Source organism: Pseudoliparis swirei, chromosome 19, assembly GCF_029220125.1.
Source record: "Pseudoliparis swirei isolate HS2019 ecotype Mariana Trench chromosome 19, NWPU_hadal_v1, whole genome shotgun sequence".
Taxonomy (NCBI): Eukaryota; Metazoa; Chordata; class Actinopteri; order Perciformes; family Liparidae; genus Pseudoliparis; species Pseudoliparis swirei.
The window spans coordinates 8958729-9030817 of NC_079406.1; the positions used below are offsets into that span (position 1 = coordinate 8958729).

Consider the following 72089-nt stretch of genomic DNA (forward strand, 5'->3'; position numbering starts at 1 on the left):
GGGGCACATGTAAAATATGTTGATGGTCATAAATAAGAACAGCGATATTTCCCATAATCTTATCCAGTTCATAGATTGTTGACAATTGGTTAGGTTGGTCCATTGAGACTATTGCACCTTCTTGTCCTTTCTTAAACCAGGTAGACACAAGACCCCACATACACATGGTACAGTACATGCATGTAGTGATCATACATTTAAGGAGTGAATGAATGTTAAAGTGTATTTCAGTTGAATAACAGATCTCACACGTTGACAATTCTGATAGACTTTGACCATAAACATGATGCTATCTCCGAACAGCACATGTACACCAGTGCGCCTCACACGGGGGAAACAGGTGCTGAAATAGTTTGAAGGATATTTATTGTTGTACAATCTTTGCTCATGCTTTAAAGGTGGACTTGTCACTGGATCATATAAACCAAAGCACTTGTCAAGTGCATTTGGTTGATATGTACCTGTGGGGTTGAGTGGGATGTGAATTCGATCATGAGTGAAACATTATTTTGCCGTCGAGTTGTCCAGTTCAGTTGAAAACGTTGCCAGTTGTTGTGGATAGCGGATCTACTGTGCCGGGAGAATTCGCATGCCAAAGTCTTCTTGCTGGCACCGTGAGAAAGCCTCTGAAGCAGCATCACAGGACACCGAGCAGCTCTTCACCACTGAGTGAGGCAGGTGGTTTTTCAGATGGCGGAGTAATGTCCGCCCACATCAAACTGCAGTGCTGTGTCTGGTCACTCATCTGATGGAAAAGCAAGGACAAAATAAAACAGTGATGAGTTTTGGTTAAGGACAAACCTGCAGTTGTGTAACAGTTGGACAATAATATGTCACGACAATTGGTATTAATGTATTGTATTCGATATCTCACTGGTACCCGAAGCAACACTCAAGTATAAATCAAGAGGACATGGAGGAGCGACTGAAAGATTTACACTTTCTTTGTTAAATGTATGCGGTCGGAACATTTTAGTTTGATTTCTAATGTCATTACCTTCGCATTGAAAATGACGAAGGTTATGTTTTGATCGCCGTGTATTTATTTATTTGTATGCGTGTTATTCGCATAACACAAAAAGTATTAAACTGAATCGCATGAAATTCAGTGGGATGATTGGTTATTATCCGGGGACCATTTGATTAGATTTTGGGATCAATCGGGTCAAAGGTCAAGGTCATGAAAAGGTCAAAATCTTCTTTTTACCATAGCACGACAAATTTGTATCCAATTGGCATGCAATTAATGCCAACATTTTCATAATTCAATGCCCAATCTTGTGATATGCGAAGGTATGCACTCTACCGAGTGCCCATTCTAGTTTGTATTATGTTATTACTTAGTATAAAATGGTAATGTATGTTTTATATTTTAATACTGTATGAAGCATATATTTAGGCAACACATTCTTACTCCAAACTTTTCAAATGCCAACGCTTAGCCGGTGGCCCTGCATGTCAAACTGGGACGTTTTGTTTTGCTGGGAGTTTTTCCCTCATCCGATGTGAGGGTCCCAGGCCACAGGATGTCGTATGTATACAGAGTATAAAGCCCTCAGAGTAATTTGTGATTTTGGGCTGTTCAAATTAAATTGAATTGGATTCACTTGATCAATGAAGATGTAGTCCTGGAAGTCGAGAGCTGGAAACACAAACAGTTTGCCCTCAAAGTAAATGTAATGCGTTTGCTCCAGCGATCATTTTAAGGAGAGCTTAATTAAATAAACAAATATCCTAAATAATGAATGTGATAGAAATTAACCTTTTCAATCTTCTTTAGAGAAAACAAATGTGATGTGAAACACTTAAATAAATGTCTTTAAGGATTTATTAAACACAGAAACTTTGAATAATTCAATTGAATCGGCAGAGCTCTTCACAACAGATGGTTAGGAGGTGTGACCCAGAAAGTGCAATAAACCTCCAATACTTAATGAAATGTTTGCCCCCACCCCCCTGCTCCTTCTCGCTGTGTCCTCCTTCCTTCATACAGACGGGCTTTGGTGCATGTCTGCAAGATGTCCCTCGGCTGTGGCCCTGAGAGGTGAAATTTGAGAAACTGAAAGGCAAAATAGAAGACGCCTAAACAATAATAAGAAAAATGATGTTATTGTCCCTTTTTGAATCTCAAGCTTATTCATCAAACTCTAACTCCTGTTTGTTCTTATCATCATTTCTCGTCTGTCAGATTCATGCTTTGTGCAAAGTTGTGAATCTGGAGGAGCCAGATGTAACAACAACAATTCTAGAGGTTCTCAGAGAGATCTGGATGAGTTTAGCTTGGCCAAAAACACTGCAGTGTTCATCCCATTTCTTGTAATGATTTCACATGGATCAGGTTACCATTTGAATGACATGTTTATCCATCAGATTTGTCAGTGATCAGTTTGTGCTTCGGTTTCAATTCTTTGCAGGTTTTCTCAAAGTTGCCTTTGTCTGAGAGGACATGGACCCCCAAAAAAGAAAAGTGCACAGTGAACATGAGCAAATTCTGTCTGCGGCTGGCGTTCAGGTGAACCCTGAGAATAGTTAGTCGAAGAGAATCCGGTGCCTAACAACATGAAATCTCTGCAGAGATTCTTAGACATGGTGGAGTAGCACAACAGGTTTTTACCTAATTTCAGTCAAATAGCAAAGCCGCAGATATGAGCAATGTGTTCATTCGTATATTGTGCTCTATACTTGAGCCTGGTGTGTGGTTGACTCACTTGATCATATTGACATTATCATATTGACTCCAAAACCTGACAAAACTATTGTTAGGCCCTGACCAGCGATCCTCTGATTGAAGGACGGTGATTTCCAATAATAGACAAAAGACAATCTACATGACAGAAAATCTCCTTACAATAAAAGTAGTAATCTTAGTTGTAGCAATATTAATAGCAATACAAACATATCATATAATAAAATGGAGAAAAATAAGTAAATCATATCATTAATTCAAATAGTAGTGGTAGGTTTTAGACAGGGCCAAAGCAGCAAGCGTGTCCCAAGTCCAGGTATAATCAAGATCCATGGAACCTTCAAGGTGAGAAAGCACAAAGAATCCGTGGAAGAAACCAAGTTATGAAAGTGCATTAATGGGGTCAGGATGTATACATATGAAGAGGGATAAGATTAGCTAAGTGTATCCTAGGAAGTCCCCTAGCAGTGTAGGCCTGATAAGGGGCTGGTCCAAGGCAAGCCTGAGTCACCGATTACAATACGAGAAATCACAGTGGAAAGTGTTAAGCCTACACTTAGATGTGGTGAGGATGACTGCACCGCAGACTGAAACTGAAAGCTGGTTTCAAAGGAGATGAGCTTGGTAGCTCAGGGCTTGATTTCCCCTTCTACTTTTAGAAACTCACATACTCCATACATACTGTAATCCTGCACTCTGGGAGCGCAGTGATCGAATGGGGTTATAGGGTACTTTACAGGGTTCTGGAGGCCAGGACAATGCCATCTAGCCTAACAATATTATTAGTTCTGGTGTTCAGGGCCAAGTACAATACGTTTAGTCAGAGTTAAACGGTCTTTTCTTAGATTTCAGTTAACTGGCTGGTTTTGTCAGGCTTGATTGATAGATACCTGACGGCCAACATCACTGCGACAACGGGTTCCTGTAGGTACATGCTGCACAACATCAGGAGAATACGTCCTCATCTTACTCAGAAGGCGGCACAGGTTCTGGTCCAGGCTCTGGTCATTTCACGCCTTGACTACTGCAACTCCCTCCTGGCTGGTCTACCCGCTAAGGCCATCCGACCTCTGCAGCTCATCCAGAATGCAGCAGCTCGACTGGTCTTCAGCCTCCTGAAATTCACCGACACCACTCCGCTCCTCCTCTCTCTCCACTGGTTACCGGTGGCTGCCCGCATCCGCTTCAAAACATTGGTTCTGGCGTACCGTGCTCTGAACAGATCGGGCCCCGTCTACATCCGGGATATGGTCACACCGTACACCCCGGCACGTTCGCTCCGCTCGGCAACAGCCAACCGACTTGTGACTCCTGCACCTCGAGCTAATCACTCGAAATCCAGACTGTTTGCTGTCCTGGCTCCTCAGTGGTGGAATGAGCTCCCCACTGACATCAGGACAGCAGAAAGTCTCTACATCTTCCGCCAGAGACTGAAAACACACCTTTTCCGACTATATCTGGATTAAAACACAGATTTGCACTTCAGTGGCACTTAAATAGCTCTTATTATGGTACTTTTGTAGTTCGACTATGTTGAGGAAATGTTACTTCCTGTATTCTTGTTGTTCTTAGTTTATACTCTAGGTTGAAATGCACTTATTGTTAGTCGCTTTGGATAAAAGCGTCCACTAAATGACATGTAATGTAATGTAATAGATACAATTGGGTATTATCTGCATAACAAAGAAAGTAAATTTCTGATAATATTGCCGAATAGAAGCATGTATAAGTTGAATCGTTCAGAGACTTACCATGGTGTGATATAATTGTCAACAAATACAAACTAGGATGGAGCAGATGAATAGGACTTGTCAAATGAACTTTTTGCCTGTATTAGCTATTGTGGGTGTTTTTCTGCAATTGCACAACATTTATATATATTAGGGACAGTATGCATGGTCCAGCTGCTCATACTCCAATTGCTTTTGTTATCAATTTCAGTTTTTTTTTTCAGGTTGCAGGCTTGTTGGACCTCTGTGTTTGTCTTCTAATAGCTGAAAAACAGTTTGCAACTCACAAAATGTACACTAAACATATCAACAAAACATACACTTCCTACAAAACAAGCGCTTTATGTTGAAGCAGTCATTTTACAATTCTGGGTGCCGAAAGCGACGAGGTAATTATTCAAAATTGTTAATTTTGTGTAATATCTAGTTTACTTAAAGTGGCTGAATGTAATAAATGTAGCTACAAGTTCTGAAGTTATCCAACAATAGGTCCTAAATGGTTTACAGTGATATCATTTTTTATGTGAGATAAAGTATAAATATATGGGAAATGTTGTTGTCTCAAAATGTGTATCCCGGAACTCAAACACACAATAAAAGTATTTGTACTATGGGCACCTCTGTTGTTTAAATGTATTTAACTGTTACAGAAAATCTGAAGTCCAGAGGTTCTGTTGAAATATTGTATCTTTATTATGACATTATGACTTTATTATGTCATTGAAGAATGACATCATACTGTAAATGATATTGTGTGTGTTTATAGCCAGTCCTTCTCTTCATCCAGTTTGAAAACAGGTTACTACAAGCACTTCTGTATTCTTTATTAAATTAACAAATCAGAAATGGGTAGCTGAACAGAACTCTGTGAAGCACATTCTCACTCAAACCAAATACTGTATCTGCACCATACAGGTCAGACACAAAGTATTCACCAGTCACATGGGTCAAACTACTCACATGACATGAAGCATAGATGGGAATGCTTTATGTAATGACAAAATAAGGGATTTTTAAAGACTACGAGGTTCTGATTCGCCCTGAAAGAATGCCACAGAACCTCTGCATTCTGTTGGCTTCAATGGTAAGTTGCTGAGTAATGTGGTTCACTGAGGGGGAGTGGTCATTGATTCTTTACGTTTGGTTAGGTATAAAAGGAAATGGTTTTAAGCAGGTAGGTACACAGTTCAGGAGCAACACAGCACATCTATAGCCAGCATGACCAACACCGGTATGAACATGAGGGGCAAGGTACTTTAGATATTTTTGATAAAAGTAGAAATCCCCATCCCGATGTATTCATCTTAATGCTTTATTTCTAATCATTTACAATTTACTTGCTTTCAGATCACCTTCTACGAGGAGAAGAACTTCAAGGGCCGCTCCTATGAGTGCATGAATGACTGCTCTGACATGACCTCCTATCTGAGCAGGTGCCAGTCCTGCAGGGTGGAGAGTGGCTGCTTCATGGTGTACGGCCGCACCAACTACATGGGAAGCCAGTACTTCATGAAGAGGGGCGAGTACTCCGACTACCAGAGCACGATGGGCACGAGGGACTGCATCAGGTCTTGCCGTATGATCCCCATGGTAGGTTTAAAACAGACCATAAAAGAAGATCTCTGAGTGATACCTTTTTATCTCTTAAATAATCTACATTTTTGTTCTTGTTCATTCAAAACAGCACAGGGGACAGTTCAGGATGAAGATCTACGAGAATGAGAACTTCGGGGGTCAGAGCCACGAGATGATGGACGACTGCGACAACATCATGGACCGTTACCGCATGAACGACTGCCAGTCTTGCAACGTGATGGACGGCCACTGGCTGATGTACGAGCAGCCCCAGTACAGAGGCAAGCAGATGTACATGAGGCCCGGAGAGTACAGGAGCTTCAGGGACATGGGCATGAGCGGCATGAGGTTTATGAGCATGAGGCGCATCACGAATTCTTGCAACTAAATGATCACAAAATGTTCCTTGATTGTATCCAAAGCCAATAAATGAATAATGTCTGCAAATCTTTTTGTCAAGCTTCTTGCCCAACTGTCCCAATGAAATAGTTTATTCCGAACAATATATGCAACACACCTCTTGGCAATCATGTTTAAAATCAGCTGAGAAATGTACATCTACTTTTTGTGGTAAACCCAACCAACAAAAGCACCTTTGATCTTGCGAGGCAGATCAATATTCTGGGTAGTTAACAGGAGGCCGGCCCACCAGGCAGGGGGCATCGGGAACTAGGCTGGATCATTGAGGCCAGGCTCTTGAGGCAGGAGGCACAAAGAAGGATGCAGGGCCATTGGGAAGGAGGCCAGGCCCAGACCAGGGAAAGAAGGCAGGAACCAGCACCAGCATCACACACAGCAAGGTCCAAAGGAACCTATGAGGCGAGAAGACACAAAGACTCCGGAAAAGTCCTTTATCAGCACTAAGGTCGAACACAAAATGTACAGAGATGAGTCCTTTATCTGATGCAATTAGGAGGTCATTTGTAATTTTCACCAGTGCTGTCTCGGTGCTGTGGTGTTTTCTAAATCCAGACTGAAACTCCTCAAATAAACTATTACGATGTTGAAAGTCACACAACTGATGTGTGACTACTTTCTCAAGGATCTTAGAGAGGAAGGGAAGGTTAGAGATCGGTCTGTAGTTAGCCAACACCTCTGGATCCAGAGTGGGCTTCTTCAGGAGAGGTTTAATTACAGCTATTCTGAAGGAACGTGGTCCTTGGCCTGTTAGCAATGACACATTCAGTGCGTTTACATGCAATCGAATTATTGGCTTAGTCGGACTGAAATCGAATTATCCGTTTCATATAAACACCTTAGTCGGACTATGTGCGGTCCGACTTCGGTCCGATTAACACCCCTGGATAGCTCGGTCCGATCCAGTTGATAATTCGACTCTCGCGGCATGTAACTGGACTTTGCGTCTTTGCGCATGCTCGAGATCCCGCCGCCCTCCTCCCACCCATGTCGTGACCCGGAAGTCGAAAGAGATGATAAATTAAATTCTCCGTGTACCTTCGGCGACGGCGTCTTCTCTCCCTTATCAACTCAGCCAATAGCGCCATTTGCATTCGCTGTACTCCTATTAACACCATGGAAGAATAGTAGAGGGATGTAGCTTCGCCTTGCTCTCTGTTCGCCATCTTTCTCGAAATGTTGTTGTTGGTGGTGGTGAAGAGGTCAAGCGGAAATGGCTGTATCACCACGAGTTGTAATGAAAACAGCGCCACCTATCGTATCGGATATGACATGCTTTCGGCCAATGATTCGAATTACTCACTGCCATGTATGTTGGGATAACAGCAGATCCCCCAAAAGATAGCATAGTCCGACTAAAGCAAGATTCGAATTATACCATCATGTAAACGCACTGACAGATAATATCTAATAGAGAGCTGCAAATATAAGGCAAAACATCTTTATGTAGCCTCGAAGGGTTCAAGAGACAGGTAGGCGGTTTAGAAGTAGAAACTGTTGAACTGGATATCGGCTCACAAGAGGAGCAGCGAGAGGGGATTGTATCATCCCTCTCAGGAAAAGTGCTTTCAGTCATGCTGCTTTCTCAGTACAGCAGCACTGGAACTGCTGACTGCATTCATCATATCAGAGAGAGCTACAATCATTCAACTCTTAAAGCAGAAACAAAAATTACTACACAGCTCTGCTGTCAACACTCTACTGTCCTCCTCCTCCCTCCTCATCTGCCCCAGGTTTGACTTTGTTTTCTCTGTCTGTCTGTCTGTCTGTCTGTTCTCCGGTCCTCTCTCTCTTGTGTTTGTGGTTGCTGTTGCTCCACCTGCGCTCTTCCTTCTCTCTGTTTTCACCTGTTTGCATTTATTATATTTATATTTTTTTTTGTTGTATTTATTGTGTTATTATGTTTTATTTTTTGTTTTATTATTTTTTTTTTATTTATTTGCTTTATATTTTATTTGTATTATATTTGTGTTGTATTTGTTTTAGTTTTTTTTTTTTTTGTTCTTAACATCACAACTTTGGATGAAAATAGCAAAAAAGCCTCTCTGTTGCTGCAAAGTTTTTATTTATGTTCACTGTTATAAATGTTAAAAAATAAATTAAAAAATAAAATAAAAAAAAAGACAATTGGTCAAGGTTGATGGGAGAAAAGCCATCCAAATATAAACCAGGGTATACAGCCGTATCTAAGGCTACTCTGAGGATTATACTATGGAACAAACTTCCGTTTGTTTTATTATCATCTTTTTTAGAGGGGCTATCGAGTCTTGTGTCATAGCACTATCGACAAGATGATCAATCTGAGACAGACTAAAGTTAGCACAGGAGTTCTCTGTTATATTGAGACGTGGTATTAAAACACAATGTTGATGCAATCACTTATACCTAGCAACCGCACTATCAGATCAACAGCTAGTATAGAAACTGTTACCTTATGGCGAAACTAAAAAGTTTTTAGGGAAAGGTGTGATAAAAGAGTGTTTTGTGGAAAGACTATTACAAATTCAATTTCAATGCCATATGCCATAGCAAGGTCATGGCTGTGGTTAAACCAGTGAGAAGCCAATTGAATCTAATAATGAGATACATGCTGCACTACGGCTATCATCACCATCCACATGAATATTAAAATTAGCTTTCAATAATTACTGTATTTGTTTCAAGCACTTAACTTGATCAAAGTTACAGCATTGGCCGTATTGTTTTTCAGGTTGGGTGTGAAAGATCATGAAGAAGGCTTTCAGATGAGATCATTTTATTTAGGTTTGGGGTTTATTAATAAGCTTAAGTCAAAGATGGCTTGCTACTCCGCCTCGAGGAATGTGAGTATTAATATGACTTGGAGGAGTTGATTCATTAAGGCTGACATATTAATCATGAGCAGGTTTCAGTAAGACAAAATAAATCAATATGATTATCAGATATTAAATAATTTACGAATACAGCGTTAGATGAAATATCTGATACTTAGGAGCCAGCATTTAATTATGTTGCACTATTGTGGTTATAATTGTTTTACTCCTCATATATTTACTTTTGATTTAATTAATTGATGTGGCCATGGGGCAGATACTTGCTCCGTTGGGTGGGTAACTGCTCTAATAGAAGCACAGTAAAGTGTGTAAGACTGGATCTCTCTCTCTCTCTCTCCATGCATTTGAGTTTTAATTGTACACAATGGCCAATGTTCTGTACACACTTGAAATGACATTTTGGTATTTTTTGGGGGAAAGGAAATGGCAGTGGATTATTTCTCGTGCGTGTTTGTACAGGGGATGCATCACTCCTGTTCACTTAGACAGACCAGTGGATAACTCCTGGATGACCGCAGCTTGTGCTTCTTCATACCAAGTCCACACATCTGTGAAGTGATTTTAGAATAGAGCCATTTTTAACAGTCATTTCAAGTTTTACAGATGTTAATTTTGTAGTCTAAAAGAGCCGTAACAGTAGTTTTTATTTTTTCATTTGCATGTATGCAGGGATCCAACGGGAAATATCTCCCATTCATACATGCTTTCAACAGGCTCGACAAGAGAAGGACTCTCATGATGTGTAGGTCCAAACCACTTCAGTCTGGGGAGGCCGGAAAACAAAAGTTTTTGCTGTATGTGTCAGGTGAGCAAGATGTATTGCAATAAATAGGAGAACTTTTTCGGGACACATTTACCTGTTCTTATAATAATACAACCTCGGCCTAAAAGGGGCACTGGACAATAGCTGGACGACTGTAGCTTGTGCCATGTGTCAATGTAGAGCACTGTGGTTGTGTGGGGAGACTGTTTTTTCATGATTAAAAGTTCTATGGCATCATAACACACATTAACAATCATACATGTGACAGATAACTGGTGATGGTACAAGAAGCAATACTAATGTCTTTCCTTGTACATGGAAAGTGTAATAAACTGACAATATGATTCCTCGAGTATGTCTCTGTGTCAGCTCAGTGATAGCCTGGCTTTGCCTGAAGTCAGCTGGGATTGGTTACAATTGTTCCATGTTTTTTTATTAAAAAAAGGTTCACATAGACTCTTTCAGGCAGAGGACTACCCTCTGGTAAAAAGCTAGTGTGTATATGTCAGGCTTTTATTGTGAAAGGTCAGAACAATCTGTCATATTCATTGAATGTCTTTATGTAACTCTGTAATGCTTCATTCTGTACACATGACATATATTCCTTCTGTCTATATGGGGAGAGGGATCCTCCTCTGTTGCTCTCCTGAAGGTTTCTTCCCTTTTTTCCCTGTGAAAAGTTGTTTTATGTTTTTTGGGAGTTGTTCCTGATCTGATGTGAGGTCCTGGGACAGGGATGTGGCATGTGTAGAGAGTGTAAAGCCCCCTGAGGCAAATGTATAATATGTGATATTGAGCTATATAAAATAAACTGAAACTGAAATAAAAGGCGTGGATCTGGTCTCAAAGGTGAAAGGAGTAATAAAGTTGTTCGTCTTTGTTTGGACTTCGAAGCCTCTGTCTTGTTTGATACAAAGAGGCTCAAGTCTTTACACACACCAGCATTGGCTGATGCCTTTAAGCGCAGTGTGGGAAGATGAGAAGAAATGGACTCATTCCAAAAGAAATAAAATAAAATCACATTGCTTTTTTTCGCAAAGTAACATTCCCATTGTGTACTTTGTAAAATAATCAAAAGTAAAAATCAAACCCTGGTGTTTCAAGGCCTAAAAACTTATTTTTTTGCTCCCTATAACCTACTTTGTCAGTGGTTCTTGCATCCACTATTTCATGTCTCACATACAATTTGTGTATGTGTCCATTCTCTGGGGGCTTATAAGGAAACACACTGTACAACCAGTGCTTCTATTAATATATATTCTATAGAGCTATGAAATATGCTGACAGTTTAGTTGCTGACATTTACTTTTTTTCAATCTTAGATCCACAAATATAAAGGCAGCTAATCAGAGGCCGAGTGCTGAGATATCACGCTTTCAAACACATTTACAAATTAAACTGCATGTTGTCAGATAACTAATAATTATCTGCGAGTCACCACCACAAATGATTAGTGACATTTTACTTTTTCCATATCTACAAAGCTTCCAAGACACTGGGGCTGCAGGAGTCTGTTCTTAATCAGAAGGTGACTTTGACACCAAAACACTGTCAATATATAGTTAGTTTCTGTGAGGGGACTTTCCTGTGATTCCGAGAGATTTTGGTCAGCGTTGAGAGAGATTGAGTGATGAAGGAGCTGACATTTATCAAATATTTGCAGATGCTTTAACTTAATTGATTTTGCTGTCTGTCTCTGCGCTGTGGTGCCCAAAGAGTAATACCTGCCATCCTGTGGAATGTGTGTGGTCGAGTGTTGTTGTGTTACCTTTTGTTCAACATGCCTTGTGTTTAAATTATTTGACTTTATTAACGACTATAAGTAAAAGTTCATGGAAAATCTACTTCAATAATTAAATATATTCTATAATGTTAAGATAGACCTACATATGTGTGCCAAGTGATATTATACATTTAGGCTCACAGGTTAAATATGTCCTAATATGACATAGATGGCTATTACATAACGGTACAATTGGAAGAAATATATGAACTAGAATAGTTATCTTCCACAAAGGAAAGCATGTTGAATTCTATCAATTAATACATTTACTTTGGTTAAGGCGCCCTGAGATGGACTGACCACCTGTCTAGGGTGTAACCTGCCTTCGCCCAGCTAGGATCAACACCAGCGCCCCGTGCCCCTAAAAAAAAGAGGATCAAGAGAATCTTAAAGGATTCTGATTATGTCTAAGAACCAGTAGGGGGTGACTCCCTCGTCAGATTCTATAGAAATCTATGAGAAAATTACTCCACTTCTCACTTGATTTATTGCCTCAGTAAACATTGTGAACAAAATTAATGGTCTCAAATACAGGTGGCTGAGTTAAAGCAAGAAGAATGGCGCTTTAATCCCCGGTCCATATGTCGAAGTGTCCTTGGGCAAGATGCTGAAACCCACATTTTTTCCGAAGACTGTGTGTGAGAATGAGCTTTGTTTAGATACCGATGGGCAGGTGGCATCTCTGGATGACGACAGACACATAGTATGCAGGTGATATATATTTATATTTATATAGAAATGGGCAAGATCATTTCCCATTTCCAATTGGTAGTCTAAAGTCTTCTTCAATACAGCATGATGATGATTTAGTAGATGATGGTCCAGAGTCAAATAGACCATAGAGCAGGGTATGCTTTAGGGCGGGGCTACCCAGTGATTGACAGGTCTCTACCACACCGTTGTTGTCCGTTTTCCGTCGTATAACTTTAACATTTTTACAGTGTATTTTCAATTCTGAAAGTTAATGATAACATTTTGTTCAATAACAATGTCTTATTGAGCATTTGGTCCACTTTCTAAGTCCCTCCAGTTAATCCAGAAAGCTGCAGCTCGTGTTCTCACAACAAAAATAAGAAAAGAGATCACATTACTCCTTTATTATTTATTGTAATATCAAGAATCACATAAAAAAAAAAAATCTCCGAGCCTAAAAAGCCTTGATTGGGGATGCACCATCATATCTTTAAGGAGCTTGTAGTACCATATTGCTCCACTAGAGAGCTGCGCTCACTAAATGCGGGACTACTTGTGGTTCCTAGAGTCTTAAAAAGTAGGATGGGAGCCAGAGCCTTCAGTTATCAAGCTCCTCATTTATGGAACCAGTTTCCACTGTTAGTCCGGTAGGCAGACAAAGTCACCTCATTCAGGAGTACACTTGAGACTTTCCTCTTTAATAATGCTTATAGTTATAGATATGCTGTTATAGGCTTATAGGCTGCTGGGGGACGTTTTAGGATGCACTGAGCTCCTCTCTCCTCTTCTCTCTCTCTCCTTATGGATGAATTTACATTTATTCATTGCACATTACTAATTCTGCTTTCTCCCCGGAGTCTTTGTGACTTTTCGCCTCGTAGGGTCCATTGGACCTGGCTTTGTCTGAAGCCAGTCCTGGTTCCTGGATCCTGCCTCCTTGCCCCTGGCCTGGACCGGGACCTTACTTCCTTCCCAATTAAAATATAAACTAAATTGAATTGTTCCAATAAATCGAGATGGTTATGGACAAAATCCCAAACTCAAGGTTTCAAAACCGCATTCTACAAGTCAATGTTTGACGTCACGGTGACGACGTTCACTTCTGATAGTCTTTAATGCGACCACATCACATCCTCAGCTCTGTACTTTACACACAGACATAAGGTTGATGTCCATTTTATCTCTAATCCCAGTCAGAAAGAGAGCAAATAGTTCCCAAAAGTGTTGATTTTTTCCTTTACAGTTAAAGGGATTCAGGATATAATAAAATTGTTTGGGGGTGTTTGCAGATGTGTGCAGGTATAAACATTGTGTATAAATCCACACATGCATCTGTGCATATGTTCAAATGCATGTCAGAGGTTTAATCAGCGCTGTGTTGGAGTAATTAGAACCAATCAGCTCTGCTCGAGTCAATCACACCCGGCTGAGGAGACAGTGAGTCTACAACAGGAAGGAGGGGCTGAGAGGGGCAAGAGAGGAGGTGGGGAGACACGCAAGCCAAAGAGTCCGACAGGAACTAATGGAGCTCACCGAGACATACGACCTCTGTTGGCTGTTGTCGATTCAGATCATCTTCTAGACTTATTTAGTATGAAGTAAGTCGAGACAGTGATACAGAGTGCCATTATCATGCTATTGGCTATCGAGCCGACTTGCCACGCTTAGGCATTGAAATCACATCAACTATATTTTGGACTTTATATGTGTGTGTGTAAATTTTGGTTATGTTTCCTACATTTCCATGGTAAGAGATTTAAGAGTAGCAAGTAGCAATGGTAACTTCCTGTTAACAGTAGGTGGCGCTATGACTAAGGTTTAAAAATTGTCATTTAGATGTGACATTTCGAGTCACATCAGTTTATTCGTTCATGGTGAAGGATTGGAATTCACCGGTCACATCTGTTTCACTGCTCACATCTATTCATGTGTTATGTGTGTTTTTTAAATCTTGTAATAAACTTCAATTCCATTAAGTTGACGCCAACCTTTCTAACTGCTGTTTCCAACATCAGAAATTAAGTTTGAACATGGTTGAGAACTAAAAGTGCTAAAAAAATCGCTTGAGGTACTAATTTAATTAGTCTGATGAAATCATTTTGACGAAGGGCTAAAAAAAAAAGGCTCTACTCGCCAATATGCTCACAGATGACTGGGTTGCCAAATATCATAATAATATATTGGGCTAACCCTGAACAGTTGACTACTCAATGATTCTACCTGAGAAGCCTGATTGGATTGTCAATCTCACAGTTGAATCGTCGCAGAGTTGGAAAGTTATTGTTGAACAGGTGGGCTGACATATTCAATGATAAGTCAATCATGGGCATAACCAATCAGATTTGACTATGGACACATAAACTACCGTCAAAATTTTCGGGTCACTTAGAAATGTCTTTATTTTTCAAAGAAAAGCACTGTTTTTTCAATAAAGATAACATTAAATAAATTACAAATACACTCTATACATTGTTAATGTGGTAAATTAATATTCAAGGTGGAAGTGTCTGGTTTCTAATGAAATATCTCCATAGGTGTATAGAGGCCCATTTCCATCAACTATCACTCCAGTGTTCTAATGGTACATTGTGTTTGCTAATCGCCTTAGAAGACTAATATCTGATTAGAAAACCCGTGCAATTATGCTAGCACAGCTGAAAACAGTTATGCTGGTGATATAAGCTATACAACCGGCCTTCCTTTGAGCTTGAAGTTTGTAGAACAAAATTAATACTTCAAATATTAATCATTATTTCTAACCTTGTCAATGTCTTGACTACATTTTATATTCATTTGATAAATAAAAGTGTGATCTTTCATGGAAGACACGAAAGTGTCTGGGTGACCCCAAACTTTTGAACGGTAGTGTATGGGGGACCTTCCCTAATAACAGCATTGTGGAATACATGGGATAGTTTGGCAACCAGACTGAACAAGACCACAAACAACTGAGGAGGACGGTAACAAACCACTCAATACGTCTTAGGAACATGTCTGCCACGGCTTGAGGACATTTTACACCTCCCACTGTAGGAGTAGTGCTCCACGTGTTATGGAAGACGCAGCACACAATTCCCCCCCCCCCCCCCCGCCCTTAGGAAAGCCCCTACAGAGCGGGAGAGCTCCGACCAGCCGCCTCAGAGACAAGTTTGTTTTTATTTTAACACAAAACATGACCTCTTTTCTTCTCTTACCCGATTTTTTTTTTCTTCAATCGTGACATGTGGCCGATATTTAACTTATTTATAATAAACAACGTGTATTCTGAATATGTTTGATGCGTATCCATGGTTTGTAGAAACATACAACGTGGCCGTGTTGTTCGTTCTCTTTCACCGTGGAGAGCAGTTCCATTAAAACCTGTGGACCACTCCGACTATTCCATGTGAAGACTGGTTGCAAGAAGAGATGTTGCTACACACAAATAAATGACTCATTGGATGAACTCAATTAAATTGTTGGCAGGTTTTCCATCCAATAATTATATGCAACTCCAACTCAAATTTAGCACATCAGTGCAATAAAATGTAATTAAGTTAGTCCAACTCATTTGTATCAAATACATCTAAAATAAAATAACGATATTCATTAAATTAAATTAATTTATGTTTGTCCAACTCAAAATCTAAACAAACTAACAAAATATGCAAACTCCACACAGAAGGAACCCACGGCCCTCTGGCTGTGAGGCGACAGTGCTAGCCACTACACCACCATACAGCCCTGAAAGTGTTTTCACCTCATGTAAACAACTGATTTTCTGAAGGCGCATGCGCAAAGGGTAGTCCCCAATTAAACACATTTATTTTGAGTTGATATGCTAACCATCTTTCCGAAATAAATCTAATAAATGAAAGTATTCATACATTTTGTGTTACACCCATTAAATATAAATATCTATTTTTGTAATTGATTTATTTAAATGTAACAAACAATATTTAAATGTGTCACCTTGAAGAAGGGCTTGAATCGTTTTTGTGAGTGTAACCTAAATAAATCTAAAAAATGAAAGTATTCATACATTTTGTGTGACACCCATTCAATATAAATATCTTCGTTTTGTAATTGATTTATTTAAATGTATCAAACAATATTTAAATGTGTCACCTCTAAGAAGGGCTTGAATCGTTTTTTTTAGTGTACGGATTTCATAAATGATATTTGTCAGTGCTGCGAACGCCACATGGTAAATTCCATTTACCTGTCATCTGACACATCGACCCCTCATGCTGTGAAGGCAAATAAGAGCCAAGACGTGGGTCTGTCATCGACCCTTTATTCACAGCAATGATCACACCTCCAATTTAGCTGCGGATCAATGCAATATGTACAGAAACGGAGGTTTTTCAAAGAGATTTAGCTCGCTGGTAATGAAGGTTACGCGTAAGTGTGTGTCACTTGATGCATCGCTTCTTAATGAGGGCGGGTTAAAGCCCTGTGAGGCTCCAACTGTGATTAAAGCTTATACAAGTGTGTTTGTCAAGACGTCGTCATCAAGGATGGATTAGGGAAGTCTTTACTCCGCTGCACCAGCATGCCACCGCTAAACCTACCAAAGCCCAGTCCGTCAATCAACATCCAGTGACCACGGTGGCAAAGCGTGTCACTTTGTACACAGCTGGGATTCATCTGAGAGAGAAAACACCAAAGTGTTCCATAATCAGCGATCCCGAGGCCCCATCGGAGACTGTCGACACGTCGTGCAGTTGGGAATACGAACAGTTATTAAAGGTTTCATGAATAGATAATACATCATTTGCTAAGGCTGAATATATTATAAGCCATTAAGACCTATAACTTTAAAACGGCTGACATGTTGTTTTTATTAATGGCTAGTACTTGATTTGCATTAATACATAATAATACAAGCGAGCATAAATGATGCATTACTCGTTATCCAAAGCCTTTAGAAATGGATACTCTAAAACTCAAGCACTAGCTTTTTACCACAGCTTCTGACTCCCCCGTTTGGAGTGATGTCAGCCGATTGAAGGCCTATCCCTAGGTGTGGGTTTTAAAGGGACCGCTCACCTGTTCATCAACCTTCTACCTGGAGAGGACTTCCTCACCAGGACTCAGTCAAGGGTTTCATGGAGGGGACATTGATTATGTGCAATACTGAATTATCACTTGAATCATCTTGTGGAGGGGATCCACGTTTAACCCTCCTGTTACCTTTAGGGTCAATTTGACCCCATTCAATGTTTAATGTCGGTGTTCCTTGGGGTCAATTTGACCCCAGGCTGTTTTTCACTGTCAAACATATAAGAAATATCAACTTTTTTATATATTTAAAGGGCTATTTAGGTAGTCAACAAACAAACATAAAGTACCTCACACTTAAACTTGGGAAACAATATTAATTCTAATAATTTTCTGGAGGTTTTAATTGCTGGGGTCAAATTGACCCCGAGGGTAAAATATGTTAGTAAATGTAAAGGTAACAGGAGGGTTAAAAAAATATTTAAATTTTGCATAGTACGAAATTAATTTGTACTTAAATGACCAAATACGAATGATTTATTAGCAACAAAAATACACACTGTAAAGTGGATGAAATGGGGGAGGGGGGGCGTGCAAAAAAGACTCGAAGCTTATTCTTACCTGGGGGCTGCATCGCCTCCTCAGCCAGCTCTTGAGTGACAGTGGAAAAGAACCTAAACTAATTATTTGCTTTCAATTTAAAAGCCATAAAAATGATGCGAACAGAGTCTTTTCTTCTTCGGGAATACGCTCAAAATTGCTAAACATGATGTCAGCCTTTGCCCAACTGTGACGGAAGTGGATCTGGATCAGAGAAGGTGTGTAAACTGATTCTCACGGTTAAACTCATTATTTACACATGTTGCTGTTGGTGTGAAAAAAACAACGAAAAACAGATGTGAACAGCAATGCGCTGAGGCTTCGGAGACGGGAAAGAGAAATCCAATTTAAGTGAGCATACAGGATGCATCTTAACACCAGGTGTAAATGTAATCCAGCTAAACCGGAGCCGAGACACCCGGCAGATTTGAGACACATGCTGGTGCCAGTTGGAGAAGAGGCCGGAGCTGGAGAAAAAAGGGGATATCGAAGGGATCAAACCCATCTTTTTGTTATCCGCCTGCTGATCCATTCGCCGCTTTAGTCAGAGAGCTGGCAGCCACCTCCACGGGGAGGAAAAGGGAGCGGAGAGAGGAGAGGAGGCTCCTGAGGAATAGGAAGAGCTCCACCTAGTGGCGGGAACCATCTGTACTATATGCATAAACACACACTGAGAAAAGAGAAGGGGACGGGATGCGATACAAAGGCTCCTTTTAAGGTGTTTGCAGACCTTTGCCTGCAACACACACCTACGCACACACACACGGAGGCCACACAGCACATCCACGCCGCCCTCTTTTGCAGGGCCCACTTTCCCAGGGCCCACTTTCCCCCCCCTGTCTCTTTGTGTTTTTTAATATTAACTACTTGCTCATAATCACACCGGTTAAGCCAGGGTCAGCCCCTGCTTTCTGCCCGAACACATTACTCTCATATCGCCTTCCTCGCACAGCAATATACAAGGAGAAGGTGTCACCTTGCATGATGACAGACGTATCTTTATTAATATGGGAGACAGCTTTGTTCGCGGATTAATTTATCAGCGGTGGCAGCGTGTCTGTGTGTGTCTGGCGGGGAGAGGCGGCGCCGTAGAAACGTATGCTGCACGGCAGGTTTACGTGGTGCCAAGTCGGGCGTTACTGCATCTTCATATATAAAGGGGATTCTTGGCAAGTGTCACATTGTGTGAGATATGTTAGTGTACACACACAGGCATAAAGTGCGAAGCCAGATTAGCTATGCGGATGATGTTGAGTGTGTGTGTGTGTGTGTGTGGAAAAGAGCATCTATTTGTGCGTACGCAACCTGCCCTTTGAGGGTCAGTTCAGCCACATTTCTGAACAGCGTTATCTAGTACGTGGTGCAGCCGCGCTGGTGCGCTAAGGGCACCGAGGGGACACTAAGTCCCTTGGAAAGATCGAAGTCTGGGGAGGGGGGGGGGGGGGGGGAGGCTATGAGGCCATGGCTGGAGCCTCAAGCCACCTTCCCCCCCCCCCCCCCGGGCCTTTTCAAGCCGGCCTAAAGCCATGCAGGTGCACCACCACGGAGGAGTCGTGATCTTCTCTGAACCAGTATTGTGCCTGAACCTGAACAAAGCTCAACCGCAGAGATACACTAAACAGTTATAAAAAAATATATATATTTGTAAAGCACTGCCAAACAAGAGCTGTGAGAGATACTGAACTATTGGCCTCCACCCACACCTCCCTTCCCGGTGCTGCCAGATAAAGAGGCAAAACATGAAGGAGAAGAGTATAAATTACAGCACAGTCCCACTCTTTAGGAGATGGAAAACTTTTATTTGTTTTTTTACTAAACACCCCTCTGGGTGTTTTGGCGTCTTCCGCTTGTTTCACTGTTATGTCGCTCCTGGAAAGAGTTCTGATGAACCCAGTCCACCCGCTCCGCACCAAGCAGGCGGCCGGAGTTAGCGGCCAGCTGGTGAACCGAGCGGAGCATTCAGCAGCTGAAGAGACGGACACGTTAAACAATCAGTTGCTATAACACAGTATCCATATGAATATACCATGTCCAAAGAAATCTATTAAGGCATTGGAAAATAACAACATCTGGAATCTAAATGGACTGAGTGTCCTTTACATTGCATGTTTCACACGGAACACAAACAGCGGTCTCCTGGGTGAAAGTCCTGTGTTTGTTCTGACCCATCTGTCCACCCTATGAGGAGTTCCTCATTCTTCATAGTCAGCGTGTCATCATGTGTTTCACTGGTCGGGTGCATCTCATACAGTTAAGAGGCAGAAGCAGAGAGGCACTGACATATAGCTCAGGGGAGAAAAAGATGAACCACCTGCACACATGGACTTCTATCAGCTTTGTATGTCCAACACACACACACATATACACACACACACACACACAATGATATCAGTCTAATCTGCTGTGAACAGTCCTATTATGTCCACATATGTTGTTTACTGCTATTTACTAGGATCAACCCTGTATCACAAAAATTACGTTCCCCCAGACTTAAAATACAATTTGCAGTTACGTTTGACAAACGTATTTCTCTCCAAATTACGTTTGACTGAAACGTATTTCTCTCCAGATTACGTTTGTATTTGACGTATTATAATTACAAATACGTCTCTGATCAACGTATCTTTGCCGTTTGTTATCTCTCTTTTCTACAATGCTGTTATGAATTGTAAAAAGCGTCCTCTAGTCTTATTTATTATTATGTTACATGTTTCGCCTGCGTATTATGACAGCAATAAGCGTTGTAACGGATCATATGAATTGGCGTGAAGACTTACTGCTGGTGACTCTCCTTTATTTTCTTTCTTTAGGTGACAATACATTAATAAAAACTCGTAAACTATCACCACCTTAACAGAGTTAGTCCCATACGGGTCAAATCAACTATTAAACTTGTTATAAAATGCGCATCTGTCCGTAATCTATACCATAAAGTTCGCATTTTAACCTAAAAAAAGTGCGCTTCCTTTTAACCTTTCAAAATAAGTCTGATTTGTCTGTTAAGCGGAAGTAGTATAAAACGTCTATATTTATTCAAACAATACAATATAAAAGGCATACATCAAAATCAATAAGGAAAATGCTAAACAGTCAAACAACTCAAAACAATAAACCCTTCATAGCGTTATTTACAGGCGTGTTTACTTCTCATCAAACAAAAAGAGCAGGTACCCGGAAAAATCTGATACATAATTTGGGAATTGTTAATAAAACATGATTTACCCTTCAACTTCCACTGATATGCATGCAAACTAATACATCGTTTCACACACACACATCAATTCGTATCACTTGGTCAAAGGCTGAGCGTAGAGTATCGTCCCGAGACTGCTCGAGTGGAAAATCTTCCATGGAGTGAAACTCGGGAGCCGGAGGAGTCTCCCGAGGAGGCTCCGCCGGTTCCCCCTCCCCGTCTGCAGTGTCCGACAACCTCGCGTCACCGCTGAGCACGGCGCACACACCGCATGACCCTGTCTGCCATGAACGCACCCCCGCAGCCTTCCCCATTAACTTATCAAACCCTGGCCAATCGGTTCCCAAGATTAAGGGGTGCGTAAGGCGGGAGCTAACCGCGACCTTCACGTTATGCTTTTTACCCCCGTGTCTAATTTCCGCTGACACTATGGGATACTCGTGAATGTCCCCATGCACACACATTATCTTCACCCACAATGCCTCCACCAATGCCCCTGGTCGAACCAGGGTCTGGTGGATCATAGACTGTGTACAGCCGGAATCCACCATTGCCTGATGTATACCCCCCTGGATTCTTCCCGGTACGCGGTATGTCGCTCCCGGACCTGGGGAGGGTGTTGGAGAGCCGGCAACCCGGATCACCTGGCCCACCTCCATCAGCGGACACTCCCACCGGACGTGTCCGGGCTGCCTGCACCTCCAACACTCCTGCCCTGGTGTTTGAGGGACTACCTGTGGGTTGGGAAGGGTGCCGGTGTTTGCTGGGGCCGGTATGGGTCGCGTCAGTGGCCGCGTCGGCCTGGCCGGAGCCAGTGAGCTGTCGCTGTGCACCTGCCCGCCGGGGTGCACCGCCAGGTGATCTTCCGCCAGTGCAATGGCGGCCTCCAGCGACGTGGGGCCGTGACAGCGGACCCACTCTGCTGTTCCGGTCGGCAGCCCCTCCACGAACTGCTCCATGACGACCTTCTCCACCGCCGCCTGCGCCCCTCCGGAGTTCCCGGGCTGTAGCCATCTGGTGGCGGCGTCCTTCAGCTGGTGTGCGTAGGCAAACGGCCGGTCCTTGGGTCCCAGCGTTGCCTCCCGGAACCTCCGCTGGTGGTCCTGCGGAGTCAGTCCCAGTCGATCGATGACGGCTTTACGCACGGCCGCGTAATTGTGCCGCGCTGCCGGGGGCAGCGACAGCGCCGCTGTCTGCGCCTCCCCGGTGAGAAGAGGCAGTAGACGGACCGCCCACTCCACCGCCGGCCAGCCACACGCCTCCGCCGTCACCTCAAACATCTCCAGAAATGATTGAACGTCGTCTGCCGTTGTCATCTTAGAGACCTCCACCCCCACCAAGGGTGAAGGGTTTGGTGGCTGTCCGGGCGGCGAGCCATTCCAGGGCTTTCGTCTGCCTCTCTGCCTGGGCCAGGAGTGCCCCCAAGAGTTGCCGGTTCGCCTCTGTCTGGTCCCGCTGTATAGCTGCCATCCCCTCCAGCATCTGCCCCAGCGCCATCAATAGCTGGGTCGGCAGATCCGAGTGTTGCAGGCTGCTCTCCATGTGCTTTTCCAAAAATATACACTACCGTTCAAAAGTTTGAGATCACCCAGACAATTTTGTGTCTTCCATGAAAAATCACACTTTTATTTATCAAATGAATATAAAATATAGTCAAGACATTGACAAGGTTAGAAATAATGATTAATATTTGAAGTATTAATTTTGTTCTACAAACTTCAAGCTCAAAGGAAGGCCAGTTGTATAGCTTATATCACCAGCATAACTGTTTTCAGCTGTGCTAACATAATTGCACGGGTTTTCTAATCAGACATTAGTCTTCTAAGGCGATTAGCAAACACAATGTACCATTAGAACACTGGAGTGATCGTTGATGGAAATGGGCCTCTATACATCTATGGAGATATTTCATTAGAAACCAGACACTTCCACCTAGAATAGTCATTTACCACATTAACAATGTAGAGAGTGTATTTCTGATTAATTTAATGTTATCTTGATTGAAAAAACAGTGCTTTTCTTTGAAAAATAAAGTCATTTCTAAGTGATCCCAAACTTTTGAACGGTAGTGTATTTTTTTTTTTCAGAAAAAAAAAGGCCACACGTTTGGCTCCAGTGTGACAAGTGTCTAGCCGTCACTGGTAGATTCCCCCGTTAAGCACCATGGAATTAGCAGCCAGAGTGATATTTTGGAATATACTTTAATGTCTCCGACCACAGACAGTGTCTCTGCTCGGCACTCCACCCCGTCTTCAGTCCATCCAGCTCCTTTTAAAGACAAAGCCTCGCAGATACACAATCAGACACCGTTCCCTGAACCACACCCCCGCTCCACCCACTCTGCAGCCGAGCCTAAACACCCCCCGCTGCCACACCCTTCCATACTGTAGCTACGCTCAATCTGTACACAAACAGGCTATGAACCACAGTCCTCTAAGGACAGGCTTACTCATCTCAAGAAACCAGCAAGAGTATGTTAGTTTTTTTAACTCAAGTACAACAAAAATTAAAATAGAAAGTCTACAAGTCTATTTGTTTACTGGGAGTTTCCACTGTGGTTTGGAGGCAGTTGTTATCTCTTTGAAAGTATTTTATTGGGTTGAGAGTAAAATCAAAGCTAGATTAAATGTCTTTTATTTCAGGGTGAAGTGTGATGAGCAGATCAAGTTTTCTGTTCAATTCAATCAACTCAAACAGAATACAGCCAACCCAGCTGGCCTTCAACCTACCTATCTCTCCCACGCTATCATGCTCCTCTGCACCCTGAAGGACTCGGACACTGGCGGTGGAACAAAACTTCCCCAAAGCAGCCCAAACTCTACAAGTGCTCCATCTCAGACTGAAAAGGTCTCGGTTCAGACTGCCCGTTAAAAAATAAATAAAAAACTCCTTGCGCAGTTCAGCAGTTTTGCTGCAGTTGATGTAATTGTTGGGTTGCACACTGTTGAATGCATTTATTGTAAGTCGCTTTGGATAAAAGCGTCAGCTAAATACAAGTAATTTAATGAGAGTGGTAGGATGGGGACATTGGGTTTAGTGGTGTCACTATACAGAATCTCCAGCTGCCACCAGAGAAGAGAAGACAAAATCAATGTGTTCAAAATGAGTGTTTCAGCATCTCAACAAGGCTTGAATCAATGAGACGGGTGCTGCCGCTGTCTGTTGTTTAGAAAGGTAATACAAATCTGACAACACAGCCCTGATACATATGCACACGCATGACACTGCATTTAAATCTAACATTCTGCATCGGCATTAATTCTGGCACTGACACACGTCAAGGCTTCGAAAGACATCCCCCGTACTGTGGAGCAGCGTGTCGATGACAATAACTACATTGGTAGCTTCCATTCCGGCTGTCGCTGAGGGGATCTGTACCGGCGAGATAGCAGTAAAAGTGTGTGTGCTGTGAGAAAAAGGGCCAATCTGCATTAAAGCTCTGCTCTGTCTCACACAGTCTGTTATCTTCTCTCTCTTCCTCTAATACCCTCTCTCTCTCTCATCGACGCTCATTAACTCATGTCTTCTGCTTCAGCAAAGATCCTCAGATTGCAGACAGAAATGTGAGATAAATCGCATGGATTGTAGCTATTATTTATTCTATCTTTTTTTCGGCATCATATTCCCCCATGCAATATGCAATCTTTGACCAGGCCATCACCAGCCTCCATTTGGCAAAGCATGGCGTTCTATAGCAGACGTCATCGTGCTTCGAAGTTGTAGCCCATCGTATGCCACACTCTTGGCTGCAGAAGCTGACCCCAGATGTTGTTCTCCCTTTTCAGAATGGATCTTTCCTACAAACCTCTTTGCGTTCTCCTTCTTCAGGCTGATTTTATAGTTCTCACTCCCCCAGTCCAACCTCCTAAATGTTGGGGGTGAGCAAGGCAGGAACCCAAAAGCAGCACAAGGTTTCTTTTAGTTGTTCACTGAGCAGAACCACAGTCTGGCAACAGGAGAGAAACAAACGATCCAACAACATAAAGGGGTATGAGGGCAGTTTAAGTAGCCAGCGTCCTAATTGATGATCAGTCACAGCTGCTCTGGCAATCACCGCCCAGGGGAGGGAGGAGACAGCCACACCTTCTTGGTGAGCCCTAGACAGACAGGGTAAACACACAGGAGACAGAAGGACAGGGAAACAGAGGAAACACAGGGAAACACTGTCTTGTCGACAACATGACAGTACCCCCTCCTCAACGGGAGCCTCCAGGCGACTCTCTGGGCTTGACAGGGTGCGTCTTGCGAAAATCTCGAATTAACTCCGCATCCAAGATACGGGAACGGGGTTCCCAGGACCTCTCCTCTGGGCCGTATCCCTCCCAATCAACCAAATACTGAAAGCCCCGGTCGTTTGACTGTATATGCTGGATGGTTGTCAATGACCCGGGCGGGAGGAGGGGGATTGGTTGGAGGGACCAAAGGACTGGTGAGGACCGGTTTCAGTCGGGAGACATGAAAAGATGGGTGAACCCGGAGAGCCTTGGGAAGGATGAGTCTGACAGTGGAGGGGTTAATGATGCTCTCAATCACAAATGGTCCAATGAAGCGTGGTGCCAATTTCTGAGTCAACCTTCAATGGAATGTCTCTTGAAGACAACCAAACTTTCTGACCTGGAGCGTAGTCTGGTGCCTGGGTTCGGTGACGATCAGCAGTCCTCCTGTTTCTCTCGGTTGTCTTTACCAGCGCTGCCTGGTGTCTCTCCAAATCTTGCGACAGCGTCGAAGATGATGTTGCACCGATGGGACAGCCAACTCCTCCTCCTGTGCCGGGAACAGTGGAGGCTGATAGCCTAATGAAACTTCAAATGGAGAAACACCTGTGGCAGAGGAGGAGAGTGAGTTGTGTGCATATTCAATCCAACTTAGGTGAGCGTTCCAGGAAGTAGGATTAGAAGCGGCAACACAGCGCAAGGCGGACTCCAGATCTTGATTTGCTCTCTCAGTCTGTCCATTGGTCTGTGGATGGAAACCAGACGACAGACTGACAGTTGCTCCCAGAGCGTGGCAGAATGCTTTCCAAACTTGAGAGATGAACTGAGGGCCACGGTCTGAGACGATGTCTAATGGAATGCCATGAAGGCGGAAGACATGATTTGTCAAGAGGACTGCTGTTTCATGAGCTGAAGGGAGCTTGGGAAGACCAACGAAGTGGGCGGCCTTAGAGAACCGGTCTACAATGGTAAGTATCGTGGTCATACCATCAGAAACGGGGAGACCGGTGACAAAGTCCACGCCGATGTGAGACCAAGGACGGCCAGGCGTTGGCAAGGGGCGGAGCAAGCCTATAGGTGGTTGATGAGAGGCCTTAGCCCGAGCACAAACAGAGCAGGCAAGGACGTATTCCTTAGTGTTGCTACCCATGGAGGGCCACCAGAAGTGTCGTCTGAGGAGGGACAACGTCCGACTAATCCCTGGGTGACAAGCGAATCGAGAGTTATGTCCCCACTGCAGAACCTGAGAGCGGGCAGCCTCAGGAACAAACAACCGATTTGCAGGTCCTGTGCCTGGATCTGGTTCCTCCTTTTGCGCCTCACGGACCGCTGACTCAACCTCCCAGGTTAGAGCTCCCACAACCAATGATGCAGGCAGAATGGTGTCGGGCCCACTCGGGGTCTCCTCAAAGGCACACTGGCGAGACAGGGCATCGGGCTTGATGTTCTTTGAACCAGGGCGGTAAGTGATGGTAAAGTTGAAGCGGCCAAAAAATAATGCCCACCGGGCCTGGCGGGAATTCAGCCGTCTAGCTGACTGGATGTAGGCCAGATTCTTGTGGTCTGTCCATACGATGAAAGGGGTCTCCGATCCCTCCAGCCAGTGTCTCCACTCCTCCAGAGCCAACTTCACCGCCAATAGCTCGCGGTTACCCACATCATAGTTGCTCTCTGCTGGAGACAAGCGTCGAGAAAAGAAAGCACATGGGTGCAATTTCTGGCCAGGTCCGGAGTGTTGGGAGAGAACAGCCCCCACCCCAATGTCCGACGCATCAACCTCAACGACAAACTGCCGCGTAGAGTCGGGTTGCACCAGAATTGGTGCAGAAGTGAAGCGGTCCTTTAATAAGGCAAACGCTTGATCCGCCTCAGCAGACCACCGGAAAGGAACAGCAGGAGAGCTGAGTCTTGTCAAGGGGGCCGCAATCCTACTGTAATCCCGGATAAACCGACGGTAAAAGTTGGCAAACCCAAGGAACCGTTGTAACATCTTCCTGGAGGAGGGTTTGGGCCACTCTGCCACCGCTTTGGTCTTCTCTGGGTCTGTCCTCACCTGCCCACTCTCGATGATGTAGCCGAGGAATCCAACAGAGTTGACATGAAACTTGCATTTCTCTGCCTTCACGAACAACTTGTTCTCCAACAGTCTCTGTAGTACTTGGCGGACATGATGTTGATGTTCTGAGCGGTCCCGGGAAAAAATCAAAATGTCATCAAGATACACAAAGACAAAGCGGTTCAAAAAATCTCAAAACGTCATTAACCAGTGCTTGAAAAACTGCAGGTGCATTTGTTAGTCCGAAAGGCATTACCAGGTATTCGAAGTGGCCCAGTGGTGTATTGAAGGCAGTCTTCCACTCATCTCCCTTACGAATTCGTACCAAATGGTATGCATTCCTTAGGTCCAGTTTGCTGAAGATGGTGGCTCCCTGTAAGGGTTCGAAGGCAGAACTGATTAATGGCAGAGGGTACTTGTTCTTAACAGTGATGTTGTTTAAGCCACGGAAGTCTATACAAGGGTGGAGAGACTTGTCCTTCTTGCTGACAAAGAAGAATCCTGCCCCTAAAGGTGAGGAGGACGGTCTGATAATGCCAGCAGCCAGTGAGTCATTAATGTATGTCTCCATTGTCTCTCTCTCTGGTCGTGACAAGTTGTACAAGCGACTTGAGGGAAACGTGGTCCCTGGTAGCAACTCGATAGCACAGTCGTAAGGGCGATGGGGTGGCAGAGAGAGTGCCCTCACCTTGCTGAATACCTCGCCGAGGTCATGATATTCCGTAGGCACAACCGACAGATCCAGAACAGCAGATCTTGGGGAGGCAACGCTGACCTCTATTGGGGGCAACACAGACTGCAGGCAGGATGAATGACAGAAACTACTCCATTCCATGATCTTACTTGTTGTCCAGTCAATGTGGGGGTTGTGTTGCTTCAGCCATGGATGTCCGAGAACTAGAGGTGTCTTAGGGGCAGAAAAAACTAAAAACTGAATTAACTCACGGTGATTACCAGACAAAATGAGGGACAGGGGCTCAGTGCGGTGAGTGACCAAAGCTAGAGACTTGCCGTCTAATGCACAAACTCTGACTGGAGGATCCAGAGGTTCCGTTGTGATGCCCGCCTGGGAAACTACCTCTGTGTCCAGAAAATTCTGCTCAGCACCAGAGTCAATCAAAGCAAATAAGGGGAGAGTGAGCTGTTTAAGACAGTCTGGCTGGGACTTGAGTTCTGAATCTGAATTTGCAGGGGTCTTCTGATGTGCTCGCCAGGGCCCCCACGGCTACTGGTGAGCCCGGTCTTTTGGGCGGAGCGGACACGCAGCAAGAAAATGTCCAATCCTAGCACAATAGATGCACTCACCCGCTCTGATCCTTCTCTGGCGTTCAGATTGAGAGATTGAAGCTCGGCCAACCTGCATGGGCTCCTCAGGCTGCATCGAGGAACAGGGGTGTTAGAGAAACCGGAGGAAGGTCTCACGAAAGATGGGGTGGCATGGACGCTCCCAGATGAGTGGGACGGGTCGTTCCTCTCCCGACGTCTCTCTCGAATACGATTATCTAACTTTATCGCCAGATTGATCACCATGTCTAGGGAGTCGGCCACATCATGAACCGCGAGTTCATCCTTGAGTCGCTCAGACAAACCGTGCAGAAAAACTCCTCGTAGAGCGTTGTCGCCCCATCCGGACCCCGCTGCCACAATGCGGAACTCCACAGAGTAATCTGCAACACTCCTATGGTTCTGTCTTAAATTAAGCAGATGTTTAGAAGTATCTTCATCACAAACAGGATGATCAAAAACTTGTTTTAGTTCACTCATGAAACGGCCAAAGCAATACACACTGATTCCTCCATCTCCCAACACAGACTCAGCCCAGTCTAATGCTCTTCCTCTTAGTAGTCCCGTAACATAAGAGATCTTAGCCTCATCGGACGTGAAAGTGAACGGTTGGCGAGAAAACACTAGTGAGCACTGGAGTAGGAATCCTCTGCACCTCCCCAGATCTCCAGCATAAGGTTCAGGAGGTGGCACAGGTGATACCTTGATTACCTGAGGCGGAGCGAGGGATGGAGCTGATTGACTGCCGACAGTGCCCAATAATCCTTGAATCTCCGACAATTGGGTCTTGATGGTTCTGTTGTCATTCAAAAGCTCTTGTATTGCCTCCTGGTGTTGTCCTAATAAATTTCCATGACCGGCAACTGCCCTTTGAAAATCTTCCTTGTCGGCTGGGTCCATTCTTTTGGTTGGATCGTTCTGTTGGGGGTGAGCAAGGCAGGAACCCAAAAGCAGCACAAGGAGTCTTTCTTTCAAAATAAAAAGGTTTCTTTTAATTGTTCACTGAGCAGAACCACAGTCTGGCAACAGGAGAGAAACAAACGATCCAACAACATAAAGGGGTATGAGGGCAGTTTAAGTAGCCAGCGTCCTAATTGATGATCAGTCACAGCTGCTCTGGCAATCACCGCCCAGGGGAGGGAGGAGACAGCCACACCTTCTTGGTGAGCCCTAGACAGACAGGGTAAACACACAGGAGACAGAAGGACAGGGAAACAGAGGAAACACAGGGAAACACTGTCTTGTCTTGACGACAACATGACACTAAAAAGCCTTCTCAGGACTTGGTGGACTTCTCTCCATAGAGCAAACCTCAAGGTCGTGCACCTTCATCAGGTTGTTAGACTCCATTCCCTCCCAGGTATTTGATGCCCTGAGGACAGAATATAGTGCACCATGCACCCCTGCCCCCTCAAATTAGAAGCAGCACATTTAATTCTCTAACTTACATATAGGACGTGTCTTATTGTAGGACATGAAAGGAACTTACATTTTAAAGCGACTGTTTTTGCTGTGGGTTTGAAATATTATAAGAAATAATCCTTTACCCTTTTAGTCTCTGGCCTTTTGGTTGCTCAGCGCTCTCATATACTGTACATGCATCCATCCTCAACACGCTATACTTCTTAATTCTATTGAGCCTTTACAAATAATACAGCTAAGCTTCGTGGTATCGGCTCCCAGCGGGGATCCCGGAGCACTGGAGTGCCTCTCTGAAGCCAAGTGTCATTTTAGAGTCAAGGCCCATAACATCATGTTCTCCACCCCCACTTCCAGATGCTCACTTTCGGAGGGCGGAGCCTGTGCCACCCTCGGTGTTCTACCAACTGACACAGAGCATCATTCATTCAAGAAGCCATTCGCCTGGTAAACAAGGAACTGACATTCTTGGCACATGAAAAAAACATCCTAAACAGCTTGTCTGGCGGTTTCCCGTCTTACCTGACCTATCTTATCCTGTTTCTTAACTTGGTTTTTTTTTGCCCAAAAACAGTGTGGCTCCATCGATTAAAGAAGATGTATTGAATTGATTTGAATAAAAATACTTCATAACATAAAAATACATATTTCCATGCAATCACCATTGCATATCATATTTTATTTTCATCTTTTATTTGAATTAATGCTCTAATGTGCATCCCGCTGCTGTAATCCTGAAATGTCCCCACTGTGGGACCAATAAAGGAATATCTAATCTAATATCTGTATGACAAAAGAATTGCAAAGATAATGAGGCTGTTCATTTATTTGAATATTTAAAATGCTCTTATAGATTTCTACCCGAAAGACTTAAAGCTAAGAAAGAGATGGGTTTGAGTTTTTAAGAGAATATTTCGCAAAAGACACCACTTGGAGTTATTTTGTGATCTAAGGTAAATTAAGATGAATTTAACATACTGTCAGGACTGAACATTTGGAAATGCACTAAAACATCTGGCACCTCTGACATCACAGTATTTGCAAACAGTATACTACTGTTGTAGGCTATAGCCTAATTTAAATTGTAACTGCACTAAGCCTGTTTCTATGCACAGTACTATACTGTAGTATAGTGTATATTAATGATGCACATTGCACAGTTCATGTAATAATTTGAACAGGATTTTAAACGGTTACACTTCAGTCGTGACACTTGTTTTATATGTTCTTGTGATTTAGTCAGTTTATAGTGATTAAATCGACCCGAAAATGGTCTACACTGTAAAAGGGATTAATTATACCACGAGTACCATGTGTTGTCGAGCAGTAATTTGTAGCCTTTATGTGATGTGTTCATAGTTTTTATTTATTTATTCTTGTCCTGGTGAGACGATAGATATTTAATGGTATTATTTATTTTACATTCTGTTCTATATTTAGTTGATTTTGTCATTGTGACCCGTGGTGATGGACAGTAATGTGCGTCCCGTGTTTGTTGATCCCCATCAGAGGAGCGCGTGCTTGATTTCTTCTGCAGGTTCCATTTGGCTGCAGGGTGGTGATTTCTCCTCTAGGGGGCTCTGTCTGGTTATCTGCTCCGGCTCCATGGTAGGGTTGCTGCTAGTAGTAGTAGTACTAATGTGGTGGTGAGGGCTGTGTGCTGGAGTCACCGGTTTACAGTGCACATGCTGAGCCTCTAGGTGTCACCCATCATCTAGTTGTTAAGGGACCAGAGGAGGGAGGCGGTTCCACCAGATCCAACCCATCCACGAAGCTCTCTCTGCACAGCAGCTATTTTCATCTGCTTCCACGGCTAATTTCAACCATCAGCCACTCCACATCCAAGTTTGAGCCTTTTGTTTTGTGAACTTAAGTGGCTCTGAGATTGCTGACAGAATGCAACGTCCTCTTTGTGTGTGTGTGTGTGTGTGTGTGTGTGTGTGTGTGTGGGGGGGGGGGGGTTATTCTGTTGAGGTTGAGGCAACAACTCCGTATCGGGTCAATTAGTGTTTGGGAAAATGCCTCAAAGCCTCGATCCTCATATGAGCCGGAACGAGTAACACACATTACAAACTCTGACAAGAATCTAACATTTGCTGATGTGAAGCTGACAACTGGTAAATGGTTTAGTAATGCGTGTGAGTGTTTTCATAGACTTTACATTTATCTTTTAAGCTTCATGAGTCCATAGAGGACATCACAATGCAAGATGTTAATGACTATTTTCTGACAGACTACTTTCAGTTTGTTATTGGTTTTAATTCACTGATTAGTTGCTAAGCCGATCAAATGTAATAGAAAAACAAAATCTGCATGTGACATTATAAAAATGTCTTTCTCTTTGTGTGACTGCAAATATCTTCATTTGGATAACAATTAGCTCATTATCTAAATTGTTGTTAATTATTTTTTCATTGATGGAACAATCAGTTAATTGCTTGTTTCAGTACTGCTTCCCCTTTACCCAACATTTGGTCTTCATTCGTATTGCATTGAAAACATGTGTCTTTTTGATGGCGACTATCATGATAGCTGGAATTAATATTTGTTTTGTTTTGTTTTTCTTTAAAAAAGAAAAGGAACGACTTCCAACTCTGCCAAGTGGGCAACCAATGGGCCCCAGTGCATGCTGGTTACTACATACAAACAACAAAACATATACTGTATGTAATTCGCCAATAATGAGTTGTATTTCCCAGTGAAATGAGTTACCCCGCCTTTCGTATTGGGAAACTAAAGAGGTCAAAGAGAAAGAAAATAGCACTAGCAACATTATAAAATATAGTGTTGTCACATGATCAAATAGAGACTTAGCATTGGACAATGACAGTCAACATACATATTACCCAGCATTTTCTAGTTTCTGTAAAATAAGCACATTGTGTTATAGATTGCTAAAAAGCCAAATTAAATACATGATGCTGATAGGTTTGCCTATTCAAGAGGGTTATATAGCTAATGGTACTTCAACTCCTTTTAGTGTCGTGCCTAATGGAAAAGATACCGAATGGTAAACCTATATAGTTTTCATGTTTGGTGATACTTGACACGTAAAAAAAAGTTATATAAACCACAGACACCTGAATAATGTTTGTGTTATTTTATTTGTTTACCATCCCCGTCCCCACAATAATGCACAAAGACACGTGTCCATTAATTCATTAATATATTCCTGTATACATATCATAGTGACAAATAAAAAAAGAACCACAATACAAAAGACAAGTTAAATATGTAGGATGTCGATCGCATGTCAAAGTCTTGATTCAAGGTTTTCATACTCAACATGCATTCACAATATAAAAATAGACTTTTTATGTTTAGTTTATATACATTTTTTTTCATAAATATAAGGATACAAATGTATTTTTAAAATACAAAGATAAATACAGTCACATAGTGTACATTGTGTACCAAACCAGCAATTACAAAAACATTTTTTTGGATATTTAGCATTCACAAAACACAATTATTACATTAGAAATGCAACTTTAACGACAATTGCAGGTCTTATCTTTTGACTTTTTTTCTGACGTAAAGAAAGCAGTCAACGGGTGGTTAATAAATAACGTGTTTTAGAAACAGGAAGTCTAGCTCTGCCGGACATCCTGTAAGAGTTTGTTGATCTCAGCCACCAACTCGCTGGCATCCACCAACTCGTGTCTGCTGTCGCTCCGTTTGCCCTGAAGGTGGCCGAGCACGGAGTCAAAATCGTCCTCCTCGTAGTTCTCTGGGATCTCCTCCATGGCCGGCAGCCACTTGGAGGAGGGCCCGGGGAGCGCCACCGGGACCGGGACCGGGACCGGGACGGGCTGCACCATAGTGGGGCTGACCAGTGCCGTGAGAAGCGGGCTGCTGTGGGGTTTAGTGGGGTGGCCGTTGTTCTGGGGGCTGCTTTTGGGCGCCTGCAAGCCCTTGTGGCTGCTGCTCTGGGAACTGAGCTTGGCGCTTGGTTTCAGGGTGTGGTAGCTGCCACCCTGGTGGTGGCCAGATGGACACATGCTGCTTCCCGGGTTCTGGAAGTGGGTATTGGCGGCCCAGGCTGCAACGCCCTGCTGGTGGACCAAGGGGTTGGGCTTGCCAGGGAGATGGCCTCTTCTGCGATCTAAAGATCCGCTCATGGGTACACCCACCTCGCTGAGGCTACTCCCTTTCTGGATCTCGTTGACCTGGCCGTACGAGTCCATACCCTGGGGAAGCAACCGCTGGAACACGCTGCTCATCTCTGACAGCAACGAAGTGGTGCCACACAAGTCGTCATCTCTTGCGTCGTCCCCTCCCTCTTCATCTTCTCCACCTTCCTCACCACCCAGGTCCTTGCCGAAGGTGGAGAAGCTCTGGTTTCGGGCGGGGCCGGTGTCGGTGCAGGGCTGCGGGGTCTTTTCTTGGGAGAGGTCGGTTGCTTGGCGGGCTTCTTCACCAGGGATGTAGAGGTTGCTGCGGTAATCTGAAGACGAAGACGGGGAGGCCAGGGGGGGCATCCAGCACTGATCTGAGTGACCGAGGACACGACACTCCTCTGTGCAGAGCCTCGTAGCTAGAAAGAAAGAAATGGATATTTGTAAGTAATCAGGAATCCTGAGCCGTAATACGACACAATAATACACACACTCCTCACATCTGAGAAGCGAGAACCTGGGAATGTTGGTTATTTTCCATTGATTAATCAACAGCTAGTTCAGCTGTATTCACACTGATTGGGACATGAGGCTGTACTGTGGTGGTGGGTTCAGCAACTGTATCTGCATTATATGTGCCATGCAGGTGTGAAATGGTACTGCAGGTAGGACAAAAAGGTGGGAACCAATGGACTATAACAGTGGATGTCCATATGTTTTATAGAGGATAAAGTTATACTCTCATTCATGAGCTTTAAAATGCTTTGTCTTGAAAAGTTGACATTTAGAATACACATCATGTATATTATATCCAATAAGCTTTGGTGTTTGTATTAGAGGCAGGCAGATGATACTCAGGGATCTCATTCTTTCATGTGTATGTCAAAGAAATGTTCACGTTGGAACAAAGCAACCATGAATTAGAAAATGATTCCTGTCAGTTGAGTCTTCTCCCATCTAATATCTGCCGCCTCCCTCAGGTGTTTTTTTTGCTGCGCTGTCTCTGGAAACATGGTAGAAATCTGCTCTAATTAATCTGGAAGGCTCTCTGCAGGAGCACTGCCTGCTACAGTACCTTCCAATGTATTTACCGCAGAGAGACAATTCCGAGAGGCCGATCAATGCCTATTACCCATTCAATATAACCCCTCCTCTAAAAGCTCTGCATCTTTCCCTTTCAAGTCGCTCTTTTCAAAATTAAATCTTCAAATAGAAAATCTCTGAAGAATAAATTAGACAAATCAAATATGCCAACTTAAAACCTTCATTAAAGGAGTGCAGCGCTTTTCAGTCGTGCTATTGAGGGACTTCATTATCCCCTCATTAACATGAAGGGAACATTTATAATACATCTTAGAGCAGATGAAAAGTGCATTTGGGTGAACTGGAAGGGCGAGCGGGGGGGTGGGAGGGGGAGAGTGCGGGGGCAGTGCAGATCTGGTGCCTTGCTGATGAAAGGGTGAAAATGAAAGATTTAACCCGGCTGATTTATGTGTAAAAATATGAAAAAAAGAACATGTCAGGGCAAATATTAAGTGAAAGCGTGCCTATCTGACTGACTGGGAAGTCAATTCAGCTGGCCTACTAATTGATTTCCTTGCCAATAAATGAACAGACTGGTTTTATTCAGGACTACAGACCACATGGGGAACTGCCGATGACGGCTTCGTCGACTTCGGAGTGTTCCTTATAGCAAAGAACCCGAATGCTACTTTTATGAATCTGAGAACTACAATGCGGGGACACATTTTAAGGGACATTTCAACTATTTGGTATTGTCGTTGCGTCAAGTTGGAGTGGTCATGGGAGACCAATTAAGTGAAGCACTAGATCCTCCACTTCCCAAAGTGCAACTCAATAACGACTTATTTTAGAGACTTGCGTAGTGAACGCTTACATCATTCAAACCCCGTGTATTTTATTTGTGTCACAGGTTTTCATTTATTTGCCGACATACGATAGTTTCCACATACTGAGGCGTCGGCCTCCTCCTCATAAGCGGTGAACTAACTTTGACTTATTCAATTGGTGGAGTGCTCATTTAACAGCTTCATACGGACAGTTAGAAGTAGTCTTCATGAACACCACACGGCTGCCCTGCCTGTGTGTGACAGTACAGTTCACTCCTCATTCATTATGCATAAAAGAACGGGGTCAGCTCTCCACGGTGAGGGTACTTTTAATCAAAGCGATCATCAGCGCTCTGCCTCCTGTGCATCGGTGTCTGTGGATGAGAGGTCCACTTCTAGCACTGAGGAATGACCTTTTTTTGGTCTTCAAAGTCTAAATCACTATATTTTGAGAGTGAGACGCGATGATGTATAAAATGCATGAAATGATTGTTGTGTTCGTATGGAGTTTGTGTGGTTAGCCTAGCTTTGCATTCAGTCGAAGGAAGCCGATAGTTTGGCTTTGACTAAAGTGACTCAAGTCGACTCAGACCTTTAAAGTTCTCAACTAGCACATTATATCGTTTTTGGTAAGTGATGATAAAGTGCAGTATCTCTGACGAAGGTCAGTGACCACAGCTTGCTACCACATCTCAGTCTCACTATGAAGATGGCAAGACTCCAGGAAGTTACTTTAGCCAAGAAGTAGTTCCAGCAGCTGACTTCGAGAGATTGTCATTTTGTTGTTTGTGTAAGAATTACAAAATTAGTGTAATGGATTCCTTAGCCTTATAGGTGCTGGCGGGTTGTTTTTTTCCGACTTTGGACAAAGTAGCAGTTCCCCATTTTTGCAGTCTTTATGCTAAGCTGGGATAACCACTTCCTGACTCTAGATCTGTACTAAACACACAAACAGGAGTGGTATTGATCTTCTCATCTCTCTCTCTCTCTCTTTCCATCTCTCTCTCAGAAATAAGTAAATAAACCATAGCAGAATAGGTTGGAGACTAATTTGCAGTGTTAATCCTGCTGCTTTTGAGAATGCCGTGTTTTCTGAAGCAAATGGGAATACGTTGTTCAACGTTTCAAACCTGAAATAAAGAGTTTCTCCCTCATTCTTCCATTGTGCAGTGAGGGCTACCTTTTCAAGGCTTAATGACAGGGCACCGACTAAACGCTGCTCGGAATCATCCATGCTGCAGTGGACATGGAGGCGGGGTGAACATACAGAAGGAGAAAGGTGAGCTTTGAGATGTAATTATGCTCTTCAGGGCTCGATCACGAGCGCAACTCGCCGCCAACTCCATAGCAACTATTCGTCACATGGCAATTAAATGGCCCCTTTTCCATCAGAGGAGCATGAGGGCTTCGGTTTGGACGGCTGAAAGTGAAGGCTCGAATGTGGAGAAAAAAAGACGAGCAACTAACGAGCAGCGCTATGAAGGAAAGGAGGCGGGAGGTGTTGGTGATGAGATTGTCTGCCCGTCTGGCTCGACTCTAATTAGGATGTAGCTCATATGTAGTGTCGAGTGATGACTGTGTGGGAAGCGGGAGCTCGGAGAGGAGAGGGATGGGCGGTATACGAGCAGCTTGCAACCTGTGCGACGTGAGCTAAGACAGGCTGAGAGGCAGAGAGATTTTGGAGACTTTTTGCTTCGGGTGGGTAGAATATTTCAAAGTTAGTGCGAGGTCAAACAGTGTTCAACAGGTGTTCAAAGTTCTTTCTTGTTAACTCAACTGTGGAGAGGAGGGGAAACTCCGTGCGGTGTGACAGGAGGGAGGCGAGACGGACGGCTGTACAAGAGGATCAGTTGAGCTATCCAGAGAGATATCTCAACTGGGTAATGACGGCGAGGTGGTGAAACTCGGTGGTCGAGTACGTTCAGTATCATTCACAAACCTCCGAGGCCAGTGCACATGCAGCCGCTCGTAATGCAGAACAAAGAAAAGCATGCCTGAATGGCTGAAACCGTGCTTTGCTAACGGAGCTGATGAATAGAGTGAAGTATGGAGCTTGCTATGTGTTGATCGAGGGCTTCTCAACCTGTCGTGGCCGGTCTATGGGTCACAGAATTCTAATGGCCCCAGCAATGGACTATTCACATGGTCTTTCTGTTTTCAAAAGTATGGCCAGAGCGCAAGTAATTATACAGAAACCAAAAACTAGGCTCACATTGTTTGAGTCCGTCCTGATACTTTACTGATTTCCCCATTGAGTTTATCAGTTACAGCCCCTGAAGAGATCTCTTCCATAGTCCTCATTCTGAGTCAAACGCCTTCAGCTTTCGCTGATGTAAGGTTAAGACGTCTGTGTTGTATCAAGTGGGTCTCTTCCAATGTCTTTTTGACAAGACCTCCTCTTTACATCCACTTGATTAGCATACAGCTTCCTATTAGTGTTGCACAGTGGATTTTGTTCCCTCACGTTGGATTGTGCAAGGAAGGAATCACTTGAGGGCTAGTTTGAATTAAAAGAGGAATGATTGCAGTAAGCAATAACGCTTTCATTGAGTATACACCATGTTCGGTATTATAAAGAGTCTAAAAAAATCTAAACATTCCCTTTTAGATTTATAATTCGGAAGATATCAAACACATCAACATGTCAGTCTTATGAATCTACCACAATCTTCCAGCTGGGGTTGTACTAAAGTCTTATTTAAGGTTTGGACCATTATTCGATAACCTATGTGTATTGACCATGTAGTGAAATGGATGGAATGATTTATTACACCAAACAGATGTATTATGTTAGTTGTAAACAATTTAAAGCTGTACAATAAGTTGCTAGCTTAATTTTTCAATCAACAGAGAATTCCAGCTTCTATAATATCAAGATAAAGGAAGCCATGGAAATGTGTTTTGAAATTATTTTAAAACATTCATAATGTACTTTTCTAATGTTCTAATAACAACAAATAATATGTAATTTTTTTGACCAAAGTATTTTAGAAGATGATGAAAAGGAATTGGCCCTTCAATCTTTTTCTGATATTCAAATTATTTTTGATGAACTGCATTGTACAACCTGAAAAGAAAGAAAAGATGCAGAGACAGGGGAGGAATGGTTTGGGTATGAAGGGGTGGTTGTGGGGTGTGGTGGATGGGGGGCCAAGGGTGTACCTGCATGCGATCTGTGCTGGCCATCGGGGGCATATATCTCAGTAAAGCCCTCACCAAGGAGCCTGTCCATGGGTGACTCCCTGCCCGGCTCGTAGTCACTGTCCCCTGCCTCGCTGTCTCCACGACCGCTGTCCTTCAGACTGAACTTGTCCATCTCATTCAGGGCATATCTGCACAGAGACAGGCAGAGAGAGTTGAAACATTTCTCATAGAGGACTGGAAGGTCATTGACAATAATATTATCAAAATAGCTGAGGGAATGCAACGCTACTGAGAGGCAGAGAGCGCCCTGCAGAAGAGGTTTTACAGAAAATTATGCAAATGTTAAGTTATTGAGCATACAGTTTGACACTAAACCACAAGCTACTGGATATGGATTAAAGGGACTATGTGAACGCACTCATAGCAGACAGAGTCATGTGGATATGATATTATAGAGATGTACAATAGAGTGTTCCTTATTTATGACCTTACAGATGTGTGACAACAAAAGCTTTAAAAAAGCATCCTGTTGTTTGTGTATTACCTGTAGCTCCTGGTGTATTTGTTGCCTCTGAAGCTTGGCCGTGGCTGGTACTGGCCCTGATGGAGCATGGACAGAAGCTGTGAGACTTGCTACAATCCCAAGAGAAACCCAAAAAAAAGACAGAAAAAAGAAAAAAGGACAAAAATAAAAGGAAAAAATGAAGAGGGGGGAAAATGAATGGAGTCAAACAAGACAAGCAAGGCCACAATACAATGTAAGGGTGGGGAGGGGGGTAGGGTATGGGAGGGGGGGGGGTTGGGTGATGCCATGACATAATGACTTGCTCCCGAATGTGATGATCAACAAAAACATGATGTAAAGAGCTGCAGGTAACGGAATATGGGAGCAAGTTATAAATTAAAAACAAATACGTAATATAAGAAAAAAAAACGTTCATAGCATATGATTTAGGAGCAGATTATTGCAGGTGGGTTATCTTTAGGTTTGAACACATGCCTAAGCAAATCCTAAAACACACAAAGCTGTATGTTTACAATGTTTTAGCACAATGCCTCTAGGTTTAAAGATAATTAGATAATTAAATATATTTCCGAAAATGAAATCTCATTATCTTACCTCAACTGGGGGTGTTGCGTGGGCCAACTCGAGAGTGAAGTTCTCCGGCGCATGATTGGAGGAGATGGTGACCAGGCTGTTGAGGGATTGGCGGCTATGATGGCTCTGCCTGCTCCCCAGGGTGCCCCTATCAGGTGCAGGGGAGGCTGAGGGGGAGCGTGGGTGGGCCCGTACAGGCAGAGTGCCGTTGACGGTCGGGACGAGTGTGATATCCGCCTTGTGGATCTGCCTGGCGGGCTTCTTGGGGTGGTTCTGGTAGCTGCTCTCTGCCACTCTGCAGTTGTAATTGTGCCTGGGGTCTTTCTTCTCTCGGCTGCAGCGGGCGGTGGCGAACATAACCATGACGATGAGCAGCAGAGCGCAAACGGCGCCCAGAGAGATGATGACGATGAGGGAGAGATCGAGCGAGGCCTGGCTGGACCCCGTGGGATAGAGTGCGGGGAGGATGTCCATATTCTCCTGCAGGGAGAGTCTAAAGAGGGCCCCTGTGGTCAACCGAATGGTCCCCTGGTCCTGCACTTCCACCCTGACCTCCATCACGTCCCGCGGAGCCTGCTCCAGGCTGCCGTTGGTCCTGAGCTCACATCGCCGAGCGTCCATCACGAACAGCCCGTCCTCGTTGCCGCCGACAATGGCGCAGCTCACTTCTCCGTTGGTGCCGGTGTCGCGGTCCGTGACTTTAAGCGCACAGATCAGCTGACCAGGAGACGCGTACTTCCACACCGGCAGCTCGGCGGTGTGATTCCGGAGGGAGGGGGAGTGGATGATGGGGGGGTTGTCGTTTTCGTCCAGAACGGTCATCAGGACCGTGGTGTTGGTGGACAGCACTGGGTTTCCCCCGTCACGCGCCTGAATGGTGAAGGCGATCCGGCTGACGTCTTCGTGGTCAAAGCTGCGTAAGGCATAGATGGCGCCATTAGACGGGTCAATGGTGACGTAGGTGGATATGGGGCTACCCTGAATCAGAGCATCCATGATGGTGTAGGTGACCTGGCCGTTGGTGCCCAGGTCTGGATCTGAGGCCACCACGGTCATCAGGTAGGCTCCAGGGGAATTGTTCTCCGACTTAAAGACCTCGTAGCGGCTCTTTTCGAAACTTGGAGGATTGTCATTTTCATCCAGCACCTGAACAGTGAAGTGTTTGATGGTGGAGAGGCTGGGGGAGCCTCGGTCCTCAGCGATGACCGTCAGACTGTACTCTGACCTCTTCTCCCTGTCCAGCGAGACATTGGTGAGGATCATGTAGTTCTTCTCGTGGGTCTTCTGGAGTCTGAAGTGTCCGTGGCCGTGGAGCCTGCACACTACCTCGCCATTGAGCCCGGCATCACTGTCGTCAACACGTACCAGAGCTATGAAGGTGTCCACTGGGGCACCCTCTGAGATGTACGCCACTTCCTCTTTGCCAGGCGTCATCAGGTTGATGTTTATCTCTGGTTTGTTGTCATTTACATCCACTACTTTCACCACAATCTTGCAAAGTCCAGGAATGGAATTTGGGCCCATGTCCTGAGCCTGAACATCCAGCTCATAGGACGCCGTGCTTTCATAGTCCACTTTTTTAATAAGAGTAATGTGGCCATTTTCAGGGTTTATCTTAAATTTGTCCAAGATCTTTGGCGAGACATGACTGCTGAAAGAGTAGACTATTTTCCCATTAGTGCCCTCGTCCGGATCCGTGGCGTTCAAATCAATGATCAGAGTCCCGAGGGGAGAGCTTTCTACCAAATTGATCATATAAGCCTGCTCTTCGAAGATTGGGCTGTTGTCGTTGGAATCCGAGATGCTGATCTTGATCAGAGTAGAGCCAGATTTTGGGGGTACACCATTATCCGAGGCAGTGAGCTGCAGCTGGTAGCTGGACAGCACCTCCCGGTCCAAATCTCTCATCACCACCAGCTCTGCGTACTTGGCCCCATCCGTCCTGGTCCTCACGTCGATCTTAAAGAAGTTATTTGGCGTTATGGAATACGTGTGCAGGGAGTTTTCCCCGACGTCCGCATCCACGGCACCATCCAGTGGGATGCGCGTCCCCACGGACGCGCTCTCCGAAATCTCAATGGGCACGATGGCGCGGGAGAAGTGCGGAGAGTTGTCGTTAATGTCCAGCACTTCCACCTCCACATGGAACAGCTGCAGGAACTCCGTCGGGAGCGTGACCACGTCGAATTCAATAGAGCAGTTTAAGTTTTTCTCACAAAGCTTCTCGCGATCGATTTTGGTGCCTATGCTGATCTCCCCGTCCTCCTCTCGGACGGACAGGAACGGCGTGATCCCTCGCTGCATAGCGTGGAACCGAAAGGACAGAGTACTCGGTAGTTTGGATAAAACCCCAGCTACGTCTTCTTTTAACCGTGCAATAACAGTGCCCACTTTCTGCTCCTCGTAAACTTTATATTTCAAAGTCTTACCGGTGGTGCCGCGCGCCAGCGCGAGCAAAAACAGTAGTTTGAATACTGCCGAAGAGAATATTTTTCCTTTGGTTTGGATCATTTTCGCCCTCATCTTCTGTGCGCACACTGTGGCGAATTCTTCCACAGAGGGAAACAAATCCGAGGGGGGAGGGAATAGTTCTTCTCAGACGTCTGGCATGTTTAATCCTCCGCAGCTGCTCACCGTTGCAAAACAAAAAAACTCAGCAAAATAGTGAATGCAATAAATAAATAGACGTATAAATAAATGAGTTAACGGTCCTTCTTTTGGAAAAGAAAAAAGCACTCCGGAGCAAACCGTGGCGATCTCCTTTTGGACGGATCTGTTGCATATATCCACAAATGCCCGTCGCCTCGTGTGTGCGCGCGCCAGTGAGTGAGTGAGAGTGGATGAAAAGATGCAGCTTTCTCCCAGTCTGCTTGTGAGAGTGAGTGAGCGAGAGAGAAAGAGAGAGAGCGCGCGAGAGAAGGAGGGAGCCTGTGTGTGTGTGTGTGCGCGCGCGCCCAGTTCCGTGCGCTCTGTTCTGTCGCCTCTCCAGTCTCTCCGCCCTCTGCGCACCCAAACTGCGTCTCTTTTCCAAACAGAAACCCCCCCCCCCCCCAACCCCACCCCTCACTTCTTCCCCTCCCTCGGCCCCCTCTCCTCCTAAATCACCAGAATGGCCTCCTTCAAGCAGCACAGGAGGGACTATTGATGGTAGCCCCGTCGCCCTCCCGTCTCCCCCAAACACAGAAGACACCCCAGAATCAAAAGTGTGCCACAACAATGGGCAAGAGGAGGAAATATTCTGGGCTCAGCCACTTTCAACACAACCACACACTGACCCGCGGCAGACTTACATTGTTATGGTTGCAATTCACAACGTGTGCCAACTCGGGTCTTTTGTCATGTGTGCGTAAAACGCAAAGTTGGGGCTCTCAGAATAATAATGCTGCCAGGAAAGAAGCATGGCCACCACTCAGAGGAGGTTGAGTGGCCAGAACCCAGCTTTAAAACAAAACGTAGATACAACACAGCTATAATATCAATTTACCATGGCTTGTTTGTGAAACCCAAAGCGAACTCATATCTACATAATTCTATCTTAGTGAGTTATAACTTTTTATCTAAACGATATCCTCTCTTGTCTTATAATGAACACAACATTTCTCCATCAGTTGATACCTCCTAAATTTCAATATTCTACTTTCTGTCTCTGTCGTTATGACCCTCCAAAAAAAGATCCGTGTTATCATTACAAAGAGCTGAACATATAGTATGCCAGTTCACACAGCTGTAAAATACGGTGACCGTAATGTTGCCAGACCTTTCTTTTGGGGTTTTAATATATTTATATTTATTGAAACTGTGGAATTCCTCTCATGTCTTTCAGGACCGAACTACCTCTCCATCAAAAACATTTTTGCTTCTGAATCCTTTTTTTGTCTCCAAGATGACCTCAAATGATCCCACATTTACACACAAATACTTCAGAACAGTTTATATTATTATTATATTTGATAGCTGAAATTATGATATTGCTATCCCTGATTGATGAACGTTTAGAATTTGGACATATTCTTTATCAAATAAAAACGTGCTCCTTTCACAACAACATCCTCTTCTTGCTGCATGATTATATTGTTTGAAGCCATATACATAGGCCTCCTACACACTTGTGATCCGAACAAATTAACATCCTGCAAACTGAAAGTGTCTCTCCGGGAGAAAACAACGGGGCAAGCAGAGTTTTACGAGAGAAGCAGCAGGCCATCTGGCCCAGGCCTCCGACAGCCCAAACCTACAATTACCATCTATTCAGACCCAGCCGCCCCCGGCCAAATGACACCAAGAAAGAATTAGCCCCAGCTCATGTCAGATGAAATCAAATATTCTCCTCTCATTGGTGTGGAAAGCTTTTATAAACTCTTGCTCGGGTTTACTTCTCTGTATAGTTGCGAGAGGCAATCGGTGCACTTTGGATCGACTTCATTTGGACGTGTCATAGCATGCTGATATGATTCAGTAGAGGGGAGAATGGAAGGAGCAGCGTAAAGATCACAGAGGCTGATAAGTGTTTTTATGGCCTGTATTCATCCATCCTCCGCCCCGTTAAAGTTCACATCATAGCCAACATTTCTATAGAACGCCCTCATCAGTGTGGCACAGGCTCCGGTAAGCCTGCAGAAGCTCATTTTGAATTTTCCCCAGATTTATCCCCCCCACCCTAAATCATTCAGAAAGTAATGAGTCGCTGCTGCGCAGACTTCTATTCTCAATAAGCTTCATTTGGAGCGCGAGCCACATCTGATAACCGCAGCGCTGATTGGTTTCAACAGAGCAAATTATCTGAAGCTACCGGCATCTTTGAGAGGATGCGTCTCTGTGATGGATTTTATCTGCATTTTAAATTCCTATGTGTGACCCGTGGGAACGGGCTCTCAGTGCCGCCATCTGCCTCTGAGCAAACACATGGACATTGACTCCAGAGCTAATACACGCACACACACACACACACACACAGTAATGCTGAATGGCTCAACAAGGACAACGTGTCCATTCTGTACTCAGTTTAGTCCGTTTACTATGTCCATCATATAGTCGTAATATTAATATGAATCATCCAGCCGCAGTGCACTGCCTTCACTGATTTCAGGAGACAAGCTTCATTATGTATTGAAAGCATGTTTGCATGCAGAGGTTGGACTTGGAGACACATTGCACTGTAGGAATCAAATGTGTCCTTCCTGAACTAAATCCATTCCTGTTTTTGTCACATTTAACGCTTGTGAAGTTTATATCCAGCCGGTTACGCATTAACACAGCCATTACGCACGGTGCCAACTTCTCTCCACGGCGCACTGTGATGTCCCTCGCGGGAACAGACAAGGGCCCCCAGCGTGTCTTCGGAAAACACATCGGGTCTCCCGTGACATTTAACAACGTTAGCCACGGGCCGGTGCCCCTGCACACATACTGCTACTACACGCCGCCCCCGGCGAGCGGATGGCGCCCTAATGCCATTACGGGCGAACTCGCAAATCGCGTTTCCTCTGTGAAACTTGAGACAGATTAAAGTCAAGACATGTCTTTAATCCCAACATAGATGCATCAGTGGACTGCCCTGTGTGTGATGATACTGTGAGTTGTAATAATGTGCACTCATACTGCTACTACATATAGAGACAGGTTTAACTTATAAGGCAGACGGACGGCTGCAGCCGGCTGGAGGGAGTGCGACTGGGTGGGTGATGTGGTGGATGCAGATATATTTACTCTCCTTTGGGACCATTAAACAACTGAAAGGAGTTGGGGGGGGGGGGGGGGGGTTAGGGGCCAGGACGACGGCCTGAGCAACTTTGTCATTGAAATGAAGTAGGGGATCCTGAGGACAAAGGCTGCGTAGCAGGTGGAGAGGGGGCGGCGCGGGGGGCCCTCCCTAAACCAGCCTTCCGCCCCACAGAGAATCAGTGTGCATCGGGCGGGGGGATGGGGGTGGGGGCTGGGAGCTTTGGTGGAGTTTGTCGTGTGCACGTCTTTTTAGTTACTGTTGATATATATATATATATATATATACACTACCGTTCAAAAGTTTGGGGTCACCCAGACAATTTCGTGTCTTCCATGAAAAATCACACTTTTAGTTATCAAATGAATATAAAATGTAGTCAAGACATTGACAAGGTTAGAAATAATGATTAATATTTGAAGTATTAATTTTGTTCGACAAACTTCAAGCTCAAAGGAAGGCCGGTTGTATAGCTTATATCACCAGCATAACTGTTTTCAGCTGTGCTAGCATAATTGCACGGGTTTTCTAATCAGACATTAGTCTTCTAAGGTGACATTTCTAAGTGACCCCAAACTTTTGAACGGTAGTATATATATATATATATATATATATATATATGTGCGCCCCCTGTTCACATTCATCTGTCTGATTTCATGTGTTCCTATTTCCGATTCAGATACAACGTCAAGAAATAGTTAAAGCAAGCAGTATGAAATGAGCAAATACTGACAACAGTCATGGAGAGAGAAAAAGTGAGACCAAAAATAGTGTTCAGATCCGTGCTCTGGCAGTCAATAAGAGTCTAGTTCAACTAAATAGTTATAACTCAGCACCTCTGTATCTTCCGGGCAGAAGGGGAGTCGTGGCGTGCGTCGGGGGGTCGGGAGGATTGTAAAGGCACGCGAGCATCTGCCACCATCTCATTACTATGCTGTTAGCTCGCGTGAGACGGAAGGGATTTGGGCTCAGAAAGAGGGGAGTCAGGATCTTACCCTCCTCCACCCACCAAGCCTGGCCAGAAATGACACATCACGAAGCTACATTTTTGTGACCTTAAACCAGCTGATCACTGGTCTCCCGTCAGTCCCAAAGCGCACTGCCAAGATCCAACACTAATGATGTTGGCTGAGGAGGACGACACACTGTTGATACTCAGTCGGAAGAACACTTTTGTTACAAATACGCTGGAGAATGAGGAGTTTTCTTTGTTGCCGAGCACAAAACCAAGAAAAGTCGACCATGATCAAAATAATGTAATTCATTATAAAGTTGGTATATTCCATTAGTTAATCACGTTATCATACAATCCTGAATTGCCTTACATATTAGGTATACATAACAACACAACAATACTTATTTTTCAAAAGAATATCTTTGTAGTTTTGCATTACAAGGAACTTTAATAGTATGTTGATTGTGGTGGTCGCATGTAAACCAAAGTGGTTACGTCTGAGCATCAGGGTCCCTTATGAAAACCTCTCATTTGACTGTATAGGGTTTAACAGTCTGCCCCTCTTGGTCCTGGTTCTGGTTCTCCCGTGCCCCCCTTTCCTCCAACGGGTCCAGCAATACATCCTGGGTCTCCATCAGCATGGTGGTCAACTGAGAGAGGAGAGGAGGAGGAGGAAGAGGAGACACTGCTGCTGCCAGGAGCTGCAGCTATCCTTTTCCCTCCAGAGCTTTGACTGCAGGTCTAAAGGTGCGTTCACACCAAAAGCAAAACTATTTTTTCGCGCGACCGGATCCCATGAAAAGTCAACGTACAGACGCTTGTGGCTGCGATAGATGTGATATTTTCCCGGGCGGCGCGTTTGGGGCGACGCGATGTGGCCGATGCGTTTCCAGCGGCGCGTTTTCAGCGGCACAATTTTCGCACGGAGTTGAAATATTTCAATTTTGAGGCGGTCATCTCGCAACTCGGGCCAATCAGCTCTTGAGTTCCGCTCTCGTAGCGCTGGAAGCGGAAGTCTTTTAGGCGTAACAGTAACTTCATCGGTGAAAGTGACCAAGCTGAGTGAGCCTACGGGTGATGTCATGAACCCAAACACGAGGGCGTTAGTGTGTGAGACGTCCACAACAAGTATAAAGCAGAACTAGTGGTTAGTTATTCTGGTGGATGAAGGAGATGATAACGGTCTTTATGGAGACGAGACACAGAGATAAGCCCCGCCCCTCGCGGAGCGTCTCGACGCTCATGGCTTGAACACAGCGAATGGTCGAGCGAGTAAACTCACGCGTTTTGGGCGACGCGAAAAATAGTTTTGCTTTTGGTGTTAACGCACCTTAACCCTTGTGTTGCCTTCGGGTCAATTTGACCCGATTCAATGTTTCACCCTCCTGTCGCCTTTATATTTACTAACATATTTTACCCTTGAGGTCAATATGACCCCAGCTATTAAAATCTCCAGAAAATTATTAGAATTAATATTGTTTTCCAAGTTTAAGTGTGAGGTACTTTATGTTTGTTTGTTGACTCCTGAAAGAACACCGACATTAAATATTGAATCGGGTCAAAATGACCCGAAGGCAACACAAGGATTAAGGCTGCGGTGAAGCAAGGCCTGGGTCTGTCTACGGTGGACTGGTCTCTGCTGGATCTGAGTCTATCCACAGTGGACTGATCTCTACTGGAGTCTGAGCTGAAGGGGTTCCTGGTGAAACTGCATGATCTCATCTGGTTTCACCAGAATCGGACCCGGTAGCACCAATGACAAGCTTTAACAATAACTCTAAACAGACCATCTTCGTCATAAACATAATAATCAGTGAGCTTCGAGGTATGGCCCCCTCCCTCCCCCGTCTGCATTCTGAGCTAAGCTAATAGCATCCCAGCTCTGCTGCCGCACATAGAAACCGAACAAGGATTTACATTTTTATATTTATTTGAAGGCCCTTCTGTGCCCCGGGCCCCTGACGAATGCATGTCTCTTCAATCCGTGATCCGTTCACTGTATCTCCAGAGTTATTTTGCGATGAAAAGTTTTTGTGCCGCATCCTCAGCCTGCATTGCTTACCTCTCCCGCCGATAGGGATTCCTCTCGCGAAGTTATTCCCCATCAGAGGGAAAGGCGTTCTTTGTTGAGTTGGGACAGCGGAGAAAAGATGTCACAAAATGCCACAAAGGGAAAGACAACAGAGAGCACGGTGACACTTCTGCAACCGTGCAAGCTGCATATTTGGGCCTTTTTTTCTTGTGGATTTTTTCCATGAGTAATTGTTAATCACTGGCGCAAATGGTAGCACTTTGATTAGAGAGACGTGGCGTTCAGGTGTCAGTGCCTTGGAAACAAAATCCATTGTAGTTGTGCAGACGCTAGCTCAGCATTGTATCTCGATGTCACAAAGACATTTCTGTCCACATCCTTTTTGGTCTAGGTTTTTTTTCTTCTCACAAAATAACTATCCCACATGAGGCATACTTGGTTAGGTTTAGCTCACGTTTGTGGCTTTAGTGAAGCTCTCAAGTTCACTCCCTATGAGACGTTTCACTTATGCCAGTTATTCTGAGCATTTATTAGTGACATTGGAGTGAGCTGAAAGCCCAGTGCGTCTCATCCAGACACTAAAGGATGCCTTGGTATCAGCCGTCCTCAGTATTCGACTGGCTGGCAGGCAAAGCCTGTGCCTGGGGAGGAGAAATATAGACGCAAAGACCAAAATGGAAACTAGCGTTGACCCTTTGAGGCTAAATATAATTTGGACACAGTTTAACTCTGGTCTCTGTTTGCGTTCTGTCATCTCTTTTACATGTGAACTGCTAAATATATCAGTACAGAATGCATGAAAAGGTTTTTTTTAGGCTGTAAAGATTTCATTGTTGTTATTGTTCGTAGATGCCTATGTTGTATTGATTTTTTATGCATTGTAAAACAAAGCATGTCGACCTGTGACAGCTATTAAGTCAATCAGTGCGTTTACATGATGGTATAATTCGAATCTTGCTTCAGTCGGACTATGCTATCTTTTGGGGGATCTGCTATTATCCCAATATACATGGCAGTGAATCATTGGCCGAAAGCATGTCATATCCGATACGATAGGTGGCGCTGTTTTCATTACAACTCGTGGTGATACAGCTATTTCCGCTTGACCTCTTCACCACTTCCAACAACAACCAACAACAACATCAACATTTCGAGAAAGATGGCGAACAGAGAGCAAGGCGAAGCTACATCCCTCTACTATTCTTGCATGATGTTAATAGTGACATTATCGTCTCTTTCGACTCTTTCGACTTCCGGGTCATGACATGGGAGGGAGGGAGGGAGGGAGGGAGGGAGGGGGGAGGAGGGCGGCGGGATCTCAAGCATGCGCAAAGACGCAAAGTCCAGTTCCTAATCCAATTCACCGTTACATGCCGCGAGAGTCGAATTATCAACCGGATCGGATCGAATTATCCAGGGCTGTTAATCGGATGGTAGTCGGACCACACAGTCGAACAAAGGTGTTTACATGAAACGGATAATTTGATTTCAGTCCGACTAAGCCAGTTATTCGAATGCATGTAAACACGGTCAATGTTGGGGACATTAAGTTGCCCTAAATCAAGGTGTGCTTGTTATCCTTTTCCATCTTTGTTTATTTATTGCTTGATTCTGTGTTCAAACAGTTGTTTCCTGTCAGACACTAAACATGTCAGTGTTTACATATTGCACTGCTTTGTTGGACTCGTGGATTATAATTCACAATGTTAGCATCATAACAAAGGTATGTTTTTTGAACTTACCCTTTACAGTCCTCGTAACTCTTTAATTCAACTATTGAATTAAATATCTCTGCAATAATTTAAAAAAAAGTTCTTTTCAATGCAATATGCTTGTATTCCAACTAGTAGGAATACGTGTTATTCAACAATCAGCTATGAAAATGCTTACATAAAATGTCTTCAATATTGTGATAGCCTACTTGGATCAGGTCACAGACTAAAACATAAATATAGGAATCCCCCGATGCACAGCCGCTTCAAATGTGTTAAATACAGAGGTCCCGTTTCACAAATGTACAGTAGCTATGCATGTGACTGTTAAATTACTTTTTCAGTGACCCATACATAGTTGTAGAGAAATCCGCCTGTTGCTATGTTTCTAAATGTGATCATATGGAGATGTGTTTATTGTTACAGTAGGCTACATATTGTCGGCCTGTGTCACATGAAAGCACATAGAGACGGAGTGCATAGCCTACAACTTGTAATGTGTGCATTGTAAGCATCTATTGTAGCAGTGTGTCACTGAGCTGCTTCCTCTGCTCTTAGCTCTCCAATGTTAGCTCTGCTCTAGCTCTCCAATGTTAGCTCTGCTGTTAGTTATGTGCTGTTAGCTGTTAGCGCTCTACTGTTAGCTCTGCTGTTAGCTCAGAGCTGGTAGCTCTCTGCTGTTAGCTGTTAGCTCTGCTGTTAGCCTTCCTCCGTTTGTCTCTGATAGCTCTGATGGTCTTTGCTGGGACTGCCAACCCGTCCATGAAGTCACCACTTCTAACTGTGGTGCAGTCAACTTAACTGCCCCTTGGGACTCCATTCCAGGGCTCTCAAGTTTTGAAGACATGCAAGAGTGACATTTCCCCCCCCCCCCCCCATGAAATTTTCGGATATCAGTCAGCAGCGCGCAATTCCAGGATGCTTTATTTTCATTGGTTGCTGGATTAAATCTTACCCAGATACAACAGATACGGTTTTTTTTTCTGATTGGCTATTGTGTAGAACATTTCTTTATTTTGATTGGCTGATAAGTGGCACCTCACAGCAGAACTCCAGGGGAGCGCTTGATTCCTCCATGGTGAGGGCGGCGCGGCCAGCTCATGTTTGCGCGCTGCGGCACGTTAAAACATTAAATAGCCGAGAGTTTTTTTCAGCGTGAGAAATACGATGTGTGGCGGGAGTGCGTGAATTAAGACCGAAATGCGTGAGTCTCACGCTCAATGCGTGACACTTGAGAGCCCTGCCATTCTCATTTGGAGGTAGTAAAAGAGCTCCTTGACTCCGAGCTGTCGGCTACACAAGGCCCGTGTCTTGTTTTGTGCTGAGCGCCGCCACCATTGACTTTGTTGACTCGCTCCGCTTTGAAAAGAAACTTATTAGATGTCCTGTTTCACCTTGAAGAGCAGCGCTCACAAAAACACGCACAGCGCGTCTCTTGGTGTGCAGGGATGATGAACATTTCTAGAGGGAATGGAAGAAAAACACACTTCTCGCCAGATTTTAAACTCGACACACGTGTTCAAGTTGTTTCCCCGGTGAAATATTCATGTGCTTCAGCACTCTGGAATGTCTCATCGGTACTCTGCGAGCGGCCCTGCTCTGTAAATTAGAGCAGTGCTGACAAACACCACAAAGGTATCCGTCTGCGAGGACTCTGCCGGCTGGCTTTGTCTGCCATGAAGGCTAATTGACTTCTCTGGCTGGCCTAAATAGACTCACAGTAGTCTTACGTTTCATGCAGGAACAGCACAGGGGCTTTTCACGAAGATCACAGCCACTTCTACCCCGTGCCCTTCCCTGCTTTCTCGTTGTGACAGAGCCAAGGCCCTCCTCCCTCACAGACACACGTCTGGCATATGCTGCCTTGATACCTGATCACTTGTTTTTGAAGTTGCACAATGGCCTCTCCTGGTCTACGCCTCTTTTCATAATTTAGGACTGGGAGATTAGTGTACAGCCAGTAATGTCCTCTTAACCTTCAAACGCTACCTTTTTTGTATCAGTCCACCACAATTCATCTTACCACACCCGTCTGTCTCTTGATCTTTAAAAAGGGACGTTCTGCCAGGTGCTAAGCAAACATGGATACATTCAAAACCTGTTCCCTATGCTCTCCACCCTGCGTAGACAAAGCAGCAGAGCGCCTGGTCGAGCGCACGTATTTGCCTTGGTTCCAATCGTAAAACCCACATGTTAACCAGGTTTTGTGCGGAGTCAGGCTCGCCGACACAAAGCTGTCTCTTTTTTTTCCCTTCAGGCTGTTTGAGAGTTGTGGCCGACGCATGCTGGCGGGACAATACAGGCACGACAGCAGTGACAGAGGAGTTTCTCTGCAGCGACCCGAGCGCCGGAGGGGGAAGAAGGGAGCGAACAAAGGCCTTCGATGTGGCTCGAGCTGAACGCTCACCACGTGCAGGGCCAATGGGTGACATATTTTTTGGGGGTGCTCATTCATTAGAGGCAAGATTTAGTACCCCCAGCCCCCACTTCTTCCTTTCTGTTTGTCTTGGCAGATGTGAGGCAGGCGCTGGCCTCGCTCTCTCTCTCTCTCTCTCTCCTTTTCTTTCTGGCGTGGGGGTAGAATCCTTCTCACCAAAGCGCCACGTGTTCTTAATTTTGGGGCCATTTGTGTGGAAACTCTTTTTGATTCATGGATCAGCTTTCACAGCGGGCCAGACGCTCTCCCTCCAATAATCTTTGCTCTATTTCTTCACTTAGTTGCTCTTTTGTGTGCAATTCTGCCTCATTGTGGATATTACATCAGTGTGGCATTGGAAGCAATCAGCTGCTTATTAAACTGTAAACAGATGACTTAATGCACAAATGTAATTGGCAAGCATCTAATTCATTACAACAGAACTAATAAGCTGATTCAATAACAATCATATTTTCCATTTTAATAGGTTTTTTAAAGTGCTGTTATATTGCAATTAGACACAAGACCAACTGTAAAATGGACCGAGTCATCAGATTTGTTTTTCATTGTAAGCCATTACCAACTTTCTCAATGAGTACTCAGGAGCACCACAGAGCTTGTGTTATAATTGCATGCTACAGTAACCCTCACAGTAACCAGCTATTGCAGGCAATCCAGTGCTATTAGTTATCGCTGCAGGATCTGCTTTTACGACCTTAATTAAAAGGTCCAGACAGAGAAAACAGCAGTTGTGTTTATCATGGTGGCCCAAGGGGAAGGGGATACTAAAGGGTGTACTTATTACGAAGCCCATAACCAGGCCTTCCCTAATGATTCTCAGACCCATGTGCTTTATCTAAACACATTCCAAGGCTGGACCCCGGGAGGAAAACGCCACGGGCCTCATCCGAGCCAACCTGCAGGGCTCCAGTGTTTAACTAGCTAACGACGTCAGCAGGATCCTTTGCTTTGTTTAGGGTGAGGGTTCAACATCTGAGGAGAATTCAGGTCTAAATCAGATAATCTGGGAGAATGTTTTCTCAGTCAAACGCAATCAGCGAGTCTCATGTGGTGCACGCTCAGCCAAGCAAACCATTGCTTCCCCAAAACATGGCTGAGTTGGGCTTGTAGAAACAAGTGTAAGGCTGGGTCGCACCAACGAGGATTACATTAATCTGAGATCAATTCTAATATGAGGGGGGATTGTAGTCTTGATTATGTTGAAAAACCTCCTCTGGATTAGGTTTTGAGTAAACTGACCTTTTATATTGAGGTTTCAATGTAATCTTTTATTTATATAACACTATTTTTAAAGTTTGGTGCAAATTGATTTCATCTGGTTTATAAATTAATCCATGACTGTGGCGACCCAAACCCAAGTGTATATTTGTTCAGCTAGGCTCTCAAGTCCGCCAGTTGAGATGAGTCGCTAAGAGAAATAGACAGGGGAAAAGCACAAGTGCAGACGGTACACGTTTTTTGGAAGTGTAGCAGAGATGAGAAAGCCCCAGAGTGGGGCCACGGAGCGGTGTAAAAATGAAAAGTAAACAAGATTTTCTGACAGCTAAAGAGTCTCCTGGTATCTACTGAGCTCATGTTCTCCAGACAGACCAACTCCCAACTACTGAGGGGAGTGTAGAGGCGGCCACCGAGCACAGTGGAGGGGGCCTGTACAGTGTGTGTGTGTGTGTGTGTGTGTGTTTGTGTGAACTCACATGACTGAAATGTGGGCCATGCAGAGCCAGCGCTACGCCTGGGGCCAGTACCTGTGTGTTGATGGGGGAGGACAGCATCCACCAATTTGCATTAAGAGTTACAAACACTTAGCGCCATGTTCCCTCCTGAATCATTCATAAGCAACTCAACATACACATGAAAAAAGAAAAGGCAGAAGAGTGGGAGTGTAAGAGGAGAGAGATGATTTGCATAAGGGAGAGTTAAAATGTCAGACGACTGAGGAGCATTTTTTTGATGAGCTTCTTCCTCTACAGACGGAGTTCTGGCATGCATGTTAATAGTCAGGCTAATTGACTATTAATTTGAATCAAAGCCTTTGCGCGGGACGAAAATAACTTTTGAGAAAACACCCTAATGATCGGATTTGGTGCGTTGAGTGCTCTCCCCTATCTTCTCCTTGGTTCTCCTCAGCGCTCTTCTTCTTCCGCCTCATTCATCCCAGTGGGTTTGTTAATGAAAACTTAAGGCTCAAACAAATCCGGTACTCCCAAGAGGGGTTCTCCGCTGGGGTAGCTGGAGAACGAGCGAGAGATGCACCAGAAGCATCTCTGTGTTTAAGCTAATCAAAGAGCCTCCTAATTACTTTTCCAGCGTTGATTTCCATGAGAAAGCCCGGCCATCAGTCACGACACCTTATTCATTAGTCTTGCCTCAAGGACGGCCCCCTCCATCTCCATCGCTGCCCCCTCCGACCCCACCCCCACCCCCCTTCCACTGCTTTCATTTCTAATCTACTCGTCTTCACTCCCAGTGCTTTCCGTCCTATCATAACAAGCAACAGTGTTTTCAGAGTGAGCAAAGGGGAGAGGTGCAATTAAGGGAGTAGCTGCACTTCACTTGGACCAGCACGTTCATTATACGCAGCTCCATGGAGTCCCTATGTTAAATATCCCTGGGTGCTCATTTCAAACATTGTTGAAGGACTTTAACGTAAGAGTCATTTGGTGACTGATTCAGAAGAATTCAGTGTGAAACTCGTAAATATTAGAAGAAGAAAAAAAGATGAAAAAAACAGAAGCTTTATATTTTCAGCTGTGTCTTCTGAAACACGGTGACGTCATCCCTACTCGACATCTTTGGCCCAGAAGTCCTGAGCTTCACAGGGTATCTTGATGCACATCCTACAAATATGTTGATGTGTTAAAACTATCAATAAAGAATTTGTTTGCAAATCATTTAATTGTAAAATACATTTAAAATAAGAATGAACATATTGATGCAAATAATCAAGCTTTGAATGTCACTGACTTGTATCCAGAGAGCCTTTGGTGCTTTCTGCCGTTGGTCATTGTGCTCGTGTTGGCTTAAGGCAAGGCATCCATTATTTAATTTGTTCCAGATGCCTCCAATCTCTTGTTGACAGAGCAAGGTAAGTGTGTGCATCATTTGCAAAATAAGGATTGTTGATCTGATTGTTTAGCATCATTTGGTCAAATCAAAGTATAGCAACAGTAAATGAGAGAGGTCCAAGCATTGGGCTTTATTAAACTCTATATATCATGATTAATATGCATCATTTTCAAATTTGATAACATTGCTCTATTTGTTGACAAAGAGTATAAGATGATAAAACTCTCACAAAATACTCATTAAAAAAGAAAAGAATCTAATTGTTCCCAACCAAAATAATTATATTTTATTCATCATCTAGAAGGCAAGTCAACTTTCACATTTCAGGACATACATTATTCTCCTGTTCTGAGCAGGCTAAAGGTCTGGCCCGTGCAGACAAAGGCCGGTCTCTGCCCCCTGCACCTGTTCCTCTGCTGGTGCGAGGAGCGCTCGCCCTTCACTTGTTACTGCGACGTTATTTCTTCCAATTGGAATCAATGAATAGCTGCACTGGAGATGCAGATGGACGCAGCCTCGAATCAGCCAATCTGCTCATGCTTGACAGCAGGCAACTCTCGGCACCGCGACATGCTGTTACATATCTACAGATGTCCACCCCCGCCCTTCCCTCCCTGGTGCTTTCCCGTCGTGGTCTCTCTCCCGCTGAGGGATAAGTGTCAGCGTGTCAGGATGTACAGATGCCGATCCGTCATTGTTAGGCCAGGCGAGTGCTGATGGTAATAAGCCTCCTCCTCCTCCTCCCAGCCCCCACTCCCAGGCGCATGACTTTTTGTATGGGGCTCAGGCCCCTTTTGTCAGGCCGCAGGTGACCCCTTGACCCCTTCGCCCTTCCTCCACCGGGGACACACTCTCGCATAGTTTAACCCCTAAATCACATTTTCTCATACGTCACCCACCCACAGGCACACTTTCAGACAAAGACACTTGTACGCTGACACTGCCTCAACCCCTCTCCCTCTTTCTGGGTCTTTCTTTCTCTGAGCTCTCTGTGGGAGGTGAAGCCTCCTGCAGGTCATTAGCGCGCAGTATGCTGAGATTAAGAGAGCCTCCTCCCTTAATTAAGAGTAAAAGAAAGAGAAGCGACACGGGGGATGGATAGACCTCCGCCAGAAGAAAGAAAAGAGAGATGCTTTGCTGGAATCATTAAAGCTGACGGAGCAGAATACCTCTCACCTACCTTTACCCAAGATGAGCCCGTATTCCTCACTGAGTGATCGAGGCTGTAAGACACACACAATTTAGTATTATCGCATTTCCCTCCAGTAGCATTACAAATAGTCACAAATAGTTTCCTTTGCCGAGAACCGCCATTATCAAGGGGAGCTTCGGTAGTTCTTAAGCCAACGATGAGGTCTAATTTGTATTTCTTTTCCAGGAGCTAAGTAACTTTAATCAGCTACCGAACGTCTCTCAAAGCTGTACGGTGGGTTGGTGCTGGTGGAAAACGAGTAGCAAACGAAGATGTAGAAAGATGAAAGTGGGCGACTTATCAGGATGAATATTGATGTGGGGCCTATTTAGAAATCATCCTTCTTTTTCGACATCAAACCAGGAAGGGGAAAAAAACAATGCTGACCTCCTTTTTACCTTATTTCAAATGCTCAAAATAAGAGGAAGCATCATGAAAGTGAAATAGTGAGAGCACTTCTATGGCCAATTAAAAAAAAAGTTACTAATTGGGTTAAATCATAATGTCAAGTCAACTGAATACATTATTTCAGAAAGGGAATGGGAAGATTTCCAAATGACTGCAGGGAAGCTATTGTAATGAGACAAGTCTTTGTGACTCTCAATGGAGACGTCATCAGCGCTTTTTTTTTAAGTTCAAAGATTTGAAATGAAAAGACTGTTGTGCTGTTACATTGTAGTCGTGTTACATTGTTGTGTTGTTACATTGTTGCATTGTTACATTGTTGTGTTGTTACATTGTTGTGTTGTTACATTGTTGTGTTGTTGCATTGTTACATTGTTTTGTTGTTACATTGTTGTGTTGTTACATTGCTGCATTGTTACATTGTTCTCTTGTTATATTGTTGTGTTGTTACATTGTTGTGTTATTACGTTGTTGTGTTGTTACATTGCTGCATTGTTACATTGTTACATTGTTCTGTTGTTATATTGTTGTGTTGTTACATTGCTGCATTGTTACATTGTTCTGTTATATTGTTGTGTTGTTATATTGTTACATTGTTTTGTTGTTACATTGTTGTGTTGTTACATTGCTGCATTGTTCTCTTGTTATATTGTTGTGTTGTTATATTGTTGTGTTGTTACATTGTTGTGTTGTTATATTGTTGCGTTGTTACATTGTTTTGTTATTACGTTGTTGTGTTGTTACATTGCTGCATTGTTATATTGTTGTGTTGTTATATTGTTGTGTTGTTACATTGTTGCGTACATTGTTGCGTTACATTGTTGCGTTACATTGTTGCGTCACCATTGTTGCGTCACCTAAATTCATCATTCAGCTTTCATCTTTTCTATTCATTTCTATCAGTCTGAATAGCTTTGTGTAGGTGCCAGATATAGTGAGACAACCAGTTTAGTGTTGATCAATTCTCAAAATATGACATATTTAAACATATTGTAGGTGACACTGATTGGAAAGAGCTTTCAACTAAAAGGTCAATATGGAGCCCGTGTATCCGTCTCATCTCGAGGGTGCACTTTGTTGTTTTTCAGTCTGAGCAGCACCTCAGCTAATCAGCCCAGCAATCAGCTGGCTCTCTATGTGTGTGTGTGTGTGTGTGTGTGTGTGTGTGTGTGCTCACTGCAGCATTCATTCCACTCCATTTGGCCTCCCTTCTCAGCCAACTCCCCCCCAACTGTCTTTTCACATTTTGTCACTCGTTATCTTCCCACTTTCTTAATTTCTTTCTTCCAGTGGTGGCCCCGCCCCTCCTGCCAACGTGCTGTCGGCTTGGCAAGAACCGTGGAGCGGTTCTGGTACGTGTGTGTGTGTGTGTGTGTGTGCGCATGATTTCAAAGCAAGGCCACCAATACACAAGCTTTAACATTCGACACATGCTAACAAAATGTCCATATGTTTGCACACGGGGGCCACCCATCTCTCTCTCTCTCTCTCTCTCTTACACACACACACACACATACAGACTCAAGGTGCACAAACTGTAGCTATGATCATTGAGAGCATAAGATCAATCACTCTCTCTCTCTCTCTCTCTCTCTCTCACACAGGAATGTATGCAGATGAAAATGTACCACATTAGAGGCATAGCACGGCAACACAGCACACACACACACACACACACACACACACGCACACACACAGCACCTCCCACAGTCTGCCTCTTGAGGAAATCAGTCTCATCTGGAGCCTTGCAGCTCTGTCTCTCTGTCTGCCCGTCTGTCTGTCTCTCTCTCTCTCTCTCACTCTCTCTCTCTCTCCGTCTGTCTCCATCACAGAAATCCCCCCCCAACCGCCCCGGTTTCTGCCATAGGTTAAAATCTAAACACCCTCTCACTCCCGACTATGAATCACAACAGTATACGAGTCAACGCACGAAACACATTTTAAAACTGCTTTGAATAGTGTTCTACAAACCACTTCCTGCCCGTCTGAAATAGTCCGCTCAAAGCCAGACCACCAAACCGTGAGCATGCACCGGCATTCAAATGAGCCGAGGGGAACGGAGGACATATTGATATTCACGGAAGGACAAGTCAACATAAATGTTGCCTAAAATACAACGGAGGTTTAGTGGAAACCCAGTGCAGCTTTATGTCTCACACTTGAGTCACATTTAAAAACAACTTTTAACAATGGCATCATGTGGTCCACACCCGACTTCAACCTCCTCATGACAATGTTGGCTTCATTGACCACATTCCTTCCATGGAGGGATACTTTGGCGATGTTCAACCACCTTAGTATTCTTACAGTGTGAGTATATCTTTTTTGCAAATTAACAAAGTTCGGCTTCCCTCCATGCCTCCACTCATTTACCCCACAGAAGCGGATTTTGCCGGCTCTGGGCTGTTTGTTGAAATTACAGATCGTACGACCACATTTTATGTTTCCCGGCCTCACCGCTCCATAATCACAACCTCCACCGGGAGGTCATGGCAGAAGGCAGTGTTCCTGTTCTGGGCAAAGCATGCGTAACATCACACTCATTACGCTTTTCGGCCACTCTTTTCAGGACCCCCAAAAGAAACTGTGAAAAGAAAAAGTCAAAGTAGGTGTTTCTACTGTAAGGATGTTCTGAAACCGGGCACTTCGCAGATGATGGAAAACAGGCTTCCGGACGCGCGTGAATTAAGGTATCAACATTTAATGGCAGGAAGTGTACAATAAACATTCAAGGCCTCACGTAAATCGATTCCCGGCTCCTCCGCCCCCTCAGCATTATTCGGGGATACCTGTGGAAGAGACCAGCTAACTCTAATCCCCAGAGTTTTATACTCAAAATCAGCCAATCCTCACTCTCAAAGGTGAGTCCAGCCTTTAACACCTAGTGATTGGTTCAATGTTCCGCTAGAACAATGGAGGGGTCGAATGTCACTGAACCCCCCGTCAAAACGTCACTTCCGGTCAAGTCTCTCACAATAAGAGTCCTGTCTTGTTATTGTCCGCATTAAAGTCACTTTCCCAATAAAAGTCCCTTGTTATTGTAAGTCACTTCACGGAATTCAACCGGCCTCGTCAATCTATAATACTAACATAGTCACTCTCATGCAACATACATTAATTCTTTCCATTGACATTTGCATAGAGTAAACATTAGCCCTATGCTTCATAATACATTAATAACAATATCAATATTCTCCCTAATATTTTCTATTATAATATCTTTCTATATGTATTAATTTAAAACATAAGACCTCTGCAGATGTTATCAAAATAAACTATTACAACCTAACACGACCTTCTCAGGGAAAGTGATTACCTCTGCCCTTTGTTCTCAGGGCACGCAGCATCAATTTCTCAAATGTATGCGCCGCTGTCCCGGCCAGGCGGCCATAGTGTCACGAAAGTCTAGAGAAGTTGTTTCCAAAGGATGAGCCTGATCTCCCAAAAGGTATCGAACAAGAGCAGCTGCACTGGAAGCAGGGCGCAGGACAAAGATGGGGATTGGTCCAAAACTATCACGGGAATGCATTGCTACTTTATGTGTTGTTTGTTTGTTGTTGCCTCCACCAACAGCTTTTAGAGTCGCTCAGTGCCTGTCCTTATGCCTGCCTTTACAGGAACCACATGTTTAATATTTAAATTAACTTTTCATTTGAAATCTTCTGTATTTCGGTTCTCCCCATCAACATATGGTTGATGGAGAGGCTGGACATTGGTATGAAGGAGCAGAGGTTAACACCACCCCCACCACACACACACACACACACACACACAGACACACACAGCCATGAGCACATGACAGCACAATGAGATCTATGAATACATGGGGTCACAGAGCAGCAGGAGGCATGTGTGTGTGTGTGTGTGTGTGTGTGTGTGTGTGTGTGTGCAAGGACCGTGGAGATGTGATTCACAGACAAATACTACAGGTGTGACTTCAATCTGTGTGTTTGTGTGACTCAAAGGAATTTTGTGTCTACCAGCTGGACACATGATGCAAGGTTCTTTTAATTGTGCGTTTTAGACACACAACACAAACCACATGTGTCACGGCCCATTTGAGATTCGCGTATTCTCCCATGGCTGTCTGTGCTTTATGTGGCCAGTGAGTCATTAACTGCACAGACACAGACACACATGTTACGCATACAATCATTTATTAATGTCCAATATTTGGGGACCGTTCTGGGGCCGATGTGGCTGCTAAGTGGATGGATTGTGGCAACAACTCTGCGAGGAAAGGGCTTTTTGGCTGTTAATTAACATTAAAAGGCCTTTATCAGCAGATTCCTTACAGAAGACAGGGCTCAAAGCAGATTCAAAGAAATAATCTATTTTGTGAAAACCCTTTTGGGAAATGCTCTTGTTTGCCATTTTGATAGCAGGAAATAAACATGCAGAGCTTAGCACATCGATTGGAAGCAGAGACTGAAGCGCTATTCACATTTATTCTATTAGGTTGTGAAAAGAACTTCGTGGTTGGGCGTAAAATGTAGGAAAATATTCAGTTTTCAATTCAGTTTATTTGTATAGCCCAATTTCACAAATTACAAATTTGTCTCGGAGTGCTTTACAATCTGTACACATAGACATCCGTGCCCCAAAACCTCACATCGGACCAGGAAAAACTCCCAAATAACCCTTCAGGGGGAAAAAAAGGGAAGAAACCTTCAGGAGAGCAACAGAGGAGGATCCCTCTCCAGGATGGACAGGTGCAATAGATGTAATGTGTACAGAAGGACAGATTTAGAGTTAAAATACATTCAATGAATATGACAGAGTGTATGAATAGTTCATAGTAGGCATATTCCACGATGGAGACCTCCACGATCCATCAGGCAGATGGTGGTGGGGAGAAGGAGTGGGCGGAGTCTCAACAGTGGGCGGAGTCTCAACAGAACAGTGGCGTAGTCAGGAGCAGGAATTCCACGACCCAGACCTCGATGATCCATCAGGCAGATAGGATCTATGCCGTCTCATAGGGTCCGATGACCCCATGAGACGTGAAGTCAAAAGGACTCCGGGGAGAAAGCAGAGTGAGTAACGTGTGATTGAGAGATGAAAATTCATCCTTAAGGAGAGAAAAAAGAGGAGATAGGTACTCAGTGCATCCTAAAACGTCCCCCGGCAGCTATAAGCCTATAGCAGCATATCAAGGGGCTGGACCAGGGCAAACCTGATTCAGCCCTAACTATAAGCTCTGTCAAAGAGGAAAGTCTTCAGTCTACTCTTAAACGAGGTGACTGTGTCTGCCTCCCGGACTGAAATTGGAAGCTGGTTCCATAAAAGAGGAGCTTGATAACTAAAGGCTCTGGCTCCCATTCTACTTTTTAAGACTCTAGGAACTACAAGTAGTCCCGCATTTAGTGAGCGTAGCTCTCTAGTGGGCAATATGGTACTACAAGCTCCTTAAGATATGATGGTGCATCACCAATCAAGGCTTTGTACGTTAAGAGAAGAATTTTAAAAGTGATTCTTGATTTTACTGGGAGCCAGTGCAGAGCAGCTAGTGCAGGAGTGATGTGATCTCTTTTCTTAGTTTTAGTGAGAACACGAGCTGCAGCATTCTGGATCAACTGGAGGGACCTAAGAGACTTATTAGAGCAGCCTGATAATAAGGAGTTGCAGTAATCCAGTCTCGAAGTAACGAACGCGTGAACCAATTTTTCTGCATCTTTTTGAGACAAGATGTGCCTGATTTTTGAAATATTACGTAGATGAATGAATGCAGTCCTTGAGATTTGCTTTACGTGGGAGTTAAAGGACAAGTCCCGATCAAAGATAACGCCAAGATTCTTTACAGTGGTGTTGGATGCTAGGGCAATGCCGTCTACAGAAACCACATATGTTCTTAAGTCTGGAAAAGATGCTAAAAATTAGCTGCTTTTAAGTTTTGATGACTGCTTTTATATTTGTCTCTTGATTTTCACTTATTCTATTGTCCGTCTGTTTTTAAATGAATTTGATTTGTTTTACAGTCATATTAGATCATGCTTTGCCTCCTCGTGCCTCCTCCATTGCTTTGTTCTGTTTTCATGTATACAGCATGTTGTAACTCTTTATTTTTGCGGTATGAATAAAGTCATTCATAAAGTTATTATTTAAGCTTTAGAATGATGTCAAACAAATGGGTTGAGGACATTTTGGCTTCATTTGACCACGTTGGCACCAGCAGCACCGATTCCCACGAACTGTAGAATGTACAAGTTCCACATAAGCACACTCTCCAGTCCAGTCAATAAATCATCAAGTGAGAGTCGCGGTGGTTTTCTCCCACTTCTTACTGCTTTGTGTTCTCCGTCTATGTTTCATCGTGTGTTAATGCAGCAACCGAGAGAAACAAAGGACCAGAGGAGGACTGGGGCGCCTTGAAGCAGCAGCATTCCTGTGTGCAGCCTGTTGTGGTGTGTGTGTGTGTGTGTGTGTGTGTGTGTGTGTGCAAGACAGAGAGGAAGAGCGAAGGAGGAGGCGGTTTTGATTGGAAATATGTATTTGGAAAACTGAAGGTTGGAAACCAGTCTCTCTCCTCCTGTCTCTGTCTCTGTCTCTCTCACTCTCTCTCTCTTTTCCCTCCCTCCCTCCCACCCTCCACCCACTCCTCTATCCTGCTGGTGTCCCATAACCAAAATGGACCACTTCAGATCACTTGAAACATAATACCTCCTCCGTCCCATCCCCATCTCTCTCTCTCTCTCTCTCTCTCTCTCTCGTCTCCCTTTGAGGGAATTCAAAACAATGAGATCCTTTATACTCTGTCTGTCTCTCCAGACAGCAGCCGAACCCCCGGCCCACACCTCCACCCCCTCCACTGACCCCCACCCCCAAACCTATTGCCTCAACATTGACAAAGCAGAACCACAGACTTCTTCTGGCAAACGTGCTCATGCACATGAACACATGAACACATATACTGCCTTTAATGGTTTGATGGTCATCAGAGATTACAAACTTTTAAGTAATCGATCGTATTAGGATGGTAAATGTCTCACACACACACACACACACACACACACACCTACCCACACACACACACACCAGCTGCCATCTCAAAAGGCAAGGCAGCTTTCTGCGTGACATTCCGTATATTTCTCACTACATTATGATTGCGTCTCTGATTTGGGTTTTTGCACACGTCAGGTTTGTTTGTTCTCCGACACCTGAAGAACGGAACATGTGTACATGTTTCTGCAAAATGCCAAATGAATGAGTACTTAAAACCCAGAAACCTTTTCCCGGATGTGTTTTCAGTTAAATTCCTGAAATTAGTTTGTGGTTCACACAAGCTATTTGAACATCTGGTTTTACTGCGTACAATACGTAGCCCTGTCTCTTGCAACTTTAAGTTGCCAACCAATGGGAAGGCTAAACTCTAAATTAGGATGATATCAGTTTTAAATCTTTACAAACACTAAAAGAAGAAAACAAAAACAATATAAAAGTTAGGTTGAGTCAAAATAAAACATCATGGTATGGCCTAAATTATATACTAACATTACAAAAAGTAAGCAGGCAGTAAAAGTACTTGGTTAGGTTTCATGGAACAAAAATACTGCTTGCTTATGTTTAGGGAGTAAAAGTACTGGGTTAGGTAAAAATATTGCTTGCTTATATTTAGGCAGTAGATTTAGTTGATTATATTTCAGGCAATAAAAGTACTATTGGCTTTTGTTTAGGCAGTACAATTAGTTGTTTTGATGAAAGTACTTGGTTATGTTTAGGCAGTAAAAGTACTTTGTTTTATTTAGGCAGTAAAAGTAGTTGTTTTGGTAAAAGTACTTGGTTATGTTTAGGCAGTAACATTACTTTGTTATAGTTTGGCAGTAAAAGTACTTGGTTATGTTTAGGCAGTAAAAGTACTTGGTTATGTTTAGGCAGTAAAATTAGTTGTTTTGGTAAAAGTACTTGGTTATGTTAAGGCAGTAACATTACTTTGTTATAGTTTGGCAGTAAAAGTATTTGGTAATGTTTAGGCCGTAAAAGTACTTGGTTTTGTTTAGGCAGTAAAAGTATTTGGAAATGTTTAGCCTATAAAAGTACTTGATTATGTTCACTATGATCACTAGTCCACTCTAATGTAGTTCTAGCGTATTTCATATCGTTAGCTTTTTACTTCGCTGATTTTATTGACCCTTCAGAAATCCCAAAAGCGGTGTATACTTGTGAAGATCATCAGCTGCACCTGATTATCAGAGGCTTGTGTTTGCCTCAGAGCATGACTCTGCAATATTCCAAATAATGTCAAAGGGAACCGGGGGCGATGCTAACATCCGAGCCGGCCTACAAAAAATCATCAGGTCATCAGTAGAGTCCTGAAACCAGGACCAGCTGAGTCCATATCCGGTTCCTGAACACTGCTCATTCATTGTTGATGCATATTTGCTGTTTGTTGATTGTTTCTTTTATGCAAAATATCCGATGCTTGTTCTAATTACCTGAGACATTGTATGCTGACTTCTTGCTCTCGTCACCTTTGAAAAAGATTTTTTGGATCTCAATGTGATATTTTAACAGAAGATACATGTTAGATTAAAACCCCCCAATTATGAGTAGTAAAACACATTCAATGTCATCATTTGATGTAATAACTATTTAAAGTAAATATACACAAAAGAGCAACAGTACATATTATGCATTAGAATGGGCTGCGTTGGGCCAGTTTTGCATAAATAATATTTTAAAATGTATATGAAGCGTTGTTTAACTGTATTTTAACGCATCTGTGTGTGTGTACTCAGATTGTGTGCAAAAAAACACATTTTAATGTACATCAGCAGTGGCACCTTGCATGGTAGCCCCTCCCACCAGCATGTGTGTGAACACGTGAATAACAATAGCAACACGTAGAGTGAATGGACTCTGAGGGGTTTGAGGATGAGGAAGGTGCCATAGAAGAACATTATATGGACCTTTTTGAACAACGCCTTCTGGTTCTGCACAACATGCTGTGTGTGAGTGAGCGTAAGCAACTTACATCTTTATATTTGTACTTTACATTTGACTTGACTTCTGGTTGCTAACGGTGCTAATTGTGTGTGCATAACAGTCCACAGCCAAAAATCACGTGAGAGCATCTTGTTGTTCTTCATCTCGACTGTCATGAGACGCACAGACAGTGATGCATATGTACGACTGTCCTGGATTCACACTGTACTCAGCATGCAGCAGAACAAGGCCAACAGGCACAGGGCATGTGTTCAGAATGATTCTGGGAGAGCCGCCATGGTGTGATTAGTTTCAGATTTCTCTCTCTCTCTCTCTTTCATTCTCTTTCTGTCTCTCTCTCTCTGATCTTTCCATCTTTCTCTCTTCCCCTCCTATCTTTTTTTATTATGCTCGAGAAAGCGTTTCCAGCCACAAACTTGGATCCAGACCTCACATTTAACACACACACACACCTACACACATACACAGACACACACGCACACGCACACACACACACACACACACGTACACACAGAGCGAGAGAGTAAGAGATTTATAAAGTTTGTGCTTTTTATACAGCATTCAGCACAAAAGCAATTTAAACCCAGGGGATACACGTGCAATAGACATGAAAATGTGCCCAAAAATAACATAATAAAAAGCTGCACGAAAAATGAGTGAAGAGGAAATGAAGGCTCCGGCTCTCAAATTGCAGCCTCTCTTTTTTTCTGTTTAAAAAAATAATAATAACTTTGCTGGAGTGCAACAGAGTTTGGGGACTGCAAGCGAGTCAAATATTGGTTCTGAATGATGTAAGGAACATGGCATTCTGGAGAGCCACAGCCAGCGCTCGACTCTGGAGACCCAATCTGAGACTTCCACTGGCAGTGTGTCTTTAGGCACAGAAACATGGCACCGTCTCCCACTGGTACTTGTCGAAACGCAGAGCTGGGAGGAAGACAATCCTGCATGTGTGTTGACTGTGGATCCCTGAAGACAGCTCTTCTTACTCCTGCTGATCCCTGACTGTCTGAGGCTGAGGGGAAATATGTTGTGTGTTTTTTTAAATGGGAAATTGGTCATATTGAAACGTAATACCTCTGCAGGGGGTTGATTTGGTTCTTGATGAGTGCCAGTGACTCTACAATTACTTGGCCAGCTGCTGAGATTTTTTTGGCTTTGATAATTTCCCTTCCAATCTGTAGTGTTGCTCCCTCCCCCCTTCACTGCAGTACATTTCCGAAAAAAACACTTGATTTATAGACACAGCATCTGCTGCTGGAATGGGAAAAACACTTTACTATTGTCCCTCTTTGCCAAGATCCATTTCTTCATCACTTCACTACGTTGTTGTTTTTGGTACGCAGCCTTGGAGATGCGAGTGGAGAAAAATGTGACCTGACCCTTCTTAAGTCCCGCCTCTTTTCACTCGAAAGAGTGAACTAAAGTGCACTGTCAACTGAGGAAAGGCAGCCTAGCATTGTTACCTCGCGCCCCTGCCATACAGAGGGGACATAACTGTCGTAGCATTGAGGAATAAGCACCATGTGACCACCGCACACAGTCGTTGACCACTCAGACCGGCTGAGATCCCTGTGCTGGATGGGAAGAGGTCGAAGAGAGCATGGAGGACCGAGCATGAACAGGGGACATGCTGAAGTGTGGATGTACGAGCTCCATCTTCATAGTCGGTTTGGAGTAGATGGAGTTTGTTGCTTATCTCACCTTTTACATATGAATACATATGATGCATATGGTATATATATGAATGCATATGGTGCATATGGTGAATATGAATACATCTGGTGCATATGGTATATATATGAATGCATATGGTGCATATGGTGCATATGAACATATATGGTGCATATGGTATATATATATGAATGCATATGGTGCATATGAACACATATGGTGCATATGGTACATATGAACACACGTGTATATGAGCACATATGGTGCAGATGAATACATATGAATACATATGGTGCATATGGTAGATGGACTCGTGTGTTGTACTGGCATGTCGTCATGAACTTATCTGTGGAACCTGAAGTTCCTGGTGTGCGTGTGTGAGTAAATGTCTGCCTGCCTGTGCAAATGGATGCGATACAGTCAAGCTGAAGAGGTAATCATTTGTTTAAGTCAATGAAATCAAAGCGATAGATTGCCGACTGTTTGGTGTCCTGGCTCCTCATTGGTGGAACGAGCTTCACTACTGACAGCTGAAAGTCTCTACATCTTCCGTCGAACACTAAAAACACATCTTTTCCGGCTATACCTTGAATAAAAACAGATAAACACTTCAGTGGTACTTGAATAGCACGTATGTATGGTATTACTTATGGTATTTCTGTAGTTTGGCTTTCTTAAAGAAATGTTATTTTCTCGATTCTTGTTGTTCGGAGTTTGCACTCACGGTTGAATGCACTTATTGTAAGTCGCTTTGGATAAACGTGCCAGCTAAATGAGATGTAATGTGATGTAATTGTCATTGATCTATTTGATTCTGATGTGGAAATCGTTTATTCACACAGAGAGTCACACAGCTGTTGCTTGTTCCCTGTCATACAGCCACTCAGCGGCTTGTGGCGGCTTTCCAGATCAGGGCAGTATCTGGTGTACTGTTGCATCCATCGTTAGTTTGTTTATTCTGCTTTGGTGAAACCCGATCTAACACACACACAAACACACACACAGTGGTATGACAGAGTTGAGACATAAAGAGACATGTTTGCATTCAGCTTTTACTTGAAGCCAAAAAGCCCAACAACCGCGCTGACGAAACACTTTGTTTTGAGAGAGACGCACTCACATCGAACCTCTGCTGCTGCTGCTGGGGATGAATTATAGGATAATCCACATTTTATAAACACTTCACTGTCTTCGTCCGTGATACAGCCATCGTGTCTTTTTGTTCCGCTGTCGATGCGATATGCAGTGAGTGGTCGTTTCGGATGAACGCGGTTCCACATGACCTACAGGCGGCAATAACACGCCGCAGTACGCTGACATGCACCACAACAGACAGTGAAGACCACGGGCCAGTAAACACATAGGGAAGGATACACAATATTAGTTTTGGTTCGACAATAGTCAGAGATAGAGATGGATTATGAAATATTGACAAAGACCAAGAAACACTGAAAAAGGCTTGTTGTGGTTGTGCGGCCTGAACCTTAACATTCACGTTGTTGCCTGAACCGGACTGTACGTAATTCTTTTAAGGGCAAACATGATGTGTTCCTTTACTTGGCTGAGTGGTTGTGTTGCCTTAACCCTACTTTTGTTTTGTAACCTAATGTCGTTGCGAGAGACACACAGTTTTTGTGAAAATATAGATGGCATTTTGTGTTGACTGGGATGACTGCAGCGGGTTCATGACTGAGTCCGGCTACTGGGAACCAGATTGATGAGTTAGTTACATATCCCAAATATGTCTAACTAGAATGGGCACTCGGTAGAGCGCATACCTTCGCATATCACAAGATTGGGCATTGAATTATGAAAATGTTGGCATTAGTTGCATGCCAATTGGATAAGAATAGACCGTGCTATGGTAAAAAGAAGATTTTGACCTATCCTTGACCTTGACCTTTGACCCGATTGATCCCAAAATCTAATCAAATGGTCCCCGGATAATAACCAATCATCCCACCAAATTTCATGCGATTCGGTATAATTTTTTTTTTGTTATGCGAATAACACGCATACAAATAAATAAATACACGGCGATCAAAACATAACCTTCCGCATTTTCAATGCAAAGGTAATAATCTATTTCTCTTCAATCTGTCCTTAGTAATTGCTATATTTTACAACTGTAGAATTTAAGGAAAACGCAATATTATATATTTGACAGAAACATGTTATGTGTTTGCGTGTGTGTGTGGGGGGGGGGGTGCAGATGCTGTTCTTACCTAAGAATAGATCACAAATGAGGAACCCCGTGAGGTCAGAACCTCGGTGAAAAGTGCACCCGTGGGTTTGAAGAAGAACTTCCTGTTGAGCACCGGTTGGTGTTTGAGACCCAGTGAGCTGATGGGAATGCCCTGTTGGAGCTGGGGCAGCTGGGGGAACTGGTGCTAACCCTCAGGCGGTTTCCTGCAGCAGCGTTCACATTACTCACAGCCACATGACACAACACTATCAGTTGGTGCCACTTTAATGGTTTTTATGGGTCATTTCTATGATTCCTGCTTAAGTTCTTTAATTTCGACCTCCATTTATGTATCTTGCTATCAATGTAAAGTGGCCTTGGCACTTTGTAACTGCATGATTTAAAGCTCATAGCCTACTTTAAAAATTCTCACAATACGCAAATTCATGGTTCAAAATATTGATTAGTGTCATTTTAATGGAATGTTTTTGGGGGTTACGTTTAGGATTCTTGCCTCTTTTTACATTTTCGCTTATAAAAGGGACAGTGCGCATCTAGCGGTGAGGATGCCACTCACCTCGCCACCAAAAGCATAATAACACGACGATATAGGTGTTGTGCACCGACAGATATGCTAGAGAGGTTCAGGTCATTTATGTTCGCTTTCTCTCATTCCAGGCTTCCTGATTGTTTTCACCTGTCATCACACCTGTCTCCTATGCTCATCAGTGTCAGCCCCGCCCCTGATTGGTCCCACCTGTGTCTTGTTACCATGTGCTTAAATTCCCCTGTCTCCCAGTGTTCCTTGTCAGTTCGTCTGGTCTTTTGCCATGATCAGGTCGGGTTATGTTGTGCTCTTGAAAAGTTTTTGATCCCTCACTACGTGAGCGCTTTCATTTTGTTCACTGCAGAACCGAAAAATAAAGTACTTACAAATACTTTATCTCTGTCTCCGGGGTCGTGCAATTGGGTCCTACTTCCTAAGTGTCTGAGCTCGTAACAGAACGAACTGACCACATTATGGACCCAGCCGACCCAAGAACGCTTCACGCCGCTCTGTCGGTACAGGGCGTGACGATTTTTCATCACGAGGAAAAACTGGACAAAGTCAGCCGGCAAATACAAGAGCTGAAAGGACGCCAGGCCGGGTTCAGGAAGAATTATCTACACAGATGCAACAACTGGTTGCCCAAATGAATAATTTTTTCACTCATCAACAGACTGCTCCTCCGGTGACGTCATCCACAGCTGAGAATTTGCCTGTCAATACTCCAGCTGACGACCCAGGTCAGGCTGTTTCCTCCCGTTACGGCTGGCTCTTCCGGAGAGATTTTCCGGAGACTCTTCGA

The 72089-nt window shown here is 43.9% G+C and overlaps 2 protein-coding genes across 5 annotated transcripts; one reads left to right on the top strand and one right to left on the bottom strand.

The window, feature by feature from the left end:
* Nucleotides 1-5634: 5634 nt before the first annotated feature.
* Nucleotides 5635-6379, top strand: LOC130209221 (gamma-crystallin M3-like). The gene is made up of 3 exons (XM_056438733.1): nt 5635-5667; nt 5764-6006; nt 6101-6379. Exons 1-3 carry the CDS (start codon nt 5635-5637, stop codon nt 6377-6379), a joined length of 555 nt encoding a protein of 184 aa, XP_056294708.1.
* A 26915-nt stretch (nt 6380-33294) lies between these two features.
* Nucleotides 33295-43192, bottom strand: pcdh18b (protocadherin 18b). Of its 4 annotated transcripts, none has more exons than XM_056438730.1 (4): nt 40442-43192; nt 39866-39921; nt 39340-39509; nt 33295-34746 (listed from the first exon to the last, which is right to left on the bottom strand). In XM_056438730.1, the coding sequence occupies exons 1-4, from the start codon at nt 42941-42943 to the stop codon at nt 33800-33802; spliced, it is 3675 nt and encodes a 1224-aa protein (XP_056294705.1). In that variant the 5' UTR covers nt 42944-43192; the 3' UTR covers nt 33295-33799. The 4 variants fall into 4 exon arrangements, with proteins under 4 accessions (XP_056294705.1, XP_056294704.1, XP_056294706.1 ...); XM_056438729.1 differs by having other exon boundaries at nt 39866-39942; XM_056438731.1 differs by having other exon boundaries at nt 39394-39509; nt 39866-39954.
* Between the last annotated feature and the right edge of the window lie 28897 nt (nt 43193-72089).

Coding starts and splice junctions, on each gene's coding strand:
- LOC130209221 (XM_056438733.1), top strand. CDS start 5,635: ATGACCAACACCGGTATGAACATGAGGGGCAAG. Junction 5,668..5,763: donor GTATGAACATGAGGGGCAAG/GTACTTTAGATA, acceptor ACTTGCTTTCAG/ATCACCTTCTACGAGGAGAA. Junction 6,007..6,100: donor CTTGCCGTATGATCCCCATG/GTAGGTTTAAAA, acceptor CATTCAAAACAG/CACAGGGGACAGTTCAGGAT.
- pcdh18b (XM_056438728.1), bottom strand. CDS start 42,943: ATGAGGGCGAAAATGATCCAAACCAAAGGAAAAATATTCTCTTCGGCA. Junction 39,510..39,865: donor AAATACACCAGGAGCTACAG/GTAATACACAAA, acceptor GTCTCTGTGCAG/ATATGCCCTGAATGAGATGG. Junction 34,747..39,339: donor CCAGCACAGATCGCATGCAG/GTACACCCTTGG, acceptor CTTTCTTTCTAG/CTACGAGGCTCTGCACAGAG.